The sequence below is a fragment of the Salmo trutta genome, chromosome 31 (genome assembly GCF_901001165.1).
Source record: "Salmo trutta chromosome 31, fSalTru1.1, whole genome shotgun sequence".
Lineage (NCBI taxonomy): Eukaryota > Metazoa > Chordata > Actinopteri > Salmoniformes > Salmonidae > Salmo > Salmo trutta.
In genome coordinates this window covers 6,814,301-6,886,389 of record NC_042987.1, presented here as the reverse complement: position 1 = coordinate 6,886,389, position 72,089 = coordinate 6,814,301, and the positions used below count along the sequence as shown (strand labels likewise).

The 72,089-nt window shown below is 44.2% G+C and overlaps 1 non-coding gene and 2 pseudogenes across 1 annotated transcript; all 3 read right to left on the bottom strand.

The window, feature by feature from the left end:
• Nucleotides 1–27,070: 27,070 nt before the first annotated feature.
• Nucleotides 27,071–27,269, bottom strand: LOC115170282 (U2 spliceosomal RNA). The gene has a single exon (XR_003871029.1). It is a non-coding gene; the product is annotated as a U2 spliceosomal RNA (small nuclear RNA).
• A 12,793-nt stretch (nucleotides 27,270–40,062) lies between these two features.
• On the bottom strand, nucleotides 40,063–40,219 carry LOC115170283 (uncharacterized; annotated as a pseudogene).
• A 13,028-nt stretch (nucleotides 40,220–53,247) lies between these two features.
• Nucleotides 53,248–53,422, bottom strand: LOC115170280 (uncharacterized; annotated as a pseudogene).
• Between the last annotated feature and the right edge of the window lie 18,667 nt (nucleotides 53,423–72,089).

Genomic DNA, 72,089 nt, shown 5'->3' with positions numbered 1-72,089 from the left:
ACCTGCAATTTAGGGCCAGGCTTCATTATGGGCCTACTTTTTTCATGGTCGCTACGCTCAGACCGAGCGAGCTACGGTCAAGCGGGGCATCTCGTTGAACTCGACACGGCCTAGAGACTAGATTGATGACATTTGTTTCCCTTTCTGTGATGATTTCAGCCTGTCTGTGTAAGTTTCTAGTACAAATTGTGCTTCCAGAACAGCAGGAATATAGACTACAGCAGGTCTTTATTGTTTATTTCACTTTTGTCTTATCTACTTCACTTGCTTTGGCAATGTTAACATATGTTTCCCATGCCAATAAAGCCTAACTGAATTATTCAAATAGTTATTTAATAAAACAGAACAAACCTTTACATTATAAAGAAGCACACCAAAATAGAAAATTGAACAGACAGACTAAATTACACACGTTACACTTCTAAAATCTAAACAAGCACACCAAAATAGAAAACCACACCAAACAAACTCCGAACTGTATAAATGTGAGATGGTCTATAACAATCTATATGAGTATTTGGAAGAGGAAGTCCTGTGGTTGGTTGGCTCCCCTTCGAGCTACATCAGGGCTCCTCTCCTTCCTTTTGCACCTTCTCCTGCAGCTTTATCCTCCTTGAGGCAATTGCTTTTTTTAGTCTGTCTTTATTTGAGTTAAGTTGGTGCATACCTTTCAATGTGACAATGGGAGACTGGTGGGGCGACTTGATCTTCACTTTGAGGGGTGAGACTAGCATGGGGCTGATGGCGACCACCATGCGGCGCCTGAAGATCGTCTGCTTCCTCTTTGGAGTAAGTTCCATCTCCACCTGAGGATTGGTCACCTTGGAGGGTGTCCTCTGACAGAGCAAACACAAGAAATTAGATGTATCTCAAAATTCACACTTGACTGTTACAAGTACATTTGATAATCGAATGTGTCCTGTCAGAATAGCTGATCTTACTGGAGGTTGTCTGGCCGTCTGTTCCTCATCTTCATCCTCCTCTTCCGAGTCCCCGGCGGACGTGCCAGACTCCTGGTACATCACCTTGGTCTCTTCAGGGGTGGTGCTCCCCTCGGAGAGGGAGGCGTCCTCTCTCACCTTCCGCTTTCTTTTTCCTGAGGTGTAGGGCTGGTTCTCTGCGGCGACTATGGTATCTTCCCCCTTCAGTGCAGCCTCAGAGTGCCCTGGTTTCATTGGCTTGGGATGGATTTAAATTGATGGCATAAAATTTGTCTGCCGTCTGGAAGTTGTGGCACATGAAGTTGGCCACCCTTTCCCTGTCAACCTTCGGGAGCATGTTTTTTACCTGTAAGACACACACACAAAGATATGATATTATTGATATTACTTCAGACAACAGTAGAATAGGATCTTACACTAATTAGATTCCTATCGAATCTGACCTACATGAGTGACAATGGAGGTCCTCAGGTCAGTGAAGGAAGGACTTTCGGGCAGACCCATCTCCTTCCACACCTCCCTCAGGTAGGCAGGCAGATTCTTCAGCTGAGTATTTGTGGAATTGAAAAAGAAGTGCTGGGCCTTCTTTCCCCCTAAGAGACAGTGCTTGAATTTCAGGAAGTCTGAAAACCAACTGTACTCCTCCTTCGTCAGCGACATCTGGACCATGCCATACTCTCGATTAGTTTTGTGTTCCCCCACCTAATAGAAATTGAACAGAAAAAAAACACATTACGCTCCCGCGACTGTAATTGTTTCCAAAAATAACCAGCCGAGCAAACAAACAAATAAACACAGCCAGCTGTATTTTATAGACTTACATTGATCAGATACACCCCAGACTGGTCACATTTTGCCTCCTCCACCTCTTTCACACAGGCCTGGTCTGTGGCCGTATATGGAGGTAAAGTAGGCACACAGGTACCCATAAAACCGGTACTGATTCCTCTGTGTCCTTGTTTCTTCCAATGTTTCTTTGGGAACATGAAAATTAGAAAGGCAGCTTCATAATCCCACTCCATAATGCAATCTATACATCTCTGACGTCTATAAGTGTATAAAAACAATGACATCACAGATTGAGAAAAACTTACTCAGCACTTGAGGGATTTTTGCCTTGGCAAGAGACTGGCACTCCAGCAGGGTCTTTTTGGACACCACCTTGCCTTCCTTGGTGAAGGGAAACTGGTCGTCTCATGGGCTTGTTAATGCCCTTCATCAACCGGTTGATCCCCTTCCATTGGTTTACGGTCAGCCGGCAGCCAGGTGGAGGGGTCTCCTCGGTATATTTAATAAATGCACCAATAGTCAAGGTGTAGTGGTTGACTGTGGTGATTGCCTTGTTTCTCTGGAGGAATTGAACCCATCTAAAATAAACACACACAAACACAAAAAAAAATCATACAATCAAATACTGTATTGTTAATTAATGCTTGTGAGACTAAAGAGAAAAAAAGAACTCTGCTTACGTCCTTATTTTGTCATGGTCTGTCAGGAAAATGAGAGAGGACTGGTAGGTCTCATTCTTCGCCATGTAGATAAATAATTGCGTCACCCTCTTGACCTTTGAGGCACAATTTTCCCTCGCCTTATAATTTGGATTGGCGCCCTCACAGGTCTTCCTGAATCCCTCGATAAAAACACAACATTTCAGACTAGAATTACAATCTCATGAGGCTACATGAATCAGTCAGGCGGTTTATCATATTCTTTTCAAACACAAACTCTTGCCACTATTTAAAGAAACAGTACTTAATCAAAGCAGAGCCCCGGAAGATGAGTTTGCAGCTAGATCCGAACACTGTAGGCTCCTCTCTCTGGTCCCCTGAACCTGTCGCTTGGTCCTGCTGCAGCTCCTCTTGCTTTGTGTCTGCCTCTGCCTGAAAGTTGAGGGCCTTCTTTGCCGGACTCACCCTTACAATCCCCATCTGCCTTTTCAGCAGCTGGTACTTCTTCCTCAGTCTATGCAGCTGAGAGATCAACTTCAGGTTGTCCTCTTTAATGGATTGGTTGGTCTCACGTCTCATAGTCAGTGCCTCATCCCTCTGTTGCACAGCTTTCTTCAGTCTCAGGATTGGTGCATGGCAGTGGCAGGAATCCTCTTTGCAGTCCACTTCCTCCTCTGCTTCTGTTTGTGAACATAACACCTCCTCCTCCTCCTCCTCTTCTTTCCTTACAGTCTCCACAATATCCAAATCTGTCGCCAGTGGGATTGCAGGGATTGATGCCCTCAACGCCGCCAGCCTCCATCGTTAGCCGTCTCCTAAGGTCCTCTAAAACCTGTCTCCTCTGAGCTCTGTGTGGGAGTCCATATGCCAGTCTAGTCTGCTGAGATGTGTGGAGCATCCTGACACTGGACACAGCTCCTGCCTGACATTGACACGGCCCGACTGCCAATTACAAAGGAGTATCCTTTCTTCCCTGTTCCTCACATGGTGTACACACCTAAGGTGCTGACTGAAGCCAATCACTGCAAATTGGACATGATCGCACTGGAGCCATTGTGGTGGCTAATTTCTGCACTACCAAATGAGGAGAGTTACAAACACACCAGTCTGAGTTAAACTACATATTTAATAATTGAGATACTTTTGCAAAAGCACTTTAACCTCTCTAGGGAATGTGGGACGAAATCATCCCACCTACTCAACAGCCAGTGGAATCCCGTGGCGCGATATTCAAATACCTTACAAATGCTATTACTTCAATTTCTCAAACATATGACTATTTTACACCATTTTAAAGACAACTCTCGTTAATCTAACCACACTGTCCGATTTCAAAAAGGCTTTACAACGAAAGCAAAACATTAGATTGTCAGCAGAGTACCCAGCCAGAAATAATCAGACACCCATTTTTCAAGCTAGCATATAATGTCACATAAACCCAAACCACAGCTAAATGCAGCACTAACCTTTGATGATCTTCATCAGATGACACTCCTAGGACATTATGTTATACAATACATGCATGTTTTGTTCAATCAAGTTCATATTTATATCAAAAACCAGCTTTTTACATTAGCATGTGACGTTCAGAACTAGCATACCCACCGCAAACTTCCGGTGAATTTACTAAATTACTCACGATAAACGTTCACAAAAAACATAATTATTTTAAGAATTATAGATACAGAACTCCTTTATGCAATCGCTATGTCCGATTTTAAAATAGCTTTTCGGCAAAAGCACATTTTGCAATATTCTGAGTAGATAGCTCGCCATCATGGGCTAGCTATTTTGACACCCACCAAACTCAGATTTACTATAAGAAAAATTGGATTACCTTTGCTGTTCTTCGTCAGAATGCACTCCCAGGACTTCTACTTCAATAACAAAATGTTGGTTTGGTTCAAAATAATCCATAGTTATGTTCAAATATCCTCTGTTTTGTTCGTGCGTTCAAGACACTATCCGAAGGGTGACGCGCCCGGCGCATTTCGTGACAAAAAAATTCTAAATATTCCATTACCGTACTTCGAAGCATGTCAAACGCTGTTTAAAATCAATTTTTATTTGATTTTTCTCGTAAAAAAGCGATAATATTCCGACCGGGAAACCCTGTTTTCGTTCAAAGACTAAAAATCTAAAATGGACTCTTCTCGTGCATGCGCGCCCCAGTCTCATTGTTCTCTGATCGACCACTATCCAAATGCGCTACTGTTTTTCAGCCATGGCCTGCAAAGTCATCATTCAACGTTCTGCCGCCTTCTGAGAGCCTATGGGAGCCGTAGGAAGTGTCACGTTACAGCAGAGATCCTCAGTTTTCAATAAAGAGAGTGTAGAAGGCCAAGAAATGGTCAGAGAGGGCACTTCCTGTAAGGAATCTTCTCAGGTTTTTGCCTGCCATATGAGTTCTGTTGTACTCACAGACACCATTCAAACAGTTTTAGATCCAAATCAAACAATTATATGCATATTCTAGTTACTGGGTAGGAGTAGTAACCAGATTAAATCGGGTACGTTTTTTATCCGGCCGTGTAAATACTGCCCCCTAGCCCTAACAGTTTAAGCCAAGAACTACACCCGGCAACAGGAAGTGCGTCACGAGGCTAGGACCAGCCTGCACGCCAACGATAGGATGAGTAAGTTTAAACATGCTCATCCTCCCTCCCTCTGACAGGCCAGCAGTGAGCCGGAACTATCTCTGTCAGAGTATTTAAGGATGAACAAAGGATATGTCGTTCTCTTCTCTGTCTGCCCTGCGTGGTGTTACAGTGAGACCGTATATACGAACATCATATTTTCCATTTGTACTATCATTCTATTTACTTAAAGATTAATTAAATAATCATTGCAAAACTAAGTTGCATGGTTTGTTTATATCCTAATACCAGATTCGATTGATGCAACCCGACACTGCGCACAGACATTGTTGAGACATATGTTCCCCATTAATGTAACCACATTGTCCAATTTCAAAAAGGCTTTACGGCGAAAGCATAAAGTTAGATTACGTTCGGACAGGTACAACACAAGAAAAACCACACAGCCATTTTCCAAGCAGGAGAGGGGTCACAAATACCAGAAATTCAGCAAAAATGAACTTCTTATTGGTAGGGGGCAGTATTTTCACTTTCGAATGAAATACGTGCCCATATTAAACTGCCTCCTACTCAAACTCAGAAGCTAGGATATGCATATTATTAGTAGATTTGGATAGAAACACTCTGAAGTTTCTAAAACTGTTTCAATGATGTCTGTGAGTATAACAGAACTCATATGGCAAGCAAAAACCTGATGAAAAATCTTACCAGGAAGTGGAAATCTGATGGGTGGACTCACTTCAAGTCATTGCCTATCGAACACACAGTGACTCAGTAATCATTGTGCACTTCCTAAGGCTTCCACTAGATGTCAAGTGTTTAGAAAGTGGTTTGAGGCATCTGCGATGAACAGAGACCGAACAAGAAGGCCGGGAAGTTGATGACCCATCAGTTCATTGGCGCACATTCACGCGAGAGGTAGCTCTGTTCCAAAAGGTTTTTCAAGACACTGGTTTCGTCCGGTTGGAATATTACTGAATTTTCACATTCTGAAGGCCCTGATGTTTTACAACGTTTGACATGTTTGAACGAACGTAAATAGATTTTTTTTAAACTTTTCTTCGTGAAATTTTCGGCACGCTTCCTACATTTGGAGTAGCTGAACAACATGGAGTTTATCGAACAAAACAACATTTGTTGTGGACCTGGGATTCCTGGAAGTGCCTTCTGATGAAGATCATCAAAGGTAAGGGAATATTTCTAAGGCTATTTATGATTTTAGATGACTCCAAAATGGCGGCTGCTGCTGCGTAGTGTTTTTTTCTGAGCACAGTACTCAGATTATTGCAAAGTGTGCCTTCCCAGTAAAGTTATTTTGAAATCTTTCACAGCGTTAGCATAAAGCAGATGTTCAGCTATAATTCTTTGAATGACAGTTTAATATTTTAGAAACGTTTATGACGAGTATTTTTGAAAATTGTAGAGCTGATTCACCGAGGGAAAATATTTTCTGAATGTCATGCACCAATGTAAAATGCTGCTTTTAGATATAAATATGAACTTTATCGAACAAAAAATGCATGTATTGTGTAACATGATGTCCTAGGAGTGTCATCTGATGAAGATCGTCAAAGGTTAGTGCTGCATTTAGCTATGTTTTGGCTTTCTGTGACATACACTGCTCAAAAAAATGAAGGGAACACTTAAACAACACAATGTAACTCCAAGTCAATCACACTTCTGTGAAATGAAACTGTCAACTTAGGAAGCAACACTGATTGACAATACATTTCACATGCTGTTGTGCAAATGGAATAGACAACAGGTGGAAATTATAGGCAATTAGCAAGACACTCCCAATAAAGGAGTGGTTCTACAGGTGGAGACCACAGACCACTTCTCAGTTCCTACGCTTCCTGGCTGATGTTTTGGTCACTTTTGAATGCTGGCAGTGCTTTCACTCTAGTGGTAGCATGAGACGGAGTCCACAACCCACACAAGTGGCTCAGGTAGTGCAGCTCATCCAGGATGGCACATCAATGCGAGCTGTAGCAAGAAGGTTTGCTGTGTGTGTCAGCGTAGTGTCCAGAGCATGGAGGCGCTACCAGGAGACAGGCCAGTACATCAGGAGACGTGGAGGAGGCCGTAGGAGGGCAACAACCCAGCAGCAGGACCGCTACCTCCGCCTTTGTGCAAGGAGGAGCAGGAGGAGCACTGCCAGAGCCCTGCAAAATGACCTCCAGCAGGCCACAAATGTGCATGTGTCTGCTCAAACGGTCAGAAACAGACTCCATGAGGGTGGTATGAGGGCCCGACGTCCACAGGTGGGGGTTGTGCTTACAGCCCAACACCGTGCAGGACGTTTGGCATTTGCCAGAGAACACCAAGATTGGCAAATTCGCCACTGGCGCCCTGTGCTCTTCACAGATGAAAGCAGGTTCACACTGAGCACGTGACAGACGTGACAGAGTCTGGAGACGCCGTGGAGAACATTCTGCTGCCTGCAACATCCTCCAGCATGACCGGTTTGGCGGTGGGTCAGTCATGGTGTGGGGTGGCATTTCTTTGGGGGGCCGCACAGCCCTCCATGTGCTCGCCAGAGGTAGCCTGACTGCCATTAGGTACCGAGATGAGATCCTCAGACCCCTTGTGAGACCATATGCTGGTGCGGTTGGCCCTGGGTTCCTCCTAATGCAAGACAATGCTAGACCTCATGTGGCTGGAGTGTGTCAGCAGTTCCTGCAAGAAGAAGGCATTGATGCTATGTACCGTTCCCCAGACCTGAATCCAATTGAGCACATCTGGGATATCATGTCTCGCTCCAACCACCAACGCCACGTTGCACCACAGACTGTCCAGGAGTTGGCCACCTCATCAGGAGCATGCCCAGGCATTGTAGGGAGGTCATACAGGCACGTGGAGGCCACACACACTACTGAGCCTCATTTTGACTTATTTTAAGGTCATTACATCAAAGTTGGATCAGCCTGTAGTGTGGTTTCCACTTTAATTTTGAGTGTGAATCCAAATCCAGATCTCCATGGGTTGATAAATTGGATTTCCATAGATTCTTTTTGTGTGATTTTGTTGTCAGCACATTCAACTATGTAAAGAAAAAAGTACTTAATAAGATTTCATTCATTCAGATCTAGGATGTGTTATTTTAGTGTTCCCTTTATTTTTTGGAGCAGTATATGTATACATATATATATTTTGTTTGGCAATTTGTTTGAAATATAGATTTTTTAAATTATTTCACCAGCTTATGGTGTTGGGGGAAAGGTCTCTTTGTGTAACCGGACGGATTACAAAGGCTTCTATGACCATAACGAGGAAACTGAAAGATTGCGGAGAAAATAATCCACCGTCGAGGGAAAAGTTCTATGATAGGGCTTGTACTGTGGCAGTGGATATCACTGCGAATCGTAAGCTAACGATGGAATTGCTGCGAGGGATAAAGGAGGCATGCGGTGACAGGGTGCAGATGCAAGGGGGATCAGGAGTACGAGATAACGATGTTGCATGTCCATGGGAAGGAGTGACTGATGGATGGACTGAAAATCAAATTGTGTACGGTAATGGCGTACCGCACACGGATGAACTGGTGGCGTCCTTCATGAATTTATCTGTGTATATTAGCGATGATGCTATTGTTGCCAAATTAGAAGGATTGGGTGTGTCGGCGGTTTCTGATTTAGAGGAGATTATGGCTGGTAACGGAGATCGCGGAGATCACAAGATTCTGCAAGGTCCGGTTCACAGACGTGATGCGCTCACTACCGTATTCTGCAAAGTTCAAGATGTTGGAGGGGCCTGAATACTTCCGTGTGATACACGACAGATAAGTTAAAGTGTGCCGAATTTGTATTCAGCCTGGCCACGTAGTCCGGACCTGCCATGATTTTTTTATGCCGGCGATGCAGAATACAAGGGCATTATGCAAGAGTGCGTCACGAAAGCGGAAAGACCTTGCAATGGCTGTGGTGAGAGCGGCATCCACTGCACGTGTACTGGGCCAACAGACGGTGTTGACATGGAACAACAGGAGGAGGTGGTAGAAGAGAGTGTGGCGGAGGAGAGGACGGGAGGGAGAAAAAGGAGGCCAGGATGTTGAAGGAGAAGAGCGTGATGAATCTACTGTGGCAGATGGAATCAGGTCTAGCATGGACGGAGAGTTCTTGGACGGTGTCGTCGAAGATGGAAAGGAGCCTGTGGGTGGAGGAGGAGTGTCGGCCATGGATCCATCTGAATGTGCAGGGTGTGCTGATCATGAAGGTTTTATATCTGACACTAGTCCTGAAAATATGGAGGTGAAGGGTGAATCCTCGAAGAGGAAGGACTCTGTGCGTGACGTGTCCTCAGATGAAGTCCAAAGAGTGAGGAAAGAAGCGAAGGAAAGGAGGCTGGTCAAGATCAAGAAGAAGAAAACGACTGGGTCTTGATGATGGAAACAATAAACATCATCCTACTCATGGTGACCGTTATATCTGTCAATATTAATGAGACTAAGACATATGGAAAAGTTAGACCAGACAGTAAGCGTACTTCAGGACACTGGACTGACAGTATGATGGAGTAAGAAAGCGATGGATGGATTTGCTTTATTTGAATAATGGTAGGGAGAGGACGTGTCGGGTTGCTATTTTAATTAAGCGGGATAGTGTGCAGAATATTAGGGAAGTGCACACGGGTGAGGGTAGGCTTTTAAGTGTTACATTTTTTGAATGTTTATGCACCTAATAATGAGATTGACCGAGCCGTGTTTTTTCAGTCACTTGAGAAACATTTTGTGGCTAACTCTATATTGGTTGGGGGATATTAACGTTTGTTTGACTAAACTGGACACGTGAAGGAGTACATTGTTGTGCTCTGATCCGTCTAGGCTTGTCTTGCTAGCGGTAATGAAGGATCATCGAGTGATGTATGTCGGGGTATGCATCCAGGTGAGAGAGCTTTCTCGAGGAGGCAGGTTGTTTTAAACGGTCTCAGGCAAAGCCACATTGATTATTGTTTAGCGGCTGTAAATGTGGTGCAATAAATTCACAAGATTAGGTATGATTTAAATGTATGTAATTATGCTCCTCTTGGGCTCCTGCTGGGTCATAGTGTGCCTACTAGAGGGGGTGGTGTACGGTGTTTGAATGCTGAGCTAGTAAAAGAAGAAAAATATATTGATATGAATGCCGATTGTATTAAACAGAGAAATGTTGAGTGATTTAAAATGTGTTAATATTGGATTGTGGTGGGAGGGTCTAAAAGAGAAGATCAGAGGGTTGACTATTCAAGACGGAGGAATTTTCTTTTAAAGAGGGAGCGTATGGCTTTGAATAAACGACTTGACACTGAGCTGGAAAAAGTTGATACGGTGGAGGGTTATGATGTGGCAGGCTTTATGGAAGCTCAGGCTGCTGTACATAACTTTGAAAAGAGTGCATGTATGGGGGCAATGGGGGAGGGGGGTTGGCGATCAAGGCTGTAGTGAGGTTTTGGGTTTTATTGATGCTAAACAAACAATGCATGACAAAGATATGACGGTTAAGGAGGCTATCTTGGACAGCAATAGGAATAAAAGTCCGGGATCCGATGGGCTGAAAAGTGAGTTTTATCATCTGTATTGTTGGACGTGTATGTGTACATGGAACAGGCACAGGTAGTTCCAGAATCATTGTCCACAAGATTGTTAAATATTAAAAACAAATGGAGCAGGGAGAAGCTGGAACATTTTAGGCCTTCAATTTACGGAATACTGGTAAGATTTTGCAAGGGTTTTCGCTAACCCTGTTAATAAAGTGATGGAGAGTATCATGTCTGAGTCCGACGTACGGTGTTCCTGGGAGGGATATTATGGATATTACTTGTACAATAAGGGATGTTGTTCGACATACGACTGTTGAGAGAGGCATAGTGCTTAGCCTAGATTTGAACAAGAAAACTAACTTGTGAAAGTAGGCATGTGAGGGATGTAATGGAAATGCATGGATGAAGGTAAAATGTGTGTAAGTGTTAAAGGTGCACCTAATCGAAACCATAATCAACCAGATCACAAAACAAAATGGTGCTTGTGGAGCGAGAGAGAGGGGACTGGGCACCAGGACCTTTTATCACCTAGTTGATCCCAAACCCAGGTGCAACTTGTCACCTTAACGACCCAATCAGCTCCACCTGTCCCCAGTCTGCAAATATAAACACAGAGAAAGAGGCAGGGAAACCGAGGAGGGTGTAACAGCCCTCCTATGAAAATCAGGAACTAACAAAGACCTGAAAACAAAACCCACAACCACACAAATACGCCAATACAACTGATCAAAAACCATAACTAATGGAGGTTCAGACACAAAATACTATACAAACCATAAAGGTAAGAGGCCCACCGGATGCCCATGGTAGCAACCCAACCAAATCACCTGACCCCATCCAACCTCAGCAACCACGGTACCTGGAAGCAATTTAAGAGAAAGAAATGGAGACCAAGTGACAGGAGAGCAGAAGCCAGAGCAACAGGAAGGACAAAATAAATCCTGTACAGACCACCAACCGAAAATGAAAACAAACAACCAAGGCATCCAAAGATCGACTAAATCGGTGCACGGGAAAGCGCATCAGCCACCACATTATCCACACTTTTTACATGTCGTACATCCAAATGAAACGCCTGTAGGAACAAACACCAGCACATAATCCTGCGATTTGGGCAAAGCATGGTGTGCAGGAAAGTAAGGGGGTTGTGTGTCAGTGTAAACCACAATAGGGACCACACATATGCTGAAACGGCCAGATTAAAGCAAGGGCCTCTTTCTCCCCCACTGAATATTTAAACTGATAGTTATTTCTCCCGAAAGTTAACAGCTAACAGGATGTTCACCACCCCCATCTGCTTGAAGCAACACTACACCTGCCCCTAAGTTACTGGCATCCACATATAGGCTGAAGGCAGTTCCAATCATGGGGCAGCCAACACAGGGTCAGAGCTAAGAAGCAGTTTCACATTATCAAAGGCACTCTGACAGCAGGAAGACCAGATTAAATCAGCCCTCTTCTTCAACAGATCAGTCAGAGGTGCTACAACCGTGGAGAAGTTGAAGCAAAACCCCAGATAATACCCAATTATACCTAGGAAGCATCGTAGCTCCTTGGTGGTAGGCCGTGGAAACAGATCGATAGCGGCCACTTTAGCCCGCACCTGGGAGAACACAACCCTGCCCGACCACTCTGCCGAGGTAGGTCACTGTTGCCTGGGCAAACTCACATTTGGCTAAGTTCACAGTGAGACAGGCCTCAGTCAAACGTTAAACAGAGTCCGTATCTGCACCAGATAGCGCTCCCAAGTGTCACTATATAACAACCACATCATCTAGATAAACAGCACAGCCTTCAAGGCCAGAGATCACCCTATTCATAAGACGCTGAAACGTTGCAGGAGCGTTGCGTAGGCCTAAACTCCTGATCGTATAGGAGAAAAGACCTGATGGAATAATAAAAGTAGATATTTCATGAGCTCTTGATGACAAAGGCACCTGCCAGTAACCCTTCAGCAAATCAAAATTGCTGAAAAACCCGACAGCCAACCTGGTAAATACAATCTTCCATCCGTGGGAGTGGATAATGGATAATCTAAGAGAACCATCTGGCTTGCTTACCAAGAGACACGGGGAGGCCCAACTGGAGAACGATGGTACACCGATATCATTAACCAGCATGTACTTAAAACTTCTTAAGGCTAGACAACTTCCGCTGAAACTGAAGGGCTCACAATTCAAATAAATAAACTTAAATTATGGATATTAAAAATTTAAGTACATACAAGTGTCTTATATTGGTTGAAAGCTTAAATTCTTGTTAATCTAACTGCACTGTCTGATTTACAGTAGGCTTTACAGCGAAAGCATGCCATGCGATTGTTTGAGGACAGCGCCCACACAACATTTTTCCACCATAACAGGTTTCATAAAATCACAAATAGCGATTTAAACATTCACTTTTTGGAAATCTTCCTCTGATTTGTCATCCAAAGGGTCCCAGCTATAACAAAAACTTGACACCTAGCGGAAGCCATACGGGAGCTGGATATGCCCCTATGTTTCCATTGTAAGAGCATGGGCTCTCCAAAAAAATTCTATTCAGGTTGGTTTTTCTTTGGATTTTCTCCTACCATATCTGTGTGTCAGCAAAACAAGACTGAAAATCAGTAATCAAATCAGTTAACTCTGCTTGACAATGAGACGGGTGACCCAACAAACTCTCCAAGTTTGCAAGGGACTCTGAATTCAACCTACCCTGCAATATACCACCATCAGGGCCCGGCACCCCCTGGTCAGCATGTGAAGGTGAAGTGCCTGACCTCAGATCAACGGATTCCACTAAAAGAACAGGACTAACCATGTCAGTTTTAGCACATAGTTCTGCTTTAGTCTTTTCAGAAGACAAACGAGCATAATAGGGCTTTAACAAATTGACATAGCAGAGCTGATTCGCCTTTCTGCGCTCTGGGGTAGCAATCAGATCGTTCAGATCGGACAATTGGCGAACCACAGTGTATGGGCCACTGAATTTGGCCTGAAAAGGAGAACCAACAATGGGCAGCAGAGCCAGAACCTGGTCCCCTGGACTAACTGGACTAAATTGTCGCCGCTCAGCTTGCCGGTAAAACAACCTATTCATCTTCACCTGAGAGGAAGCTAGTTTTTCTTGGGAAAATTACGGAAAATCAAAAGAAATCAGCCAAGACCTCAGAAACAAAATTGTAGACCTCCACAAGTCTGGTTCATCCTTGGGAGCAATTTCCAAATGCCTGAAGGTACCACGTTCATCTGTTTAAACACCATCAGACCACGCAGCCGAGATGAACGTACTTTGGTGCGAAAAGTGCAAATCAATCCCAGAACAACAGCAAATGACCTTGTGAAGTTGCTGTAGGAAACAGGTACAAAGTCATCTATATCCACAGTAAAACGAGTCCTATATCGACATAACCTGAAAGGCCGCTCAGCAAGGAAGAAGCCACTGCTCCAAAACCGCCATAAAAATGCCAGACTACGGTTTGCAACTGCACATGGGGACAAAGATCGTACTTTTTGGAGAATTGTCCTCTGGTCTGATGAAACAAGAATAGAACTGTTTGGCCATAATGACCATCGTTATGTTTGGAGAAAAAGGGGGACGCTTGCAAGCCGAAGAACACCATCCCAACCGTGAAGCACGGGGTGGCAGCATCATTAATTTTTTATTTCAACATTTTAATTTCACCTTTATTTAACCAGGTAGGCTAGTTGAGAACAAGTTCTCATTTGCAACTGCGACCAGGCCAAGCTAAAGCATAGCAATTCGACACATACAACAACACAGAGTTACACATGGAATAAACAAAACATACAGTCAATAATACAGTAGAAAAAAGTCTATATACAGTGAGTGCAAATGAGGTAAGATAAGGGAGTTAAGGCAGTAAATAGGCCATGGTGTCGAAGTAATTACAATATAGCAAATAAACACTGGAATGGTCGATGTATGTGCAAGTAGAGATACTGGGGTGCAAAGGAGCAAGATAAATAAATACAGTATGGGGATGAGGTAGATAGATGGGCTGTTGTCAGATGCAGTGATCTGTGAGCTGCTCTGACAGCTGGTGCTTAAAGCTAGTGAGGGAGATATGAGTCTCCAGCTTCTGTGATTTTTGCAGTTCGTTCCAGTCATTGGCAGCAGGAAGGAAAGGAAAGGCGACTAAAGGAGGAATTGGCTTTGGGGGTGACCAGTGAGATATACCTGCTGGAGTGCATGCTACGGTGACCAGTGAACTGAGATAAGGTGGGGCTTAACCTAGCAGAGACTTGTAGATAACCTATAGCCAGTTGGTTTGGCGACGAGTATGAAGCGAGGGCCAACCAACAAGAGCGTACACGTCGCAGTGGTGGTTAGTGTATGGGGCTTTGGTGACAAAACAGATGGCACTGTGATAGACTGCATCCAATTTGATGAGTAGAGTGTTGGAGGCTATTTTATAGATGACATCGCCGAAGTCGAGGATCGGTTAGATGGTCAGTTTTACGAGGGTATGTTTGGCAGCATGAGTGAAGGATGGTTTGTTGCGATATAGGAAGCCGATTCAATTTTGGATTGGAGATGCTTAATGTGAGTCTGGAAAGAGAGTTTACAGTCTAACCAGACACCTAGGTATTTGTAGTTGTCCACGTATTCTATGTCAGAGCCGTCCAGAGTAGTGATGCTGCATAGCAATAGCATGCATTTAGTTTTACTTGCATTTAAGAGCAGTTGGAGGCCACGGAAGGAGAGTTGTATGCCATTGAAGCTCGTCTGGAGGTTAGTTAACACAGTGTCCAAAGAGGCGCCAGAAGTATACAGAATGGTGTCGTCTGCGTAGAAGTGGATTAGAGAATCACCAGCAGCAAGAACGACATCATTGATGTATACAGAGAAGAGAGTCGTCCCGAGAATTGAACCCTGTGTCACCCCCATAGAGACTGCCAGAGGTCCGGATAACAGGCCCTCCAATTTGACACACTGAACTCTATCAGAGAAGTACTTGGTAAACCGGGCGAGGCAATCATTTGAGAAACCAAGCCTGTCGAGTCTGCCAATAAGAATGTGGTGATTGACAGAGTCGAAAGCCTTGGCCAGGTCGATGAATACGGCTGCACAGTAATGTCTCTTATTGATGGCGGTTATGATGTCGTTTAGGACCTTGAGCGTGGCTGAGGTGCACCCATGACCAGCTCTGAAACCAAATTGCATTGCAGTAAAGGTACGGTGGAATTCGAAATGGTCGGTAATCTGTTTGGTAACTTGGCTTTCGAAGACCTTAGAAAGACAGGGTAGGATAGATATAGGTCTGTAGCAGTTTGGGTTTAGAGTGTCTCCCCCTTTGAAGAGGGGGATGACCGCGGCAGCTTTCCAATCTTTGGGAATCTCAGATGATACGAAAGAGAGGTTGAACAGGCAAGTAATAGGGGTTGCAACAATTTCGGCTGATCATTTTAGAAAGAGGGTCCAGATTGTCTAGCCCTGCTGATTTGTAGGGGTCCAGATCTTGCAGCTCTTTCAGAACATCAGCTATCTGGATTTGGGTGAAGGAGAAATGGTGGGGGCTTTGGCGGGTTGCTGTGGAGGGTGCCGGGCAGTTGAGCGGTGTAGGGGTAGCCAGGTGGAAAGCATGGCCAGCCGTAGAGAAATGCTTATTGAAATTCTCAATTATAGTGGATTTATCAGTGGTAACAACAGTGTTTCCTAGCCTCAGAGCAGTGGGCAGCTGGGAGGAGATGCTCTTATTCTCCATGGGCTTTAGTGTCCCAGAACTTTTTTGAGTTTGTACTACAGAATGCAAATTTCTGTTTGAAAAAGCTAACCTTAGCGTATTTGTTCCTAACTTCCCTGAAAAGTTGCATATTACGGGGGCTATTCGATGCTAATGCAGAACGCCACAGGATGTTTTTGTGCTGGTCAAGGGCAGACAGGTCTGGAATGAACCAAGGACTATATCTATTCCTAGTTCTACATTTTTTGAATGGGGCATGCTTATTTAAGATGGTGAGGAAGGCACTTTTAAAGAATAACCAGGCATCCTCTAGTGACGGGATCAGGTCAATGTCATTCCAGGATACCCCGGCCAGGTTGATTAGAAAGACCTGCTCGCAGAAGTGTTTTAGGGAGAGGTCGTTTGGTCGCAGACACATTACGGATGCAGGCAATGAGGCAGTGATCGCGATTGAAAACAGCAGAGGTGTATTTGGAGGGCGAGTTAGTTAGGATGATATCTATGAGGGTGCCCGTGTTAACGGATTTGGGGTTGTACCTTGTAGGTTCATTGATAATTTGTGTGAGATTGAGGGCATCAAGTTTAGATTGTAGGATGGCCGGAGTGTTAAGCATGTCCCAGTTTAGGTCACCTAGCAGCATGAGCTCTGAAGCTAGATTTGGGGCAATCAGTTCACATATGGTGTCCAGAGCACAGCTGGGGGCAGAGGGTGGTCTATATAGCAAGCGGCAACGGTGAGAGACTTGTTTTTAGAGAGGTGGATTTTTAAGTAGAAGTTCAAATTGTATGGGTACAGACCTGGATAGCCTGCAGAGTTCTGTCTTACTATCTTTGCAGTAGATTGCAACACCGCCCCCTTTGTAAGTTCTATCTTGCCGGAAAATGTTATATTTAGGGATGGAGATCAGGGTTTTTGGTGGTTTTCCTAAGCCAGGATTCAGACACGGCTAGGACATCCGGGTTGGCAGAGTGTGCTAAAGCAGTGAATAAAACAAACTTAGGGAGTAGGCTTCTAATGTTAACATGCATGAAACCAAGGCTTTTACGGTTACAGAAGTCAACAAATGAGAGCACCTGGGGAGTGGGAGTGGAGCTAGGCACTGCAGGACCTGGATTAACCTCCACATCACCAGAGGAACAGAGGAGAAGTAGGATAAGGGTACGGCTAAAAGCTATACGAACTGGCCGTCTAGCACGTTCGGAACAGAGAGTAAAAGGAGCAGGTTTCTAGGAACAATAGCATAGATTCAAGGCATAGTGTACAGACAAAGGTAAGGTAGGATGTGAGTGCATTGGAGGTAAACCTAGGCATTGAGTAATGAAGAGAGAGATATAGTCTCTAGAGACTTTTAAACCAGATGATGTCATCGCATATGTAGGAGGTGGAACAACATGGTTGGTTAAGGCATATTGAGCAGGACTAGGGGCTCTACAGTGAAATAAGACAGTTATCACTAACCAGGACAGTAATGGACGAGGCATATTGATATTAGAAAGAGGCATGCATAGCCAAGTGAACATATGGGTCCAGTGAGTGGTTGGGCTGGCTGGGGACACGGCGATTCAGACAGTCAGCAGGCCGGTGCTAACAAGCTAGCAGTTAGTATACCAGGGCCAGCAAGTTAGCAGAAGGGCCTTTGGGGGATGTCGCGATGGAGGTAAGTCTGTGTTTGCCTCTTCGTGCGGTGACGTCGATAGACCAGTCGTGGATTAGTAGGGTTCCAAGTAGCTGCTGGTCTTAAGCGGACGTTGCGCCTGAGGAGCCTGTTGGAATCCTCGGGCAGATTATGCCGGTATTCCAGTTGTATTGGATCGGCGGGGTTCCGTGCCCCGTACCGGCAGTAGAAGAGGTCCGGATATTGTAGCTCCAATGGTAGCCCAGGAGCCCAAGCCGGGCTAGCTTCAGGCTAATTGGTGCTTGCTCCAGGATGGAAACGCTAGCCAGGAGTAGTCACCCGAGATTGCGGTTAGCTAGTTGCGAAGATCCAGATGAAAATGTTGAGAGTTTGCGGTAGGAATCCGGGGATATCGAGAGAAAAAAAATAGGTCCGTTATGCTCTTGTTTGAGTCACGTTGTACGAACTGGCGAGAGCTTTCCTAGCTAAAGTTTAGCTGATGACCGCTAGCAGTGGTTTGCTGACTGATAGCAGGTAGGTAGTTAAATTAGCTGGCTAGCTTCAGTTGAGGGATTCCAGATCCGAAGTAAATAGAAATACTTTAGAAAAAAACAGATCCACGCCACATTGGGTGAGGTGGGTTGCAGGAGAGTATTTAGAAGTTGAGGTTTAAGAAAATAATTTTAAAAGATATATATATACAAGGCACACAAAAAGACAAAGACGTCTGACTGCTACGCCATCTTGGAATTAATCTGGTCTTCCTGCTGTCAGAGTGCTTTTGAAAATGTGAAACTGCTTCTTAGCTCTGACCCTGTGTTGGCTGCTCCATGATTGGAACTGCATTCAGCCTATATGTGGATGTCAGTAACTTAGCGGCAGGTGTAGTGTTGCTTCAAGCAGAAGGGCGTGTTGAACATCCTGTTAGCTGTTAAACTTTCGGGAGAAATAACAAACAGTTTAATTATTCAGTGGGGGAGAAGGAGGCCCTTGCAGCATATTTGTGGTCCCTATTGTGGTTTACACTGACCACAACCCACTTACTTTCCTGCACACCATGCTTTGCCCAAATTGCAGGATTATGCGCTGCTGTTTGTTCGTGCAGGCGTTCCATTTGGATGTACGACATGTAAAAAGTGTGGATAATGTGGTGGCTGATGCGCTTTCCCGTGCACCGATTTAGTCGATCTTCGGACGCCTTCGTTGTTTGTTTTCATTTTTGGTTGGTGGTCTGTACAGGATTTATTTTGTCCTTCCTGTTGCTCTGGCTTCTGCTCTCCTGTCACTTGGTCTCCATTTCTTTCTCTTAAATTGTTGCTTCCAGGTATCGTGGTTTCTGAGGTTGGATGGGGTCAGGTGATTTGGTTGGGTTGCTACCATGGGCATCCGGTGGGCCTCTTACCTTTATGGTTTGTATAGTATTTTGTGTCTGAACCTCTTAGTTAGGGTTTTTGATCAGTTGTTTTGATCAGTTGTATTGTGTGGTTGTGGGTTTTGTTTTCAGGTCTTTGTTAGTTCCTGATTTTCATAGGAGGGGTGTTACACCCCTCGGTTTCCCTGCCTCCTTCTCTGTGTTTGTTTATATTTGCAGATTGGGGACAGGTGGAGCTGATTGGGTTGTTAAGGTGACAGGTTGCACCTGGGTTTGAAATCAACTAGGTGATAAAAGGTCCTGGTGTCCAGTCCTGCCTCTCGCTCTCTCTCTTGCTCCACAAGCACCATTTTGTTTTGTGTTCTGGTTGATTTGTTTTTGGTTAGGTGCACCTTTAACACTTACACACATTTTACCTTCATCCATGCATACCCATTACATCCCTCACATGCCTACTTTCACACTTCACAAGTTAGTTTTCTTGTTCAAATCTAGGCTAAGAACTATGCTTCCCTCAACAGTCATATGTCGAACAACATCCCTTATTGTACAAGTAATATCCCTCCCAGGAACACTGTCTGACTCAGACATGATGCTCTCCATCACTTTATTAACACGGTTAGCGATAACCCTTGCCAAAATCTTATCAGTATTCCGTAAACTTTAAAGGCCTAAAATTTTCCAGCGTCTCCCTGATCCATTAGTTATATAATATTTAACAATCTTGTGGACAATGATTCTGGAACTATCTGTGCCCGTTCCATGTACACATACACGTCCAACAATACAGATGATAAAACTCACTTTTCAGCCCATTTGATCCCAGACTTTTATTTCTATTACTGGCCAAGATAGCCTTCCATATCTCCTTAACTGTCATGTCTGTCATACATTTTTCATTCAGCATCAGATAATTTAGAATCACTAAAACCTCCTCACTACAGCCTTGATCCCCCCCCCCATTGCCCCCATACATGTGCACTCTTTTCAAAGTTGTATACAGCGGCTGCTTTATGAGCTTCCATAAAGCCTGCCACAAAACCCTCCACCGTATCAACTTTTTCCAGCTCAATGTCAAGTCATTTATTCAAAAATATCCGCTCCCTCTTTAAAAGAAAATTAATCCGTCTTGCTTAGTCAACACTCAACCCTCTTATCTTCTTTTTTAGACCCTCCCACCACAATCCAGTATTAACACATTTAAAATCACTCAACATTTCTCTGTTTAATACAATCGGCAATCATATCAATATATTTTTCTTCTTTTACTAGCTCAGCATTCAAACACCGTACACCACCCCCTCTAGTAGGCACACTATGACCCAGCAGGAGCCCAAGAGAGGCATGATCACTTAAAAATGTAAATCATACCTAATCTTGTGAACATATTGCACCACACTTACAGTTGCTGAACAATAATCAGTGTGGCTTTGCCTGAGACCGTTTTAAAACAACCTGCCTCCTTGAGAAAGCTCTCTCACCTGGATGCATACCCCGACATACATCACTCAATGATCCTTCATTACCGCTAGCAAGACAAGCCTAGACGGATCAGAGCACAACAATGTACTCCTTCACGTGTCCAGTTTAGTCAAACAAACGTTAATATCCCCCAACCAATATAGAGTTAGCCACAAAATGTTGCTCAAGTGACTGAAAAAACACGGCTCGGTCAATCTCATTATTAGGTGCATAAACATTCAAAAAATGTAACACTTAAAAGCCTACCCTCACCCGTGTGCACTTCCCTAATATTCTGCACACTATCCCGCTTAATTAAAATAGCAACCCGACACGTCCTCTCCCTACCATTATTCAAATAAAGCAAATCCATCCATCGCTTTCTTACTCCATCATACTGTCAGTCCAGTGTCCTGAAGTACGCTTACTGTCTGGTCTAACTTTTCCATATGTCTTAGTCTCATTAATATTGACAGATATAACGGTCACCATGAGTAGGATGATGTTTATTGTTTCCATCATCAATACCCAGTCGTTTTCTTCTTCTTGATCTTGACCAGCCTCCTTTCCTTCGCTTCTTTCCTCACTCTTTGGACTTCATCTGAGGACACGTCACGCACAGAGTCCTTCCTCTTCGAGGATTCACCCTTCACCTCCATATTTTCAGGACTAGTGTCAGATATAAAACCTTCATGATCAGCACCCCCTGCACCTTCAGATGGATCCATGTCCGACACCCCTTCCCCACACTCAGGCTCCTTTTCATCTTCGACGACGCCGTCCAAGAACTCTCCGTCCATGCTAGACCCGATTCCTTCTGCCACAGTAGATTCATCACCCTCTTCTCCTTCACCATCCTGGCCTCCTTTTTCTCCGTCACACTCTCTTCTACCACCTCCTCCTGTTGTTCCATGTCATCACCGTCTGTCAGCCCATTACACGTGCAGTGGATGCCGCTCTCACCACAGCCATTACAAGGTCTTCCCGCTTTCGCGACGCACTCTTGCATAATGCCCTTGTATACTGCATCGCCGGCATTAAAAAATCGTGGCAGTTCCGGACTACGTGGCCAGGCTGAATACAAATTCAGCACACTTTAACTTGCCTGTCGTGTATCACACGGAAGTATTCAGGCCCCTCCAACATCTCGAACTTTGCAAAATACGGTAGTGAGCGCATCACGTCTGTGAACCGGACCTTGCAGAATCTTGCGATGTCCGTTACCAGCCATAATCTCCTCTAAATCAGAAACCGCCGACACACCCCATCCTTCTAATTTGGCAACAATAGCATCATTGCTAATATACATGGATAAATTCATGAAGGACGCCACCAGTTCATCCGATGAAATGTCCCTCGCCAATACCGTACACGATTTGATTTTCAATCCATCCATCAGTCACTCCTTCCCATGGACATGCGACATCGTTATCTCGTACTCCTGATCCCCCTTGCATCTGCACCCTGTCACCGCTCCGCATGTCTCCTTTATCCCTCACAGCAATTCCATCGTTAGTTTATGATTCCCAGTGATATCCACCGCCACAGTACAAGCCATATTATAGAACTTTTCCCTCGACGGTGGTGCACGAGGATTATTTTCTCCATGTCCTGCACTCTTTCAGTTTCCTCGCGATGGTCATATAAGCCATTGTAATCCATCCGGTTACACAAAGAGACCTTTCCTCCAACACCATAAGCTGGTGAAAATCAACTCAACTAATAATTAAAAAATATATATATATTTCAAACAAAATGCCAAGCAAAATATATATATATATACCAAAAAGCAGCAAACAATTCCCTCTCCTACAAAACCAACTTGCCTGCAACAGCTTCCTCAATCACTGACCCTGCTTAGCTTCTGAGATCAGATGAGCCCAGGCTAGCAGGCCACCCCAGCTAGCAGACAAGACAAAACTGAAGACAGTGGGAGGAGCTAAGGGAAGATAAAATGATGCACAGGGGAGGGGAAATACAAAACAGAAGAAGCAAAAAACAAAATATAAGTTAAGAAAGGAAAAGGACCAGCGGGCCTGTAGTCTACCACCAAGACCACCACCTTACCCAGGACAAAATAAAATAATAGTGAAACAGAACAACAATAATACACTTAAATAACTCGGAGCACAATTTCCTGGACGCTTGAAGTTTTGTGACATTTCCCTTTTAAAACAGCTCATTTATATTTGTACAACATTTGAATATTACATTTTAAATTTGTTAAAAAGTACATGTTAAAAACAATAGAAACAACCATGAATAAAAAAAAATTTATTGTAAAACATCCAATCTGTACAAGCCATTTAAATTGTGTACAAATGATTTAACAAAAGTAAAACATTTTTAAGACATAAACATGTTTAAAAAGTGCTATTCTGAATCAATAACCGTCCTGTCCTTCGGGGCCCAGAGGAAATCCCTCCCCTAGGCGCCGCAGCGCTGTCAGGCCGTGACCGCCGGGACCTTGAGTGTTGTGGGGGACCCTTTCAGCAGAGCAGGATGGGCCACATTGCGACAAACCGTTGTGGGCTCGCCTGTAGCAAGCCCGCGCACTGGACACACTGGTTCCCGCTCCTGCAAAAGAGAGAAGAGCACGATGTTTAGCTAAAACGGTTACTGCCTCTTTTTCCAGTTTAAAATGTCTTAACTTCTGGAGCTGGACATAGTGTGCAGGGAGCAGGAAAGAGACTGGGGCTCGCAGGTCGACTGGGATCAGCCTCAGGGTTCTGAGGTAAGATCCCAGCCAGAACCTGAGTCTTGTTGTGACCGGGGAGGTGGCAAGAGTGAGATGTAATGCAGTGTAGCGGCTGCCCAGGAACAAGTAGAGGTCAGGAAAGCTTTTCCCCCCCTTGGACCTGGGCCTCTTGACCACCTCCCTCCTCAACCTCTACCACTTGCTTCCCCACAGGAACTATCTGTTCCAGAGCTAAAATAATTATTCGTGGGGGGATAAAAACAGAACTGATTAATAAAAGCACAGGAAAGATCACAGCTTTAATGATTAAAAGTCAGCTGTCGTAGTCCCCAAAAACCCAGTTCCTGTCTTACTGTCCCCAGGATCCCAATCCAGTTGCCGCTTCCTCCTCCCTCCCGGTCAAACTTTCCCCCAGTACCCTTATGTCAGTCATTTTAACAGTCAGTGGTAGTCTGGTCAAGTCTGGGACTGCCCATGGTTCGAAAAATTGGGCTTCTGTTTTGTCTCTGTTCAGTCTCGCCCCAGAGGCTCGTCCGTACCGGTCTGTCCTGTCCAGGGTCCTGTCGACAGATAAAAGGTTGACAACGTCCATGTAAAAAACGCACTTGGCAGTCATCCCACCCCGCTCCCCGGGATACCAACTACACTGATCCGCTGGTCCCTTCGCAAGACCTGTACAGTGGTTCGATGCAGGCCACAAACAGAAGAGGAGATAACAGACAGCCCTGACAGACACCGCAGTGTACTCCCACTGCTTTTGACAAATGCCCATTTACAAGGATTTTACTGGTGATATCCTCATACAGCAGTCCCACGCAAGCTAAGAACCTGTCCGGGAGGCCCATTTTTTGCAGTACCTTGAAGAGGTACTGGTGCGAGGCCCAATCAAAATCTAAATTTAGGACTACAAGCCGCATGTTTCTGTCTCTCGCATAACAGATGGCATTTCTGATCAGTACCAGGCTGTCCGTGATCTTCCTTATGGGAACGGCACAGGTTTGGTCCGGGTGGATCATCTCCCCTAAAACAGAAGACATTCTGAGTGTTAGAACCTTAGTAAAAGGTTTACAGTCAAACTTTAAAAGGGTAATCGGTCTCCAGTTTTTCATGTCAGTCCTGTTGTTTTTCTTATATAAAAGAGTCATGATCCCTACTCTAAAACTGTCAGGGAGTTTGTCAAGTTGTTCAAGGGTCAGTAAAGACAGAAGTTCTCTGGCAAATGCCAAACGTCCTGTACGGTGTTGGGCTGTAAGCACAACCCCCACCTGTGGACGTCGGGCCCTCATACCACCCTCATGGAGTCTGTTTCTGACCGTTTGAGCAGACACATGCACATTTGTGGCCTGCTATAGGTCATTTTGCAGGGCTCTGGCAGTGCTTCTCCTGCTCCTCCTTGCACAAAGGCGGAGGTAGCGGTCCTGCTACTGGGTTGTTGCCCTCCTACGGCCTCCTCCACGTCTCCTGATGTACTGGCCTGTCTCCTGGTAGCGCCTCCATGCTCTGGACACTACGCTGACAGACACAGCAAACCTTCTTGCCACAACTCGCATTGATGTGCCATCCTGGATGAGCTGCACTACCTGAGCCACTTGTGTGGCTTGTAGACTCCGTCTCATGCTACCCACTAGAGTGAAAGTACCGCCAACATTCAAAAGTGATCAAAACATCAGCCAGGAAGCATAGGAACTGAGAAGTGGTCTGTGGTCCCCACCTGCAGAACCACACCTTTATTGGGGGTGTCTTGCTAATTGCCTAGAATTTCCACCTGTTGTCTATTCCATTTGCACAACAGCATGTGAAATGTATTGTCAATCAGTGTTGCTTCCTAAGTGGACAGTTTGATTTCACAGACGTGTGATTGACTTGGAGTTACATTGTGTTGTTTAAGTGTTCCCTTTATTTTTTTGAGCAGTGTATAGTTTTCTACCTCGAGGTTCAGCAGGTGCATAAATGTTCAAACGAAACTTCACTCCCCCCTCCAGTCTGCATCAACCACTAAAACCCTCCCCTGTATGACAGAAGAAAAAAACACCACACAAAAGTCCCTATCCCCAAACAAAATCTCCACACCAGAGGAGTGCACCCGCCTATCCCCCATATGGACTCTCCCTTCTTCCACCCCCTTGAAAAAACAGGAACATTCCCAATGTCCCTTAAATTAACCTCTTGTAAAAAACAAACCTGGAAGGAGACACAGGAAAGGTACTGAAACACCCCTCTTCCCCATATCCCTTAATCCCCTTACATTCACTGTTATTACTGTGAACAGTGCCATACAAAAGAAGGAACTAAACAAGATCGCCCAGCATCTCCATACAGTCTGTCAGATAGGAGCCTCCCCCATCCCGCAGCCACTCACCCCTTCCAGGTACAGGTCACTGTTTGGCGTGCCTGGCGCCACGAAAGAGCGCTCAGGGCTGGAAAAGGAGTCCACAGACCTGCAATGCTTGCACAGGACTGGAAGAGTGGTCTCCCCCGGACAGTACCTTTGCACAGTCCATTGAAGCCTCCTCAGGATTGGTGTCCATCTCCGAGGTGCCTGTCCCAGGAAGCGCAGGAACCAAACAGGACCCCTGGACCTGATCCCCAGACCCCCCCCCCCCCACCGAGGCTTCAGAGGCCGCCAGCGCAAGAACCTTCAAAACAACTGGATCCTGGGTCTCAGCCCCCACATCTGACCCTTCATCTCCGGTATCAGGGTTCAGCACTGTAAACCGGTTGGAGATGGCCACCGATGGCCTCCTGTGCTCTTCCACCGTCACCTGGTCAGTGACCCTCCTCCTCTTCTTCCTTTTCCCCTTGTACACCTTCCCGGACTCTCCATTGTCCTAAGATGCCGATCCAGTCGACCCGCTAGCCGAAGACGACCTCATCTTCCACGAAAGAGTTCGGGTAGCCGAGTTGTCTGACATCTCACTCAGCAGACTATCCTCCCAGGCTCTGGTCAGCAGCTCCATCTCCTCCAAAGTCCCCTTCGGATGGACCTCCATTACTGCACTTAACCCTTTCGCCACCTCCGCTGCTGCCACTCGAATTTCCTTAAGAACCTCTTCTATTGGCCGGAGAGGAGAGCCCGCAGCACCTTTCTCGAGCCCATCACCGGTTGCCGTTGTCTATTTGGGCAGTCTTTAAACAAGTGGCCCTGCTTCCTACAGTCATTCCAGACTCGAGCCTACCTGCAGTTGGCTGCGCCTTGACCTGGTTTCCCACAGTTTCTGCACTTCAGAAGGTTGCACCCAGTGGCCAAATGACCGAAGCTACGGCAGTGTCTCCAAAAACTTGGTTGGCCTGAATAAAACAGGTAACCCCGGTCCGCTCCAATGGAGAAATAGGCTGGTGGGTGAACCAACTTATCGACTCCTTCCGGATCCCTGTTCAGTGCGACACGGAACTCTCTCCTCCCTGACCAGATTCCTTAGGTACCGTACCCCAGGACTCACTTCCCCAAACCGGCCTAGGAAAGCCCCGATTCTGTCATCCCCCACATAGGGATTGTAAATGGGCACGGTGATGATCTTTAAATCCAACCGGCACAAGGGGAAAATCTAAAAGTTTGAGAACGGCACACTTGACTGCCTTCTCTTTGCAGGTAAAATGGAGGGAAACGGGGGACCCCATGAAGGGCGCTTCGCCCTTCTTTCACTTTGAATGTTTCTTCTTTTTTCTTTCCCTCTTCTTCTGCTAGCTGTTCACATAGCTTTGTGTAGTTTTTTTCCTTGACAATGGGAGAAAAGTGTTGCACCGTTCCCGGAGGTACTGCAATACCGGGTCGATGCGTGGAGCGGACGGAGCAAGCCCCATTTCCGACTCCATATTAAATGAATTTTTCGAACAGTGTCCCCCAATGGGAGACATATCAGATATTAAACTGATAAGAAAAGATTTTTTTTTTTTTTTTAAGTTTGTCACATTTCCTTTAAAAACAGCTAATATTTTTTACATAATTTCATACATATAGAAGCGGCATGAAAGCATAAAACACAGCATTTGAAAATTACATTTAAATTTGTTAAGTACATGTTACAACCATCAATAAATGTACTATTAATTGTAAAAAAACAAAATCTGTAGAAGCCTTAAAATGTGTATAAATGATTCAACAAGGTAAAACATTTTTAAGACATGAAAAACATGTTATAAAGTCACTTTGTTAACCTCTATGGGCTAGGTGGGACGTTAGCGTCCCACTCTATTCAACAGCCAGTGGAAGAGCGTGGCGCGGAATACGAAAACCTCAAAAATGCTATAATTTCAATATTTCAAACATACGACTATTTTACACCATTTGAAAGATAAGACTCTCGTTAATCTAACCACATTGTCCGATTTCAAAAAGGCTTTACAGCGAAAGCAAAACATTAGAATATGTTAGGAGAGTACATACACACAAATAACCGCAAGCATATATGTCACAAAAACCCAAAACATAGCTAAATGCAGCACTAACCTTTGATCTTCATCAGATAACACTTATACAATACATGCATGATTGTACAATACATGCATGTTTTATTCAATCAAGTTCATATTTATATCAAAAAACAGCTTTTTACATTGGCGTGTGATGTTCAGAAATTGTATTCCCACCGAAAACCTCCGGTGAATTTACTAAACGTTAACAAAATAAACGTTGACAAAATGCATAACAATTATTTTAAGAATTAGAGATACAGAACTCCTTTATGCAATCGATATGTCAGATTTTAAAATAGCTTTTCGGCGAAAGCACATTTTGCAATATTCTGAGTATTACCTTTGCTGTTCTTTGTCAGAATGCACTCCCAGGACTTCTACTTCCACAACAAATGTTGTTTTTGTTCCAAATAATCCATAGTTATGTGCAAATACCTCCGTTTTGTTCGTGCGTTCAGGTCACTATCCAAAGGGTAACGCGCGAGCGCATTTCGAGACCAAAAATTTCAAAATGTTCCATTACGTACTTAGTAGCATGTCAAACGCTGTTTAAAATCAATTTTTATTGTGTTTTTCTGGTAAAATAGCGATAATATTCCAACCGGACATGGCTGTATTCATTCAAAAAGGAAGAGAAAAAATGGCAGTCTTGTGAACACTCATTTCCAATCTTTTAGTCACCGGGCAGACCACTGACAAACTCTGCTCCTGTTATCTGCCCAGAGACAGGAGACACCTCAATCCGCTTTCTGAACGCTTTAGAGAGCCAATGGAAGCCTTAGAAAGTGCTTCATAACCCCACGGGCACTGTAGTTTCGATAGAGAAGCAAAGGGAGAACTACAAATTCGCAGACAGGCCACTTCCTGCTTGGAATTTTCTCCGGTTTTTGCCTGCCATATGAGTTCTGTTATACTCAGACACCATTCAAACAGTTTTAGAAACGTCAGTGTTTTCTATCCAAATCTACTAATAATATGCATATTCTCGTTTCTGGGCAAGTGTAGTAACCAGTTTAAATCGGGTACGTTTTTTTATCCGGACGTGAAAATACTGTCCCCTAGCCCATACATGTTAACCTCTCTGGGCCAGTGGGAAGCCTACTCCCACCTACTCAACAGCCAGTGTAATCCCGTGGCGCGATATTCAAATACCTTAGAAATGCTATTACTTCAATTTCTCAAACATATGACTATTTTACACCATTTTAAAGACAAGACTCTCGTTAATCTAACCACACTGTCCGATTTCAAAAAGGCTTTACAACGAAAGCAAAACATTAGATTATGTCAGCAGAGTACCCAGCCAGAAATAATCAGACATCCATTTTTCAAGCTAGCATATAATGTCACATAAACCCAAACCACAGCTAAATGCAGCACTAACCTTTGATGATTTTCATCAGATGACAACCCTAGGACATTATGCTATGCAATACATGCATGTTTTGTTCAATCAAGTTCATATTTATATCAAAAAACAGCTTTTTACATTAGCATGTGACTAGCATTCCCACCGAACACTTCCGGTGAATTTACTAAATTACTCACGATAAACGTTCACAAAAAACATAATTATTTTAAGAATTATAGATACAGAACTCCTTTATGCACTCGCTATGTCCGATTTTAAAATAGCTTTTCGGTGAAAGCACATTTTGCAATATTCGGAGTAGATAGCCCGGCCATCACAGGCTAGCTATTTTGACACCCACCAAGTGTGGTACTCACCAAATTCCGATTTACTATTAGAAAAGTTTGATTACCTTTGCTGTTCATCAGAATACACTCCCAGGACTTCTACTTCAATAACAAATGTTGGTTTGGTTCCAAATAATCCATAGTTATATCCAAATAGCGGCGTTTTGTTCGTGCGTTCAAGACACTATCCGAAGGGTAAAGAAGGGTGATGCGCCCGACGCGTTTCGTGAAAAAAAATGTCAAAATATTCCATTATCGTACTTCGAAGCATATCAAACGGTGTTTAAAATCAATTTTCACGCAATTTTTCTCGTCAAAAAGCGATAATATTCCGACTGGGAGTCGTTGTTTTCGTTCAAAGAGAGAGAAAGTAAACATGGTGTCGGCTCGTGCACGCGCCTCCAGTCTCATTGTCCTCAGATCGACCACTTACAAAATGCGCTAATGTTTTTCAGCCAGGGCCTGCAAAGCCACCATTCATCCTTCTGGCGCCTTCTGAGAGCGTTAGAAAATGTCACGTCATGCCAGAGATCCCCTGTTTTGGTTAGAGATGATCAAGAAGGCCAAGAAAAAGTCAGAGAGAGCGCTTCCTGTTTGGAATCTTCTCAGGTTTTGGCCTGCCAAATGAGTTCTGTTATACTCACAGACACCATTCAAACAGTTTTAGAAACTTTAGGGTGTTTTCTATCCAAATCAATCAATTATATGCATATTCTAGTTACTGGGCAGGAGTAGTAACCAGATTAAATTTGGTACATTTTTTATCCGGCCGTGCAAATACTGCCCCCTATCCCCAACAGGTTAACTTTCTGAACATTCGAGACGTGTAGTCCACTTGTCATTCCAATCTCCTTTGCATTAGCGTAGCCTGTCAACTATGTGTCTGTCTATCCCTGTTCTCTCCCCTCTGCACAGGCCATACAAACGCTTCACACCGCGTGGCCGCTGCCACTCTAACCTGGTGGTCCCAGCGCGCACAACCCACGTGGAGTTCCAGGTCTCCGGCAGCCTCTGGAACTGCCGGTCTGCGGCCAACAAGGCAGAGTTCATCTCAGCCTATGCTACCCTCCAGTCCCTCGACTTCTTGGCGCTGACGGAAACATGGATTACCACAGATGCTACTCCTACTGCTCTCTCCTCGTCTGAATACGTGTTCTCGCATACCCCGAGAGCATCTGGCCAGCGGGGTGGTGGCACTGGAATCCTCATCTCTCCCAAGTGGACATTCTCTCTTTCTCCCCTGACCCATCTGTCTATCTCCTCCTTCGAATTCCATGCTGTCACAGTTACCAGCCCATTCAAGCTTAACATCCTTATCATTTATCGCCCTCCAGGTTCCCTTGGAGAGTTCATCAATGAGCTTGACGCCTTGATAAGTTCCTTTCCTGAGGATGGCTCACCTCTCACCTCTGCACATCCACTACAGCCACCACCTCCACTACCACCGGCTCTACAACTGCCTCCTCCACGACCACCGGCTCCACAACCACCTCCTCCACCACCACCGGCTCCACCACCACCTCCTCCACCACCACCTCGGCAACTGCTGTTCCTTCCACCTGGCGCTTGGAAGCCCAGTCCGCGACCGCCATCTCCCTCCTTTCAGCCCTGACCTTATTGGCCCAGGAGGAGGGGCAGCCGCGGATGAGGTGGGACCGCTCGCCACAGAGGTTGCACGACCTTCCGTTCGTGCACTCCTCGTAGCGGTGGCCCACCTCCTAGCACTTCCTGCAGACAACCTTTTTACAGGTGTTTGCAAGGTGGCCATGTTCACCACACTTACGGCACAGCTTGGGCTGGTCCTGGTAGCTAACATGGCCCCTGTTCTCTCCGAGGACTATGGTGGGTTGAAAGCCATCCCATCCACCATAGTCCGTCAGCTTTGTCACTTCAAACATCGCTGTGAGGGACCCCTGGGTGTTCAAGGCGTTCTGGAGTTGCCCCCAGAACTCGCGCAGGAAGCTGGCATTGGCAAAACTGACATTGAAGCCTTTCCCATAGCGGAGGGCTAAGATGCAGTTTACCTGCGCGGGATGGAAACCAAGTTTTTGGGGGGGGCTGCGAAATCCAATCGGGATAACTCCATTCTTTTTCCTCCCTTCTCCGTTAACTTCTATGGGCTGCGGGACACAGCCAGTGAAATATCAGGGCAGGCAATTTCAAAACAAATTCTCATAATTCACATTTCTAAAACACAACTATTTTACACCATTTTAAAGATACACTTTACCTTAATCCAACCACATTGTCCGATTTCAAAAAGGCTTTACGGTGAAAGCATGAAGTTAGATTGTTAGGACACAGCGTCAACAAAAACCACACAGCCATTTTCCAAGCAGGAGAGGCGTTACAAAAACCAGAAATGCAGCCAAAATTAAGCACTAACCTTTGACGATCTTCATCAGATGACACTCCTAGGACTCAATGTTACATAATACATGTATGTTTTGTTCGATAAAGTTCATATTTATATCCAAAAACCCCATTTTTACATTGGCGCGTGATGTTCAGAAAATATTTTGCCTCCAAAACTTCCGGTGAATGAGCACAACAATTTACAAAAATACTCATCATAAACTTTGATAAAATATTAAGCTGTTATTCAAAGAATTATAGATAAACATCTCCTTAATGCAACCGCTGTGACAGATTTCAAAAAAGCTTCACGGGGAAAGCACACTTTGCAAAAATCTGAGTACTGCGCTCAGAAAAAGACATCAAGCAATACAGATACCCGCCATTTTGGAGTCATCTAAAATCATAAATAGCATTATAAATATTCATGTACCTTTTGATCTTCATCAGAATGCACTCTCAGGCATCCCAGGTCCACAATACATGTTGTTTTCTTCGATAAAGTCCATTATTTATGTCCAAAAACCTCGTTGTTTGCACGTTCAGTAAGCTACTCCAAATGTAGGAAGTGCGCCAAAAATGTCACGACGAAAAGTCAAAAAAATTTATATTTACGTTCGTAGAAACATGTCAAATGTTGTATAGCATCAATCTTTAGGGCCTTTTTAACATAAAACTTCAATAATATTCCAACCGGACGATTCCAATGAACTCATGTGCTTCCCTGAGTCAACAACTTCCAACTTCCTTTGTTCGTTCTCTGTTCATCATAGACTCCTCAAACAACTTTCTAAAGACTGTTGACATCTAGTGGAAGCCATAGGAAGTGCAAAATGAACCCTAAGTCACTGTGTGTTGGATAGGCAATGACAGGAAAGAGACTACAAGCACCAGATTTCCCTCTGGTTTTTGCCTGCCATATGAGTTCTGTTATACTCAGACATCATTCAAACAGTTTTTGAAACTTCAGAGTGTTTTCTATCCAAATCTACTAATAATATGCATATTCTAGTTCCTGGGCCCGAGTAGTAGGCCGTTTAATTTGGGTACGTTTTTCATCCGGCCGTGAAAATACTGCCCCTACCCCAGAGAAGTTTTAAGATTGTGCTCCTAATCTCAGCTCGTTACCTGTATAAAAGACACCTGGGAGCCAGAAATCTATCTGATTGAGAGGGGGTCAAATACTTATTTCCCTCATTAAAATGCAAATCAATTTATAACATTTTTGACATGCATTTTTCTGGATTTTTTTGTTGTTATTCTGTCTCTCACTGTTCAAATAAACCTACCATTAAAATTAGACTGATCATTTCTTTGTCAGTGGGCAAACGTACAAAATCAGCAGGGGATCAAATACTTTTTCCCCTCACTGTAACCCCTTACAACATCTAAATTAACCACAACCCTAAACCCCCCTTCCACCTCTCCCGAGCAGCATGCTGCCCCCACTTCCTCTTCATCCTCCCCCTCACTATCAATCCCTGTCTTGACCATGTTCTGCCTGGTTTCCCACAGCCCCCGTTTAAAGAGGCTGATGATAAGCCAGAGCAGGAACCTATCCCTATCCGTCCCCCTCGCTCTCCCTATGCCTCTCTCTAACCTAGCCCACGTCAGAACAAAATCCCCTCGCTAACAACACCTGTGCCCTAGCCCATACTACTCAGGCAAAGGCACAGTCCCAAAAGACATGGCGCACTGTCTCCTCCCCGCCACAAGATGGTCTTGGGCAGGTGGGGGATCGCGCCAAGCTATGCCGGTACATATGAAACGTACCGGCAAACACTTGTGGAGGCTCAACCAATTCAGGTCCTTGAGCCTGTTGTCCAGGCCCCGCGCCTGCACTCCCTCCCAGACCACTGCCGGGACGCCCACTACAGGTGCCAGACAAAGTGCCTGTCTGACCTTCTTCGTACAACTGCCTGTGATCTAAACCTACTCGGGCAACTTCAACCTCGGGGTGCGCACGCAGCCACTTGGACGCATGGCCAAAGTGCCACGGCAATGGGTAGATACAGAACTCCTTTATGCAATTCCCTATGTCAGATTTTAAAATAGCTTTTCGGCGAAAGCACATTTTGCAATATTCTGAGTACATAGCTCGGCCATCACGGCTAGCTAATTTGACACCCACCAAGTTTGGGGCTCACTAAACTCAGAATTACTATTAGAAAAATTGGATTACCTTTGCTGTTCTTCATCAGAATGCACTCCCAGGACTTCTACTTCAACAACAAATGTTGTTTTGGTTCCAAATACCTCCGTTTTTCGTGACAAAAAAAATAAAAAAATTCCATTACCGTACTTAGAAGCATGTCAAACGCTGTTTAAAATCAATTTTTATGCTATTTTTCTCGTAAAATAGTGATAATATTCCAACCGGGCAACGTTGTATTCATTCAAAGGCTGAAAGAAAAACTTTGAGAAGTCTCGTGAACGCGCATCTCAGTCTCACTGTCCCCCAGGCTTACAACTTACAAACTCTGCTGCTGTACTTTGCCCAGAGACAGCAGACTCCACTTTCTGGCGGCTTTAGAGAGCCAATGGAAGCCTTAGAAAGTGTCACGTTACAGCACAGATGCTGTAATGTCGATAGAGATGCAACAGAAGGACAACAAATTGTCAAATTGTTATACACAGACACCATTCAAACATTTTTAGAAACTTTAGAGTGTTTTCTATCCAAATCTACTAATTATATGCATATTCTAGTTTCTGGGCAGGAGTAGTAACCAGATTAAATCGGGTACTTTTTTTTATCCGGCCGTGAAAATACTGCCCCCTATACCAAAGAAGTTAAAACCTCTTGCTTCTAGGCGTTCCACTAGCGGAACCCCTAGCCAACAGTCAATGGGCGCGAAATACAAAACATCAAAAATCTAATAATTCTAAATTCTCAAACATACGACTATTTTACACCATTTGAAAGATACACTTCTCCTTAATCACACCACATTGTCCGATTTCAAAAAGGCTTTATGGTGAAAGCAAAACATTAGATTATGTTAGGACATAATAAGGCTACCACGCCAGCAAAAAAACTACAACACAGTCATTTTCCAAGCAAGGGTAGCCGTCCAAAAGCAGAAAACCAGCTAAAATTATGCACTAACCTTTGACGATCTTCGTCAGATGACACTCCTAGGACATTATGTTAGACAATACATGCATTTTTTGTTCTATCAAGTTCATATTTATATCCAAAAAACCCATGTTACATTTGCACGTGACATTCAGAAAATGTATTCACCCCAAAATGTCAGGTGAATGGGCACATCAATTTACAGAAATACTCATCATAAACGTTGACAAAATATATAACAATTAATTAAAGAATTATAAACTTACTCCTTTACGCAACCGCTTTGTCAGATTTCAAAATAACTTTACGGAGAAAGAACATTCTTCAATATTCTGAGTACTGAGCCACATCATCAATCCAAGCTAAATAGTTAGCCGTCCAGCCACGGCATCCACAAAACTATGAAATATGTTTTAAAATATTTTCTTATCTTTGCTGATCTTCGGCTGAATACACTCGGAAAACTCTCCCACTTCCACAAGAAATGTTCATTTGTTCGATAAAGATCACCATTCCAAAATGCATGAAGCGCTTCTATCCACCGTCGACGAAAAGTTAAAGTTCCCTCAGCGTTTGTAGAAACAGGTCAACCCATGTTCACAATCAATCTTTAGGGTGTTTTTAACGTAGAATTGCGATAATATTAAAGCCGGACAGTAGCACATTCATTACAGAAGAAAAAGAAAAATGGCTAACCGTTCGTGACCGCACATGAGGTAATGAAGTGACCCCAGCCAGACCACTTACTGTTCCGGGTATTATTCAATCAAATTGCATTGCAGAAGCCTCAAACAAGGTTCTAATGACTGTTGACATCTAGTGGAAGCCTTAAGAAGTGCAATATGACATCAGACACTGTAGTTTCAATAGAACATAATTTGAAATGACTACAACCCTCAGTGCCCACTTCCTGGTTGGATACTTCTCAGGTTTTTGCCTGCCATATGAGTTCTGTTATACTCACAGACATCATTCAAACAGTTTTAGAAACGTTAGTGTTTTCTATCCAAATCTACTAATAATATGCAAATATTTGACTCTGGGCCCGAGTAGTAGGCTGTTTAATTTGGGTACGTTTTTCATCCGGCCATGGAAATACTGCACCCTATACCACACCAGGTTAAAGGCAGCCCTCTATCTTATACCCAAGCGATGGAGTCCCTGATCAACTGTAGGTTCCATCTAATAGAGCGGCCCTCTACCCCACACCTCTGATCCTCGTGGACGACGTAGGGAAGGGCTGTGTGCAACCGGTCTGCTAAAACCTTTGCAAGTATCTTGTAATCTACGCACAGCATAGTCAACGGCCGACAGTTGCCAAGGTCTGTTACTTCACCCTTTTTATAAAGAAGGGACAGCACACCAACAGCCATTGATCCCTCCGGGAACCCCGTCTCAAGGATGGCCTTCAAGACTTCGAGGACTACTGGTCCAAGTATACCCCAAAACTTGAGAGAAAACTCGGCCGGCAACCCATCCATCCCAGGCACCTTCCCTTTTCCCATCCTCCTAAGAGCGCTCTCAACCTCTTCTAGAGAAATCTGAGCCTCCATCGCTTCTCTAATGTCCTCTGGCAATCGCCGGTACAAGTGTTCTAAAAACACATTTCCCTGCTCTACGTCTACTTCCCTCTCCTTATTAAATAAACCTCGGAAATGGTCAGTTGTCACCCTGACCATCTCCTCCGGCTTTCTGACTATACTACCATTTTCTTCCCTAACCCCATGCATTACCTTCCTACTCTGTCTGCCCCTAACTGACTAGAAGAACATAGCGGAAAAGTCTTGTTGTGTTCTAAAAAGCAATTATGCACACGCTCCAGGAAAGCTTGAGCCTTCTGCTCCTGCAGCTCCCTGAGCTGTGCCTTCAGGGCTGCGGATCTCTCCCAGTCAATCGACCCGCTGAGGTTGCCTGCCTCGTACTCGAGTTCGATCAACCATTGGATACGATCCACCTCCCTCCATTCCTCCCTTTTTTTCCTCCTGCAATATCCTATTATAAAAACCCTACTCCTTACCTTAACTAAATCCCACCACTCTAACAACCCCTCACACATGGACCGGAGGCCTTCAAGCCCCCGAAAGAAACCAAAAAGGCATCAACGAAAGCTTGCTCCTCCAGCACATCCCGATCTAATTTCCAGTACCCCCTACCGAAGAGGCAGACTGGTGACCCCACCTGCAGGAGCACCCCATCGTGATCTGAAAAGAAAACAGGCAACAGCTGACCCAAAGACCTGGATAGAAAATTGTAGTCAAGCCTACGAGCAACCCCCCGAGAGTTGCGTCAAGTGGGACCAGCCATTGTCGGAGTAGTGTGCAGGCCTCCATCAACCAGACCATGGCAAGCCATTAGCCCGGTGATGGCGCCTGCACTGCTATCCCCCCTACCCCTAAATCTATATTAAAATCACCTATCACCAAGTGCCTATTTGTAACACACAGGGGCGCCAGACAGTCCACCATCTCCCTCCTGTCTGCCGCCACCTGTGGCCCATACACCCCCACTAACCTATACCTACTATTCCTAAAAGTGACATCCACCCCAAAACCCTGCCCTGCATCACAACAAAAGTGCCCTCTATTTTCACCTGCCTATTCCCAAACAAAATCCCCACCCCCGTTGAATGAACCCCACCTATACCCCAAACTGACTCCCCCTTGTCCCACTCCCTCCTAAACCTATTTACATCCCCACCATCCCTCAGGTGAACCTCCTGTAAAAAACAAACATCAAAACCCACCCCCTCTAAAAAACTGAACCGCCCTCCTCTTAACAAAATCCCTCAAACCCCTTACATTTAAACTAACAAAAGTAACAGAAATATCCATTATAAATTAAAACAAAAACAGGAGACTCACCCGATGCTCATCCGGCGGGGACGTCTTCTCCTCTCCTGACGTCCCCCCGTCCTCCTCCATCTCTCTAACCCAGGATGCAGGCATGGTGTTAGGCCTCTGAGTGGCCTGCATCCTGGGTTTCCCACCAAAACCCTCCATTTCTCCCTCCCTGTAGCCTGCCGGGCTGAGAATTGGGGACCCCGTCTGCCCAAACAGGAGTTGAGATTCCCCCCCAACGACCAGCCCTGAAGCCACACCTTGGGAGTCACCCTCCACCAAGTGTTGAGGGGCTGAGAAAACCAGCGAGGACAAAGAATCCCTCATCACTCGCTTGGCCCACCCTCACTGTCTGTCGAGCGCCCCCTCTTCCCTTTCTTCTTCGGTGTTGGAGGTAACGGGGAGACACCACCCCCCTTCCCCGCCAGCTCCTCCACCAATCCCCTCATTTCTTACGAGGGTGCTCGACATGCTCTCTCTCCACCACCCCACCCCCTCCTCCACAGGCCCTGCCACCGGCACCCCCTCCACCACCTCTCCCTCCACTGTTGCTCTCTCTCGCTCCTCCACTCCCTTGCTTCCTTCCTCCCCTTCCAGTTATTCTGCTCCTGTGTCTTGTCTTTCCCCTTCTCCTCCTGCTACTGCTCCTTGCTCCTCCTCCTTCCGTGCGTCCTTCCCCTCTGGGCCCGTGCTGCAGACGGCCTTCCTTCCCCTCTTCCCCATCCCCCTCGCCTGCTCCCCCCCCAGCTGCAGACTCATATGACCTCTGACGAGCCGGGCACTCCCGCCACAGGTGTGCTGAGGAGTCACACCCGTGGCACGCCTTAGGCACGTCGCAGTCCCTCGCCTCGTGCTCCCCAGATCCACAAAATCTGCACTTTCTTGTGCTGCACGAGGTGAGGATGTGATCGTAGGCCATACAGCGCCTGCAAAACGGAGGCTGACGGGCATAATACAACGTCCCCCTGTCAGCCCCCAGGGAGAACATCGCCGGAGTTTGGAGGTAGCCACCCAACCCCTTCGGGTCCTCTCTGAGCAGCGCCTGGAAACCTCTCCTCCCTTCCCAGAAGCCCAGGGAGTCCCTGAAGAGCCTTGCCGAGGAGACATTGTCCATGTACCGCCCCAGAAAAGTCCTCACCTCTTCGTCCTTCACATGGGGGTTATACATGTTTACTGTGACCACCAGGAAATTGCTTTTTCCCAGGCTGGTCACCTCATAATGGCACATCGGTCTGTCCTTTCCCACCTCTCTGGCCTTCTTCAGCACCTCCTCGTACTTCTCTTCCTTGTGGAGCGTCACGTCGAAAGCCGCCTCCACTGGATTCGCCTGGAGGCACAAAACATCCCCCACCTCCAACTTTAGGATGCCAATCAGGATTGTTCTCCCGAAAGTCTCCCTCCCGAACGGCTCCATGTCCTTGTTCCTCCAGGCAAACCTCACTGTGTTTGCTATCCCGATCCCAGGCATCTTTGCTGGTGAAATAAGAGCCATTTTTCCGAAAAAAAATGAGCCACTCCCTCGACAAAAAAAAAAGATCTCCTTAAACAGAAGCCACTGTAGAAAAATAAACTGTAAACAGAACATTTTTCCCACCTAGAAAATGTTTCCTGCTCACCTACCTTCGACCTTTTGACTCAGCGAGCTCTGGGGCACCTCGGTACCAAGCTTGATCTAAGCCAAAAGACCGAGAAGCGATAACCCACAAATTGACCCCTGCACCCGCTGGGCACTCAGTGGTTTGGCAAAAGTTGGCTCCTCCCCACCCAACGTTTCCCTTGCGACAGGCAGGTGTTTCTTTTAAAAAGTTGCAAATGCGTCTTTAAGTCACTAGCTCTTTACGCCTAGTGCGACTATTTGTTCAAAGCCCGGCAAATACGGCAGTCGTCGTCGTCGGGCTTGAACTCAATTGCCCAAGCGACTACTTTGAGTGGAAAAATACGTAAGTGTTCCTCTCCACAGAAGTAAAAAACGAAAGGCTTGTGCATAATGAAGAGAAACCAGAGTCGTATGGAAGTCAGAGGTCGGGGCCCGAGACACACTCTGTGCACTCTAGGCCGGGTTCCCGCGGGTGGTCCCCGAACCCACTCTTCTAAGTTTGAGGGCTGTGGGTAAAAAGTCACAGACAGACAGACACAATCCTGGTGAAGTGATTGTATTTTTTGGGGGGGTCAAAAACAGACGCACACACAATCCTTGCCAATATTTTTTTTATTGAAAAAAAAAATATTTTATGGAGGGAAACAGGGGACCCCATGAAGGGCGCTTTGCTCTTCTTTTTTCTCTTCTTCCGCTAGCTGTTTACATAGCTTTGTGTATTTTCTTTCAATGACAATGGGAGAAAAGTGTTGCACCGTTTCCGGAGGTACTGCTATACCGGGTCGATGCGTGGAACGAACGGAGCAAGCCCCATTTCCGACTCCCTGTTCGAAAAATCCATTTAATATGTAGTCCCCCGATAGGGGAACATAAGAACAGAATTTTTTTTGGTGCACTCTAGGCCGGGTTCCCGCGGGTGGTTAGGGTCCTCCTAAGCTGGCCTCTCTGCGGCCAGCTTACAGGGGCCACGCGAATGGACGAGGCACGTGGTGCTCGGCCCTGTCTGCTCGTTCGGCACTGTTTGGTAGTTGGACGCCATCCGGCACGCTTGGCTGCCCTCTTGCACATTGATGCACCACTGTCCTCCCCGTGTAGCATGGAGGTCGTGGGGACAAGTGCTGCCCGGGGTCACTTTGACCCAGCCCGGGGACAGAGGGGGAACAACAACCATACCCAAAAGGCACAATATCCACAACCAAGGGAAGGTAGTGTAGGAGGAGGGGGGGGGGGCGTTTTTAGAATCCATACCCAAACTCACACAGGGCCCAAGGGCAGTACGGGGGGCAGACTGGCCGTTCGCACACAGTGTCCTGCCCCGGAATGTTGAGTCTGTGAGGACTGTGTCAGGACGTTACACTAGTGTCTACCACCACGTCTCAGTTATCCAACACTTAATGTTGTATCCAACTTACTAATACAGGGAAGTACTTATATGTCAGGTTGGGTTGTTACAACAGTTTACATGTATCAACACTGGGGAAGAGGTATCAGCTATATCTAGCGTGACTATTACGGGTCACCTGTTCATCTTTGTTACAACAATGCACTTGTCTCTATGTGTGCATCTGTACCGAAAGCACAGTGTCATCAGTGATGGACCTGAGCTTGAAGAAGAATACCTGGGTGTGGATGGGGGACATGACCTTAACGGAGAATATCGGGGTATGGATGGGGGACCTGAGTTTGACGGAGAAGACAGGGTTGTGAATGGAGGCCTTGAGTTTGACAGACCCGGATTACAAGGGAGATCTAGAGTGGCCCACTCTATGCCTGACCTCATTGGGGTAGAGAAAGGTTATTGCTACAGGAACATTTGTACGAAATTTGACACCTGGAAAGTTACTTACTGGGTCACATTGATGAAACCATACCAAGTGTATAAACTTGATGGTACATGTCTGCCTATCACTCTAGTGCGCTACTACGGAAAAGGAAAGCCTGACGTCTCAGTGTTCTCTGTGGTGTTTAACTGGAAGACATCTACTCAGTCTCTCTAATAGCCAGTGGATCACAATACAAGGCAGGTCTACAGATCTTGTTGAACTGTGCATCTGGACGATACATGGATGGCCCCGGAACAGCCCTGGTAGATCGTCCTTACTACGCAGCCTGTCCTGTGGACTGTACCGGATACAACGTGAACACTGCCGCCAGACTACATTCCCTGGGTCTCAGTGTACTGAAGACTGAAGGTGTGAGGATGATGGATCGGTCTCACTGAATCTGACACTGCTCCATAAAAGTATGGGGGAGATGTAATTATCTTAACAGTTGAAATGTTATATTGCATTAATTTGGTATTATGGTGATGTGGACCTCTTATCAATAAATGACAGTGGTAGCACTTGACAGTTGCTTGAACATAATTTATTTTTACTGGCATTCAACAGCATTATAAACCATTACATAGCTATAGTGTTAGTGTAGTGGTGCTATTGACAAGTGGAGCTGTACATTTCACTTTCCATGTAAGTCATTACCTAGAGCATAGTGGTTAACATGTCATTAACAGCCTCATACCCAAGCCCTCACAGTGAGCAAGCATGGAAGCCAGTATAGGCTCCTGTGGCTTCTGTCAAGCTCTGTGTGATTGATGACACTTTCCTTAGGCCCGCCCTATCATCACTCAGTCTGCAGAACTGTGGGTCTTTGGCAATAGGGCCCAAAGCAATATATTAATGACTATACTGATGCCTCTCAAGAAGCAGAATACAGTATATAATGGCACATGGGAAATCAGTCTTTCCATACACTCAGATATTGTAATACAGCAAAGGGAAATGACAGTAGCGACGACTCAGACGTTGACTTTGTTAGTGGCAGCACAGGCAGAGAGCTGCAGTTCAACCCTGTTACAGTTGAAGATGCCCAGTTGCTGTGCACGAGGCTGAAGGTGCAGTGCAAGAAGATGTTTCTCAGTCATACTGCGTCTGGTGTGTTAGTTGCTCCTTGTAAGAATGTGAACATAGAAGGTGACGGAAATTGTTTCTTCAGAGCGGTCAGTGAAGCACTATGTGGTACAGAAGAGTACCATGAACCAATTCGAAATGCGGTGGCGCAGCAGCAGAGCAAACAACATACGTATAGGACCATCCTGAGAATGTGTTACCGTTCAGTGTCAGAGTATATTACGGAGTCCAACATGAACTGTCTAGGTAGTTGGGCAACCGAAGTGGAGATTCAAGCCGCAGCAGACATGTTGGGTGTAAGCATATGTACATACTATACCAACCGTTGGATTGAATACAGATCTAACGGTTTACAGGTGTCTAAGCAGGGCATATATTTGGAGAATAGTCGGAACCATTATGAGACAGTTGTTTGAGTCTGAGGCCTCTTGACACAGTCTTGTTATGGTTACTGCAAGGTCTATGAGATTGGGAACAGTGGTATACCACAAGCAGTTAGGTCTTCAGGCTCCAACTCATCCGATTCCGAAAGCAGTTGGGAGCGGCAATGTCAGGTGACTACGATGACTGATGATTATCACGACTATAGTCAAGAGGACTATACACATAACCGAGATACTCCCGGTGCTGACATGGAGGATACCATAGACGAGGAGGCTAAAACTAGTCTCCAGTATCATTCAACCGATAGTCTTGCGGAATACGACGTTTACGATTCTGAGGTGTCAGACTACGAGGTCGACAGTGAAGAGCTCTACTGTGAACAGGTTGACGACAAAGAGGTGGTGTACTGCGAAGAGGTCTACGGCGAAGAGGTTGGCACCGGCGCTGTCGTGGAATGTGAAGAAGTCTATGATGATGAGGTGGTGGACTGTGACGACGTGTACGATGACGAGGTGGTGGACAGCTACGAAGTCTACGATGAAGAGGGTAGTGAGGTACAGGTTTAGTGTCAAGATGGTCACGACTTGATTCGAAAAAGCAACAGCAGATGGAAAGCATGCTTAATTGGTCTATACTGAACAGATCATGGCATTCATTCCTAGAATGGCTGGGTGAGCTCTGGTGGGGATCAGTCTCTAAATAGCAGATTATCACATTCATGGATACAGCTAAGATTCGCAAAAGGGGACATTGTCGTCGCAGCACACTTCGGTGGTATGCAAGGAGGAGTGGGTTCGATTACGGTGAAGACACAGGATTCAGTCATGACCTTTTACTGTTGTTATTAGTCGAGGCAGGTACATCTGCACCGATATGGTACAAGGTCTGTTTTCAACTCCTATTGACATTATGAAAGTTCTGGTGCGTAAACTGGGAGAAGGACACTTGCTACGTAGACCCACGGGAATGGCTCATAACCCCATATACTTTGCTATAACACATAGTGGATGAGATGTGTTTTATGGTAAAGGTGATGAAAGGCTCATGGTGGGGAGCTGCATTCCTCAGTTTGGAAATGTCCCCACCACATGGTGAAGTTATAGAGCTTCTACGAATGAGGACAAAACATGTACACCAACCCAGTTGCCGCAATCCATTATATGGATGAGGACAGTTTGGGATACCTGTTTGATATTGTAACTGCCAAGGGAAAGAGATTCAAGGTGGCGTTTGATAACTTGGGGTTTACGATTGGGACAGGTGCACGCTTTTCAGAGATCACATCTGTATTTTCCCGCATCGGCTGCCTTGAAAATGTAACCTTTGTAGCCCGACCAACAAACCACATCTTTGGGGATTAAGACCTGGAACGTCACCCAGATGCCAGACACACTGTCTGGAGTAGGAAAGATATAGGTGGAGAGCATATCTAATCTCTGTCATATCGCTTGGTAAATGTGCCATTACAAAGTGCTTGTGATGTATTATTCAGTGTCCATACCCTTATGTGAATAAAGACAATGATATTCTGAGCAAGAATACCAGGTCACATTTATTGACAGAGTACATTTACATTACAAACATTACATTTCAATACATCCATACCCAACCAGGACATAGTGGCAGCATTCATTTTCAATGACCACACCCTCTATTTTGCCCAAAAAGGAATAAAATGGGTTCGGTGTAGTTAGGTCTCAACACATTGCAACCTAGTCATCTCCATCCTCATCATCGGCCATATACCTGAAAGAAAGAGACATAACCACATTACAAACAAGTCATACACACAAGCAAAGTGTAATCACAGTATACACTACCATTTCATCTTCTGCATTGTTCAGCTGGGGAAGAGGAGGTAATGCTGGGTGAGGTTGAGGCTGTTCATGGTTGAGGACCTCTGGGTGCAACAGTGGAGGAGCTTGTTCCAAGACAAGGTTCCTAGGTCCCTCCTCGTCAGAAGATAGTATGTAAATGCTCTCCTGAATGTATATTAAAGGCATGGGATATATATCACATATACATGGTATATTTTACAACAGTGATTGAAAGGATATCAAACAGTGTCAATCAGTCCGAGTACCTACAGATGTAATGATTTTCTTTTAGAGAAGTAGAGGAGTCAGGCGCAGGACACAGGGATCAATGTAAACAAACGTGTTTACTTGAAAAATCAATAAATCTTCTCATAGGAAAATACAGTGCGGAGAAACACCTCCAACCACACAAAACAGGAAACAATCATCGACAAGACGAACAGGAAATGCAGAGGTTTAAATAATGAACATAATTAGGGAAAATCAAAAACAGGTGTACACAATAAAGACAAAACCAAACAAACAGTGAAACATCAATCGGTGGCAACTACTAAGCCGGTGACGTCGACCGCCGAACGCCGCCCGAACAAGGAGAGGGGCCGACTCCGGCGGGAGTTGTGACAACAGAACGGTTCAGGGTTATGGTAGATGCCTGTGGAGTAGAGATGAGTGTCAGAATCAGTACAAGCTAAATGCCTATGGTTAGCATGGTCTATGAACAAGGTGTGTATAGAGTATGATATAATCATGTGTGTATGTATCTTACCGGGCTCAGCTCGCTATTGTCAGTTTCTATACCACTCTCCTCTGACATCATTACAGTTCAGAAATGCACAATTGCTTGAGTTAAGGAGATCGAGGACTATGATTGGCTGTTAAACGTGAAAGTTATAGTAGGTGTCACGGTTAAACACCTTTCCATCGGTGGGTTGGGTTACGGTTAGGCACAGTGATGCAGAGGTGACAGCTGTTGAGAAAGCTACATGTCCTCATAATCATGAGGAGCAACAGTTAGAACATGAGGCCCTTTTCATGGGGTTGGTGACCGTGTGCTGCTTGGGGCATGCTTCCAATTTCCTAGTACTTACAATGGCTGCATCAAAATAACAATGATACCAATTACACACATATAGCGAAATAGGTACTGGGTTGGAAGATGGCCTACGTGGAGAGAAGACAATTCAACTCACTCCGCGTCTCTAACCAAAAGAAATATGGCAACTGGCCTCTATTGAACAGATCCTGGCTTCCACTGTTAGAATGGCTGGGCGAGAGGTGGTGGGGCTCCGTCTCTAAAGAGCAGCTAATATCATCCCTAAATAGACCCGAAGTTACTGTAGGAGCTACTGCCATCACGGCCTACTTTGGTGACATGGCGGGAGGAGTGTGTTCCGGTATGGTGAAGAGCAATGACAATAGCCTCATCCCATTTGATATACACGTCACCCGAGGATATTACAATTGCACTAAGTACCTAGACTGGGACAGAGGTGAACCTGTTGTGCTTAACCCTCCCGTTGTCACGGCTGGGTCAGAGTGACCCGGGCCCTGTGTTAGGAGTGATCCCCTCTGTCCCGGCTGGGTCAGAGTGACCTGGGGCGGCACTTGTCCCACAACCCCCGTGCTACACGGGAAGCCAGTGGTACAACAGGGATGAACAGCAGCACCATGGCCAGACATGCCGTGTATCAATGTGCAAGAGGGCAGCCTAGTGGACGGGACGGTGTCCAACAACCCAACAGGGCCCATGTTGGGATGTGACCTTTTAACCCCTCAAAACAGCACGTGACCCAAATCTTTCTCAGCCATCACAGATGAATATTAACTTTACGTAATCGATCCTCTCTCTGTCTCTCTCGGCATATGCATATATGGGTCTTGGATTTTTAGACTGGGTATCTGAAACACTTTGACAACTGCTGATGTAAAAAGGGCTTGACAGATTAGTATTATTATAAAATAATATAACTATGATTTGGCCTGGGGCCTTTAAGGTTAGCTTGTCAAGGGAGTAATCCATTCGCCGATTTGACACATTAGTAACAATATACATCTGGCAGGATGACAGCTGCAACTGTATTGATGTATATATATTTTATTTACTTTCACACATTTTTTCCCCCCCTCTCTACTTTGTGCAATGACAGGGAAGTGAAATCATTGTGTTTCTAGCCTCAACGGATTGGCCGCTTTAACCCAAAAGCACCTTAAATTTAGGTCAGGCTTCATTCTGGGCCTACTTTTATGTCGTTGAAGAAAATGGCCAAGGCTGCCTATTAACCTCTCTCGGGTATGTGGGACGAAATCGTCCCACCTAGTCAACAGCCAGTGGAATTGAGTGGCGCGAAATATGAAAAACCTTAAAAATGCTATAACTTCAATTTCTCAAACATATGACTATTTTTCACCATTTTAAAGACAAGACTCTCGTTAATCTAACCACATTGTCCGATTTCAAAAAGGCTTTACAATGAAAGCAAAACATTAAATTGTTAGGAGAGTACCCAGACAGAAATAATCACACAGCCATTTTTCAAGCAAGCATATATGTCACATAAACCCAAACCACAGCTAAATGCAGCACTAAACTTTGATCTTCATCAGATGACACTCCTAGGACATTATGTTATACAATACATGCATGTTTTGTTCAATCAAGTTCATATTTATATCAAAAACCAGCTTTTTACAATAGCATGTGACGTTCAGAACTAGCAAACACACCGAAAACTTCCGGTGAATTTACTAAATTACTCTTGATAATCGTTTACAAAATACATAACAATTTCTTAAAGAATTATAGATACAGAACTCCTTTATGCAATCGCGGTGTCAGATTTTAAAATAGCTTTTCGGCAAAAGCACATTTTGCAATATTCTGAGTAGATAGCCCGCCATCACGGGCGAGCTAATTTGACACCCACCAAGTTTGGCGTTCACTAAACTCAGAATTACTATAAGAAAAATTGGATTACCTTTGCTGTTCTTCGTCAGAATGCACTCCCAGGACTTCTACTTCAACCACAAATGTTGTTTTGGTTCAAAATAATCCATAGTTATGTTCAAATATCCTCCGTTTTGTTCATGCGTTCAGGTCCCTATCCGAACAGTGACGCGCGGACACATGTCGTGACAAAAAATTTCCAAATATTCCATTACTGTACTTCGAAGCATGTCAAACGTTGTTTAAAATCAATTTTTATGCTATTTTTCTCGTAAAATAGCGATAATATTCCAACCGGGTGACGTTGTTTTCGTTCAAAGGCTGAAAGAAAAACATGGCCACTTCTCGGGGCCGCGCATCTCCTGTCTCTGATCCACCAGCCTGACCACTCACAAACAGCGCTCCTGTACCTAGCCCAGAGACAGCAGAGATCTCATTCCACCTTCTGGCGCCTTCAGAGAGCCTATGGGAGCCTTAGAAATTGTCACGTTACAGCAGAGATCCTGTATTTTCGACAGAGATGCCACAGAAGCACAAGAAATGGTCAGAGGGCTCTTCCTGTATTGAATCTTCTCAGGTTTTGGCCTGCCATATGAGTTCTGTTATACTCAGACACCATTGAAACAGTTTTAGAAACTTGTGTGATACATCACTGAAACTGTCAAATTCATCGTGTTATTCACCCCCAAAACTGGCTTGTTTTTGCTGAACGTTCATTTAAGGCCTATTTTTCAAAATTGTCTGGGGATGCAAAGTCTCAAAAAAGCTCCAATGTTTACAGAAATGGTCTCAAATTATAGCTCTAGTCACACTGGAATAGAGCATGTGTCATACATCACTGAGACTGTCCAATTTGTCTTGTTATTCACCCTCAAAACTGGCTCTTTTTAGCTGTAAATACAAATCTGGTTTGTTTATCAAAATTGTCTGGGGATGAATATAAATCTCAAAAAAGCTCCAATGTTTACACAAATGGTCTCAAATTATAGCTCTAGTCACAATGGAACAGAGAATGTGTAATACATCACTAAGACTGTCCAATTTATTCACCCTCACCTGGCTCGTTTTTGCTGCTTTACCTACTCTGGCAGATACCCTTGATGGAGGCACTGTCAAAGGGGACGGAGAAACATCGACAGGAGGATGGGGAGGAGATTTCCCTACCATCGACTTCTCTGCCCTCACATGGTCTGTCTGACAGTGGAAATCAAAACAACTGATGAGTGGTAAAATAGAATTCACAACAGCAGCAAACCTAGGAAACATGGTAATAGATCCACTCAGAACTATAGAGTATGTCAGAAGTAGGGTAAGAAAACAAGTGTCTATTAAATCTCCTTTGAATAAAGAATTTTCCGGGACATGCACGGGCAGGGTGTAGTGGTGTATATCGACGACATTCTGATATACTCCGCTACAAGTGCCGAGCATGTGACCCTGGTGCGCAGGGTGCTTGGTTGACTGTTGGAGCATGACCTGTACATCAAGGCTGAGAAATGTCTGTTCTTCCAACAGTCCGTCTCCTTCCTAGGGTACCGCATTTCCACGTCAGGGATGGAGGGGGACCGCATTTCAGCCGTGCGTAATTGGCCGACTCCCACCACGGTAAAGGAAGTGCAGCGGTTCCCAGCCCCGGAGGTTTATCCGGGGCTTTGGTCAGGTAGCGGCTCCCAACCTCTTACATCTAGACGTTCCGCTAGCGGAACACCACTCCAATATCCAATGATAGGGCGTGGCGCGAAATACAAACTCCTCAAAAATCCGAAAACTTCCATTTCTCAAACATATTAATATTTTACACCATTTTAAAGACAAGACTCTCCTTTATCTAACCACATTGTCTGATTTCAAAAAGACTTTACAACGAAAGCAAAACATTAGATTGTCAGGAGAGTACCCTGACACAGCATGATCAATGGCCGCCAGTTGCCAAGGTCTGTGGTGTCCCCCTTCTTGTAAAGTAAAGAAGTGACAGCACACCGACGGCCATCGATCCCCCCGGGAACCCCGTCTCCAGAATGGCCTTCAAGACTTTGAGTACCACCGGTCCGAGTATCCCCCAAAACTTGAGGTAAAACTCGGCCGGCAGCCCATCCATCCAGGCACCTTCCCTTTTCCCATCCTCCTAAGAGCGCTCTCAACGTCTTCTAGGGAGATCTGAGCCTCCATCGCTTCACTAATGTCCTCCGGCAATCGCCGGGACAAGTGTTCTAAAAACACATTTCCCTGCTCTACATCTACTTCCCTCTCCTTAAAGAAACTTCGGAAATGATCAGTGGTTACTCTGACTATCTCCTCCGGCTCTCTAGCTAGACTACCATTTTCTTCCCTAACCCCGTACATTACCTTTCTACTCTGTCTATCCCTAACCGACTTAAAGAACATGGCGGAACAAGTCTCGTTATGTTCTAAAAAGCCGCTATGTGCACTCACCAGGAAAGCTCGAGCCTTCCGCTCCTGCAGCTCCCAGAGTTGCGCCTTCAGGGCAGTGGATCTCTCCCAGTCGACTGACCTGCTGAGGTTGCCTGCCTTGTACTTGAGTTGGAGCAACCTTTGGATATGATCCACCTCCCTCCTTTCCTCCCTTTTTCTCCTCTTACAATATCCTATAATTAAGACCCTAATCCTTACCTTGACTAAGTCCCACCACTCTAACACCCCCTCGCACATGGACCGAAGGCCCTCAAGCCCCCGAAACACACCAATAAAGGCATTAACAAAAAGCTTGCTCATCCAGCACATCCCGATCTAACTTCCAATACCCCCTACCGAAGAGGCAGACTGGAGAACTCACCTGCAGGAGCACCCCGTCGTGATCTGAAAAGAACACAGGCAACAGCCGACCAGACAACTGACCCAAAGACCTGGATAGAAAAATGTAGTCAAGCCTCCGCGCAACCCCCCTGGAGTTGCGCCAAGTGGGTAGAGCCATTTTCGGAGCAGTGTGCAGGCCACCATCAACCAGACCATGGCAAGCCATTAACCCGGTGATGGCGCCTGCACTGCTGTCCCCCCTATCACCAACTGCCTATTTGTGACACAGGGGCGTCAGACAGTCCACCATCTCCCTCCTGTCTGCCGCCACCTGTGGTCCGTACACCCCAACTAATCTATACCTACAATATCTTAATGTGACATCCACCCCCAAAACCCTCCCCTGCATAACAACAAAAGTATCCTCAACCTTTATCTCCCTATTCCCAAACAAAATCCCTTGCCCCGAAGAGTGAACCCCCCCATACCACAAACTGATTCCCCCATTCCCTCTTAAACCTCACATCCCCCCATCCCTTAGGTGAACCTCTTGTAAAAAAAACTAAAATCAAAACCCACACCCTCTAAATAACTAAAAACCGCCCTTCTTTTTACCCTATCCCTCAACCCCCTTACATTTACACTAACAAAAGTGATTGTATCCATAAGGAACAAATAATAGTATTCTACTAACAAACCAAAAACAAAACAGGAGGCTCACCCGATGCTCCATCTCCTCCGACAGAGGTGCAAAAATGCTCCCCCCGTCTGACGAATACAGGTCGTCTTCAGGAAAAGCCGCCTGCTCGCCACCCACTTGGCTCTCCATACTTTCCCCTGCCCCCAAGTCATCTGCCCATGATGGCAGGGATTGGGTTGAGGACGCAGTCCTCCGGTTTCCCAGAAAACTCCTGTGACCTCTCTTCCCCCAGGGGCATAGACAGAGTGGAGATCGTACTGTTAATATCCCCTAGTGGCAGAGGGAGAGAAGAGTCATTCAAGAACAGGGGGGCCACCTCAACGTCAGTTTCTTTTACCCCCATCACTCGCTTGCCCGCCCCTTCCCCTAAGCCCCCCACCCCACTCGGCCTCTCACCCTTCCGCTTCACCCTTTTCTTATTTCCTTCATAGGTGTCCGGCTTCAGCTCTATGATTGTCCCCTTGCCTGACGGCTCCTCCCCATCCTGCCCGGGTGGGAGCAACATAATGGAGGCAGTGGCCTCATCCCCTGCCCTTGATCCCAAGGCCGGCAGATTCTCCACCATCTCTACTAAGGCCCCGAGCCCCTCCACCTCATCCAGTGAAGACCCCAGCTCCTCCGTTCTGCCCTCAACCTCCTCCGGCTGCCGGATAGCGGACTCCTCCCTTCCTTCTTCTGGTGGACCTGGCGCCAACTCCTTCCTGTTCCTGGCACGTGGAGTGGGCGTTGGTGAGGACGGTCTCTCCTGCTCCTTCCTCTCCAAGTCCTTCTCCCTAGATCCAGGGTCCTTTCTCTCCAGTCACTCCACCGCAGTATCCTCCCTGCCGCCGCCTCTGCATATGACTGCCGACGGGACGGGCAGTCTCGGAACAGGTGCAGCCTACTACCACACCCGTGGCACTCCTTCGGCCCCCTACAGTCCTTTGCCTCATGCTCCCCCGATTTGCAAAAACGGCATTTCCCCGTACTGCCGGCAGCCGTGACCATACTCCCTACACTTCTTACAAAAAGGGGGTTGACGTGTGTAGAAAAGCATCTGCCTGTCTGAGCCCAGTGAAAAGACCACCGGGGGATGGAGGAATCCATCAAAACCTCCTTTATCTGGCCTCAGCAGTACCTGGAACTGGCGGCGGCCATTCCAGAATCCCAAGGAGTCCTTCATGTACCTTGCCCCCGACGTTACATCACAATACCGGCCCAGGAACGCTCCTATGGCAATGTCCGCCACGTGAGGATTGTACATATGTACATTGATCGTCCTAAAGTTCGTCTTTGCCAGGCACGTTATGTCAAAGAATGACAAAGGCCTCTCCCCCGCCGCCACTTTTGCTCTGCGATCACCACATCGCACATACCTTGTGTGAATAGTTACGTCGTATGCCGCCTCCATAGCGTTGCCCTGGAGACACATCACCTCTGGGATTCTTAGTTTCAGTGCCCACATCAGCACGGTTCTCCCAAATGTATCTCTTGGCATTCGTACTTCTTCTTCCAGGCAAACCGAATAGTGTTCTTCAGTCCAGTCCTAGGGACCAACCCTGCTCTGCTATTAGTGGCCATATCCTCACGAAAAAATGGCCGTAAATCCACGTTCTCACCACAACAAATAGAACTGGATTCTCTCTTATGCCCTCCGGCCTTCGGCTTTTCACCCAGCGAGCTTTGAGGCACCGCAGTACCGAGCTTGATCTGAGCCAAAAGGCCGAGAAGCGATAACCCACAAATTGACCCCTGCACCCGCCGGGCACCCGGGGGTCTCGACAGACCTCAGCGAATTGGCAAATGTTGGCTCCTCCCCACCCAACGCTTCCCTGGTGATAGGCTGGTGTTTTTTTTTAAGTCACTAGCTCTTTAAGCCTAGTGCGACTATTTGTTCAAAGCCCGGCAAATACGCCAGTCGTCGTCGGGCTTGAATTCAATTGCCCGAGTGACTACTTTGAGTGGAAAAATACACCGGTCAGCCGGCTTCAAGTCAAACGCCTGAGCAAAAGTCTTGGTGTCATCTCTGTCAATTTCTCTTCAAACAAGCTACCGGGCTCTGCCAGAAGCAAAGCCTTTCCAAAAATACATTGAACTCGTGAGTGGGCTTGTGCGTAATGAAGAGAAACCAGAGTCGTATGGAAGTCTGTGGGCTGTGGGTAAAAAGTCAAAGACAGACAGACCTGGTGAAGTGATTGTATTTTTTGGGGGGTCAAAAACAGACACACACACACACACAGAGAGACACACGCACACACAGAGACACACAATCCTGGCCAATGTTTTAATTTTTTTAAGTAAAATGGAGGGAAAACGGGGGACCCCATGAAGGGCGCTTTGCCCTTCTTTCAGTTTGGATGTTTATTCTTTTTTCTGTCCTTCTCTTCTTCTGCTAGCTGTTTCCATAGATTTGTGTATTTTTTTTCCTTGACAATGGGAGAAAAGTGTTGCACCGTTCCCGGAGGTACTGCAATACCGGGTCAATGCGTGGAGAGGATGGAGCAAGCCCCATTTCCGACTCCCTGATTTGAAAAATCCATTTAATATGTAGTCCCCCAATGGGGGTCGTATCAGATATTAAACTGATGAGAACAGATTCTTTTTTTTTAAAATGTATTTATTAATTTCAATGCCTTTCAATCAAATTCAAAACTAGACATTTTTAGTTGCAAAGCCAAACGAAAACACAACAAAAACACAGGAGCATCATCCCTCCCCGTCATCCTACATATTATCTCTCTATCTCCAAGTCCTTAATCTAACCCCTTACAACATCTAAAATAACCCCAACCCTAAACCCCCCTTCCACCTCTCCCGAGCAGCATGCTGCCCCCACTTCCTCTCTTCCCTCTTCATCCTCCCCCTCAAATCTCCTTCCACCCTCCTCACTATCCCTTCCACCCCCCAATCTCTCCCTGTCTTGACCATGTTCTGCCTAGCTTCCCACAGCTCCCGCTTAAAGAGGCTCATGAGAAGCCATAGCAGAAACCTATCCCTATCCGTCCCTCTTGCTCTCCCTACACCTCTCTCTAACTTTGCCCACGTCAACACAAAATCCCCTCTTACTCTTCCCAACAACTCCCTTTCCCTAGCCCATACTACTCCGGCAAAGGCACAGTCCCAAAAGACGTGGCGCACTGTCTCCTCCTCGCCACAAGATGGTCTGGGGCAGGTGGGGGATCGTGCCATACTATGCCGGTACATGATGGAACGTACCGGCAAACACTTGTGGAGGCTCAACCAATTCAGGTCCTTCAACCTGTTGTCCAGACCCCGCGCCTGCACTCCCTCCCAGACCACTGCCGGGATGCCCACCACAGGCGCCGGACTCCCTGCCTGTCTGACCTCCTCATACAGGTGCCTGTGGTCTAAACCTACTCGGGCAACTTCAACCTCGGGGTGCGCATGCAGCCACTTGGCCAAAGTGCCACAGCAGCTGTTCTGCCTGAGGACCCGTGTTAGACCACACCATTACGCTTCTCGCCTGGTATGAGAAGAACACCTGCAGGAGGTATCACCGGATGAGCAAGCTCTGTTAACAAAAAATAAACAAAAATTGCGTCCAGCTTGAGGGGGAGATGTGGTACCCCCCTCCCCGATGGGACAGAGCATGCGTGCCCTGGCGACCCACTCGTACCTGCCACCCCACATGAACTGAAACACCAGCCTCACTAGAGGCCTCCTCAGACAAGCCGGCAATGGGTAGATGTACGCCAAGTACAATAGAGACGGCAATACATCCACCTTGAGAACCAGGACCTTGCCTAAAAAAGACAAAGACCTAGTTTTCCACATCGCTAGCTTCCTCTGTACCACTGCGATACCCATGTTCCAGTTCAGCGTCGCTGAGCCGGAGGTCTCAAAATGGACCCCGAGAATCCTCAGGGCCCCATTACAGAGAGAACCCTCCGGGCACATCCGTCCTACCACTCCATCTTCCGAAAAACTTAGCGGAAGACTTTGCGTGGTTAAGAACCGCTCCCGACGCTCGGGTGAAGTCCCCAATAATTGCAAGGGAGCAAAAGCTCAAACAAGCTGCATTCAGTAACAATATTCTTATTTCTCTTATAAATACATGGCAGATGCTAACTGACAACACAAGGAACTTTGATCCTATTAAAAAGGCAGGAAAGACTAGCCCATAGAAGCTGCATTTAGTCAATTCATCATTAAATGCTGATGAAATAATGCAAGAGCACACCCTAGTGGACAAAATGCTTACAGCACCTGGTATTCCCAGGCGGTCTCCCATCCAAGTACTAACCAGGCCCGACCCTGCTTAGCTTCCGAGATCAGGCATCTTTTTTTTTAATCTTTTATTATGAAAAAAACACAATATATACAACATTCAATCAATAATAAATAAGGATGAACAATTCATACTTTAAAACCAATTTAAAACAATCCACTAAAACCAATTAAATACAAGTTTTCCATTCGGCTCAATTTCAATAAAAGTACTCCCCCACAAACAATTTTTCAAAATAACATCCCCCATATTTATATATTATCTTTATATCTTTCTCTAAAATACCTCCACACTCACAATTTTCCCTTGATAATGTCCTAAATTCCTTCTTAGTCTTATAGCATATCTGGCATGACTAAGAAAAAATTCATCAAAATTAAATTAAAAACTTAACTTTTCCCCTTTAAACCAAAAAGAAACAACCTCCACTCAACCCCATTAACAATCTCTTCTCCCCAATGTTTTACTAAAAAGCTCCTTTAAAAATTCATGAATGTCACAAAATACTTTGTGCTGTTGTAAGGAGGACCAAGGCGCAGCGGAAGTGTGGATACTCATATTTTAATTTTCAAAAAATGGAGTAGAGCATCCACTGAAAAAACAAACACCACAGTGACAGTTTTACAGGCATACAGAACGCAGTGTAAAAACAACCACCCACAAACCCCAGTGACAAACAACTCCTACATATATGACTCCCAATCAGGAACAACGATTCCCAGCTGTTCCTGATTAGGAGTCACAAGACACACACAAGACTGCCACGTCCTGACCCCCAAACTACTACCACAGCTCCATCTGCTGGTCAGGACGTGACAATGAAACCCTCTTAATCTACTACATTCAATGAAAAAGTGCATAAAGTTTTCCACCCCTATACGACAAATGTCACATTCTCTCTTAATATTTCTGTTGATTTGATGTAAAACCACATTAGTAAAAATCCTATTATGTTTTATTTAAAAAAAAATATCTTCACATTCTACGGAATTCCATTTTACATAAACATTCTTCCATATTGATTTCACATCCAAATCTACAAAGACCTCTGAAAACACTTTCTCCGAAGCAGGAACTTTTATCTCTTTTAAATACATTTACTATAGACTGTTTTAACTTTCAAGCCTGACATATCATGTTTCACTCCATTATTTTCATAAAATAAATCCGGTAAACCCCTGGCTCTCTTAACCACCTCTGTATTTATTAAAACCACCCACTCCTCCGGAATACACCCCAAAATTCTCTTATACATATTTTCTACTGTAGTTTTGCTTATTTCATCATCTACCTCAATAACATTGTCATAAATAGCTTGTACCGGTAGAAACCCCGGAATGACCTCATATAAAATGTCCCCAATTTGTCTCATCCCAGCTCTCATAAAATATTTACAATACAACATTGCATTCTTATACTTGATCTTTGGATTCAAAAAGATTGGCTGATTTAAAATATTTTCTAAAATGGTACAGTCATAATAAATATTTGGTAAAAACTCCCCCCAAGCCTCAAACACTTCTCTATAAAACAAAGGTATATTACCTAACATTTCCGTTTTCATACACATCAATAAACCATTGTCCCCCATCCTCCCAATCTCCTGCAAATACTCCTTAAAAAATATTTTCCATCCATAATCTAATTCACCATATAAATATTTCCGTACCATTTTGACTCTAATTGCTGTTTTCCTCACATTTACATCCACCAACTTCAAAACCCCTCCTCATGACCTGCAATCAAAGTTTTAAAAGCTATTTTCGCACCATTCCCATCCCATAAAAAATGAATCACAATCTTATTCATTTCAGATAAAATCCATTCTGGCATATCTAAAACATTCATTACATGAATAAAAATTGACATTAACAATGAATTTACTACAATCACTTTCCCTTTTAATTTCAAAGCCCTCCCCCTCCACATATTTACCACCTTCCTAACTTTGTTTATTACTCCACTCCATGTCAGATCCATAGCTTCCATTTCCTTCACCCCTAAAAACACTCCTAACACATTTTTAAAATAATAATTTACCACCTTAAAAGGAAAAATCCCCTCATTAATCTTCCCAACATACATGACTACTGACTTCTCCATATTAACCTTTGCGCCTGAGGCTTGCTCATATACTTTAAAACACACCATCACCCTTTTAACACTTCCCTCATCTTTAACTGTTATTATGGTATCGTCTGCGTATTGATGAATTAAACTAAAACCTCCTTGCGGAGTCTCTACACAATTTATAAAATGATATTTTTTAAGGTATGCCGCTAAGGGTTCTACCGATAAAACAAACAATAACGCTGATAAAGGGCACCCCTGTCTCACAGATCTCTCAAGAATAAAATAATCTGTTAAAACCCCATTACATTTTACCCTACTTTTTGCCTTTCTATATAATAATTTAATCCAACCTATTATTCTATTACCAAACCCATATTTTTCCATTACCCTAAACATAAAATCATGTTCCACCTTATCAAAAGCTTTATTTAAATCTATACTTAAAACAATTCCCCCTATCTTATCGTGATAAATAAAATGAATAGCATCTCTAATTGTTGTAATGGTATCAGCTATATCTCTACCAGGCACACTATAATTCTGTGTAGGTACTATAATATCATTTAAAACCATCTTCATCCTATTTGCCAGTATCTTAGCTAAAATCTTATAATCCGAGTTTAATAAACTTATTGGCCTATAATTTTCCAGTTTCAATTTGCTCCCCTTATTTTTATATAAAATCGTTATCAACCCTGTCACCATAGATTCTGAAACAGTATTATTATCTTCCATATATTGATACACTTCCAATAAAATAGGTGCTAAAAAACTTTAATATATTTTGTAAAATTCTGCAATTAGTCCATCTACTCCAGGACTTGTATTTATTTGTAAACCCTTAATTGCATCTTTAACTTCATCCACTGTTATCCTCCCATCACATATTTGCTTGTCCTCAACAGCAATTTGCACATCCACACTACCTAAAATCTCCTTTACACACCCCTCATCCACCTCCCCTTTCTTAAATAAATCCTTATAAAAATTCTGTACTGTTTCTAGTATCTCAACATAATCATTTACCACTTCACCCTTTACATTTTCAATCTCACTAATATATGTTCTCATCTGTTTAGTCTTCTCTAAACCAAAAAAAATGAAGTACATTTCTCCCCCCCCAAAACATACTTTGCCCTACTTCTAATAATTGCACCCTTACACTTATCTATTTCACATTTGCTCAATTCTTCATTCAATTTTGCTCTTAAATCATTTTCTTCTCTTGTCATCCTACTCCTTCTTCCTTGCATATCTAATACTAAATACTTTTGTTTTTTCCTTAACATTTTCCCACCACTGGCACTTATCATTCCCTTTTTGCTTATCCTCCATTTCACATTCTATCAAAGATTTAAGTTGTTCCCCATATTCCTCATCACCTAAATACCCTGCATTCATACACCATATTCCACCCCCTTTCCTTTCCTTATCTAAACCCACCGAAAATGTTAAACCAGCATGATCACTAAAAGTTGTAAAAATATACTTAATATCCTTTATAAAATTCCTTAACCCTTCATTTACTAAAACCAGATCTATCCGTGTCTGTTTCAACTCCCCTAAAACCACCTGCCTTCTAGAAAATTCTCTCTTGTTTGGATTTTCGTCCCTCCATATATCAATCAAACCTTTTTCAAACATAATCTTCCTTAAAACCCCCCTAGATACGTCACTTCTAAAAATGGCTCCTCTTGTCATATCTAGTCTATCCATTTTAACATTAAAATCCCCAACTATAATACAGTTTCCCTTGCACCATTTCCCTAATTCTAAAAATAAATTCCTTCGCTCTCTCATTATTAGGCGCATAAATATTTATAATCCTAAAAACCATACTCATATATTCAAAATCCAAAATTAAAATCCTCCCATTATTATCATTATATATCTTCACATTTTCTACTACATCCTTCCTTATTAATAAAATTGCAACCCCACTTGAATTCCCCCTGCCATTGTTTACAAAAATAAAACCTCTCCATATTTTTTGAACTTCTAAAATACATACATTATCCCAGTGTGTCTCTTGAATACATAACATATCCGAATTCTTCATTTGTACTATTCTTTGAAATTTTCCCATTGTTCTCAAACCATTTGCATTTATTGACATAATATTAACCATTCTAATAAATAATAAAATCATAAAATATAATTTCATTACCCTCTACCATTTGTCCTGTTTCTTCACTCTTCCATCCTTTCTCTCCACACCCAACTCCGCTTTCCTCTTCCTGTATCCTCCCCTCGTTCTTTCAATCCTTTCCCCATCATCCGTGTCCGATATCTCCTCCAAGTCCATTTCATCCAACCAACTCAACTTCTTTACACCCACATCCGTTGTGCTCCCCGTGTTCATCGCCGTCTCTGGTACTGTCTTCGTTGTGCTCCCCGTGTTCATCTCCGTCTCTGGTATCGTCGTCGTTGTGCTCCCCGCAGAGCTTTCCCCCAAAACCTGTGAGTCCCCAGTGCCTCCCCCCAGTCCATTCCCCCCTTCCTCCTGAAAACTTAATCTTCTTATTTCTGAATCCATACTGCTTCCTATTTAATTTGTCTTCTGTTCCATCTTCTCTCTTCTTCCTTCCTCCGTCTCTCCACCCTCCACCACGTCCTCTCCTCCATCTTCTCCTTCTTACGGCAATACAACTGCTTCCTCGAAAAGTACTTGACTCCCCTCTTCAGCCATAACCTCTCCACAGTTGCACTCCACCAATCTATTTCGGCATCCACCACAAAAAGTCCTTTCCTTCTCTCCAACACATTCTCTCACGTAATGGCCCTGTTTCCCACACTTGAAGCACTTAAACTCAGGGCAGTCTTTAACTATGTGTCCAGGTTGTATACACAGTCGACAAACCCTGACCTGCTTATCATGTATTACTCTGAAGTATTCTGTTCCCTCCAGTGTTTCAATTTTTGTAGAATACGGCAATGATTTTACTTTTCCAGTGAATTTTACCTTACAAAATCTCATCCCGTCTACCACCTCCGGGGTGGGTATAATTTGTGGAACGTTCCAACAGGAATCCGTTCCAAAAGCTCCGTAAATGTCAAGGTTGCCAACCAACAACGCATACAAAGTCGTATAACGGTAGAATGAGATACCGGGTAGGGAGTGAGCAATGTAATAACGTTTTTCACTCACCACGTTTATCCCGAAAAATGTCTCTTCGTTCTGGTAGCCTCCACCATTCCTCGTTCGTTGGTTTAGTTATTATTTCCGGTGTTCCTGCATTCGCAGGTGAACTCTGTTGCGCCTCAATTAGGGAATCGCTATGGTTGAAATGCAACTAATGACTGCCAGCCCCAGTATTTTATTAGCTAGGTGGATTGTACACAATTGTTACCGATGATACTGTATATACCAGCCTACTCGTATTACAGAAACATACATTGTATTTTGCCAAGTTCTCTCTGTGTTAATCCTGTTTCCCAAATATCAGCTAACTTGTGTCTGTGTCGATGTTGTTTAGTTCAACTTGCCTAGTTAAATAAATATTAAATAAATTAGAACGGATAAAATATGCTTTGACCTATTTCAGGTAACCTAAAGATGCTTGATTCACTATAGTTGCTTTTGAAGAACTTTCCAATCGTTTGTGCTTTACATTACGATTTTTCAACGTCTGTTTATTGGACATATATATTAGTGTCTTAAAAAAGGGCAACGTATGTAAAGCATCCCATCTGTTTTAAGGTTATAGTGTGTATGTGTGTGGTGTAGTTCCTCTTGATGTCCACTAGGTGTCATCACAGCTTCAATAATGTCACACCAGGGTCACAACATGTATTCATGTGCAACCTTACAGTGAAATGCTGACTGACAAGCCCTTAACCAACAATTTCGTTTTAAGAAAAAGATGTGTTAAGTAAAAAATAAGAAATAAAATTAACTAATAATTAAAGAGCAGTAGTAAAATCTAAATAGCGAGGCTATATACATAGGTACCGGTTTGTCGAGGTAATTGAGGTGTTCCTTTCAATTCCAGTGGTGTAAATTACTTAACAAAAAATGTATTTAAACTACTCCACTACATTTCGTTTATATATCTGTTTATTTTGTATCTGTACTTTTACTCTTTCTGTTTCTTTACAACTTGAAATTTTACTTCACTACATTTCTAAATAAAATAATGTAATTTTTACTCTATACAGTTTCCCTGGCACACAAAAGTACTTGTTTCATTTCAAATGCTGAGCCGGACATGAAAATGGTTCAATTCACACACTTATCAAGAGAACATCCTTGGTCATCCCTACTGCCTCAGATCTAGCGGACTCACTAAACACATGTTTCATTTGTAAATGATGTCTGATTGTTGGAGTGTTCCCCTGGTTATTTCTATAATAAAATAACAAGAGAATCGTGCTGTCTGGTTTGCTTAATATATGGAAGGTCAAATCATTTATACTTTTACCACTGATACTTCAGTATATTTTAGCAATGACGTTTAATTAGTATTTTACTGGGTGACTTTCACTTTTACTTGAGTCATTTTATATTAACGTCATCATCTTAATATTGTCACTTTTTCCCTTCATTTGCCTACTACTGTCTATAAGCTATCATACCATGTGGGTTTTTTCTTGGGGACCACGTATCGGAACGCCTTTGAAGGGTCTACAAAGCATGCCCCCCAGGTAAAAGTTGCCTTTTGCAGACAAGGATTGTATTGTTACTCCACGACATAATATGTTATCACAACTCTATTAAAAGGACATTCTACACAAAGTGTCACTTCATTCCTTTTATTTCATGGGAACGAGCCCCTACACACCTCAAGTTTGCTCTTTCATGCCAACAAAAGGCAACATCAAAAATGGCTCTCTAAAAAATGCTCTTTTTGGATTTGAACTCTCAAACTCTAGTATGGGGAGCATCCACCATAACCACTACTCTACCGTACAGACAAAGTCAAAATGTTAAGGGGTCCACCAAAATGCACGCATCAAAGACAACATTTCAGAGGTTGGAGAACGCTGTGGGGGCTTGTACTTCTTGGACCTATCAACCGTTCCTCAATCTTCTTCTGATGACTACAATCAGAGATTATGAATCTTCAAAACCTACACTATAGGATGGATGTGTTTAGGAACGGGGGACGAAATTCCAAAGGGACCTGTTTCCAATTACCAGCAAATAGACCCTCGAAATGTTATTCCATGATCTTAATATTGTCACTTTTTCCCTTCATTTGCCTACTACTGTCTATAAGCTATCATACCATGTGGGTTTTTTCTTGGGGACCACGTATCGGAACGCCTTTGAAGGGTCTACAAAGCATGCCCCCCAGGTAAAAGTTGCCTTTTGCAGACAAGGATTGTATTGTTACTCCACGACATAATATGTTATCACAACTCTATTAAAAGGACATTCTACACAAAGTGTCACTTCATTCCTTTTATTTCATGGGAACGAGCCCCTACACACCTCAAGTTTGCTCTTTCATGCTAACAAAAGGCAACATCAAAAATGGCTCTCTGAAAAATTCTCTTTTTTGGATTTGAACTCTCAAACTCTAGTATGGGGAGCATCCACCATAACCACTACTCTACCGTACAGACAGAGTCAAAATGTTAAGGGGTCCATCAAAATGCACGCATCACAGACAACATTTCAGAGGTTGGAGAACGCTGTGGGGGCTTGTACTTCTTGGACCTATCAACCGTTCCTCAATCTTCTTCTGATGACTACAATCAGAGATTATGAATCTTCAAAACCTACACTATAGGATGGATGTGTTTAGGAACGGGGGACGAAATTCCAAAGGGACCTGTTTCCAATTACCAGCAAATAGACCCTCGAAATGTTATTCCATGATCTTAATATTGTCACTTTTTCCCTTCATTTGCCTACTACTGTCTATAAGCTATCATACCATGTGGGTTTTTTCTTGGGGACCACGTATCGGAACGCCTTTGAAGGGTCTACAAAGCATGCCCCCCAGGTAAAAGTTGCCTTTTGCAGACAAGGATTGTATTGTTACTCCACGACATAATATGTTATCACAACTCTATTAAAAGGACATTCCACACAAGGCGTCACCTCATTCTTTCTATTTGATGGGAACGAGCCCCTACCGCCCTCCACACCTCAAGTTAGCTCTTTCATGCCAACAAAAGGCACCATCAAAAATGGCTCTCTGAAAAATGCTCTTCTTGGATTTGAACTCTCATACTCTAGTATGGGGAGCATCCACCATAACCACTACTCTACCGTACAGACAGAGTCAAAATGTTAAGGGGTCCATCAAAATGCACGCATCACAGACAACATTTCAGAGGTTGGAGAACGCTGTGGGGGCTTGTACTTCTTGGACCTATCAACCGTTCCTCAATCTTCTTCTGATGACTACAATCAGAGATTATGAATCTTCAAAACCTACACTATAGGATGGATGTGTTTAGGAACGGGGGACGAAATTCCAAAGGGACCTGTTTCCAATTACCAGCAAATAGACCCTCGAAATGTTATTCCATGATCTTAATATTGTCACTTTTTCCCTTCATTTGCCTACTACTGTCTATAAGCTATCATACCATGTGGGTTTTTTCTTGGGGACCACGTATCGGAACGCCTTTGAAGGGTCTACAAAGCATGCCCCCCAGGTAAAAGTTGCCTTTTGCAGACAAGGATTGTATTGTTACTCCACGACATAATATGTTATCACAACTCTATTAAAAGGACATTCCACACAAGGCGTCACCTCATTCCTTCTATTTGATGGGAACTAGCCCCTACCGCCCTCCAAACCTCAAGTTAGCTCTTTCATGCCAACAAAAGGCACCATCAAAAATGGCTCTCTAAAAAATACTCTTCTTGGATTTGAACTCTCAATCTCTGGTTTGGGGTGCAACCATCATAACCACTACCCTACCGTACAGACAGAATCCAAATTTTAAGGGGTCCATCAAAATGCACTCATCAAAGACAACATTTCAGAGGTTGGAGAACGCTGTGGGGGCTTGTACTTCTTGGACCTATCAACCGTTCCTCAATCTTCTTCTGATGACTACAATCAGAGATTATGAATCTTCAAAACCTACACTATAGGATGGATGTGTTTAGGAACGGGGGATGAAATTCCAAAGGGACCTGTTTCCAATTACCAGCAAATAGACCCTCGAAATGTTATTCCATGATCTTAATATTGTCACTTTTTCCCTTCATTTGCCTACTACTGTCTATAAGCTATCATACCATGTGGGTTTTTTCTTGGGGACCACGTATCGGAACGCCTTTGAAGGGTCTACAAAGCATGCCCCCCAGGTAAAAGTTGCCTTTTGCAGACAAGGATTGTATTCTTACTCCACGACATAATATGTTATCACAACTCTATTAAAAGGACATTCTACACAAAGTGTCACTTCATTCCTTTTATTTCATGGGAACGAGCCCCTACACACCTCAAGTTTGCTCTTTCATGCCAACAAAAGGCAACATCAAAAATGGCTCTCTAAAAAATGCTCTTTTTGGATTTGAACGCTCAAACTCTAGTATGGGGAGCAGCCACCATAACCACTACTCTACCGTACAGACAGAGTCAAAATGTTAAGGGGTCCACCAAAATGCACGCATCAAAGACAACATTTCAGAGGTTGGAGAACGCTGTGGGGGCTTGTACTTCTTGGACCTATCAACCGTTCCTCAATCTTCTTCTGATGACTACAATCAGAGATTATGAATCTTCAAAACCTACACTATAGGATGGATGTGTTTAGGAACGGGGGACGAAATTCCAAAGGGACCTGTTTCCAATTACCAGCAAATAGACCCTCGAAATGTTATTCCATGATCTTAATATTGTCACTTTTTCCCTTCATTTGCCTACTACTGTCTATAAGCTATCATACCATGTGGGTTTTTTCTTGGGGACCACGTATCGGAACGCCTTTGAAGGGTCTACAAAGCATGCCCCCCAGGTAAAAGTTGCCTTTTGCAGACAAGGATTGTATTGTTACTCCACGACATAATATGTTATCACAACTCTATTAAAAGGACATTCTACACAAAGTGTCACTTCATTCCTTTTATTTCATGGGAACGAGCCCCTACACACCTCAAGTTTGCTCTTTCATGCCAACAAAAGGCAACATCAAAAATGGCTCTCTAAAAAATGCTCTTTTTGGATTTGAACTCTCAAACTCTAGTATAGGGAGCAGCCACCATAACCACTACTCTACCGTACAGACAGAGTCAAAGTGTTAAGTGGTCCATCAAAATGCACGCATCAAAGACAACATTTCAGAGGTTGGAGAACGCTGTGGGGGCTTGTACTTCTTGGACCTATCAACCGTTCCTCAATCTTCTTCTGATGACTACAATCAGAGATTATGAATCTTCAAAACCTACACTATAGGATGGATGTGTTTAGGAACGGGGGACGAAATTCCAAAGGGACCTGTTTCCAATTACCAGCAAATAGACCCTCGAAATGTTATTCCATGATCTTAATATTGTCACTTTTTCCCTTCATTTGCCTACTACTGTCTATAAGCTATCATACCATGTGGGTTTTTTCTTGGGGACCACGTATCGGAACGCCTTTGAAGGGTCTACAAAGCATGCCCCCCAGGTAAAAGTTGCCTTTTGCAGACAAGGATTGTATTCTTACTCCACGACATAATATGTTATCACAACTCTATTAAAAGGACATTCTACACAAAGTGTCACTTCATTCCTTTTATTTCATGGGAACGAGCCCCTACACACCTCAAGTTTGCTCTTTCATGCTAACAAAAGGCAACATCAAAAATGGCTCTCTGAAAAATTCTCTTTTTTGGATTTGAACTCTCAAACTCTAGTATGGGGAGCATCCACCATAACCACTACTCTAACGTACAGACAGAGTCAAAATGTTAAGGGGTCCATCAAAATGCACGCATCACAGACAACATTTCAGAGGTTGGAGAACGCTGTGGGGGCTTGTACTTCTTGGACCTATCAACCGTTCCTCAATCTTCTTCTGATGACTACAATCAGAGATTATGAATCTTCAAAACCTACACTATAGGATGGATGTGTTTAGGAACGGGGGACGAAATTCCAAAGGGACCTGTTTCCAATTACCAGCAAATAGACCCTCGAAATGTTATTCCATGATCTTAATATTGTCACTTTTTCCCTTCATTTGCCTACTACTGTCTATAAGCTATCATACCATGTGGGTTTTTTCTTGGGGACCACGTATCGGAACGCCTTTGAAGGGTCTACAAAGCATGCCCCCCAGGTAAAAGTTGCCTTTTGCAGACAAGGATTGTATTGTTACTCCACGACATAATATGTTATCACAACTCTATTAAAAGGACATTCTACACAAAGTGTCACTTCATTCCTTTTATTTCATGGGAACGAGCCCCTACACACCTCAAGTTTGCTCTTTCATGCCAACAAAAGGCAACATCAAAAATGGCTCTCTAAAAAATGCTCTTTTTGGATTTGAACTCTCAAACTCTAGTATAGGGAGCAGCCACCATAACCACTACTCTACCGTACAGACAGAGTCAAAGTGTTAAGTGGTCCATCAAAATGCACGCATCAAAGACAACATTTCAGAGGTTGGAGAACGCTGTGGGGGCTTGTACTTCTTGGACCTATCAACCGTTCCTCAATCTTCTTCTGATGACTACAATCAGAGATTATGAATCTTCAAAACCTACACTATAGGATGGATGTGTTTAGGAACGGGGGACGAAATTCCAAAGGGACCTGTTTCCAATTACCAGCAAATAGACCCTCGAAATGTTATTCCATGATCTTAATATTGTCACTTTTTCCCTTCATTTGCCTACTACTGTCTATAAGCTATCATACCATGTGGGTTTTTTCTTGGGGACCACGTATCGGAACGCCTTTGAAGGGTCTACAAAGCATGCCCCCCAGGTAAAAGTTGCCTTTTGCAGACAAGGATTGTATTCTTACTCCACGACATAATATGTTATCACAACTCTATTAAAAGGACATTCTACACAAAGTGTCACTTCATTCCTTTTATTTCATGGGAACGAGCCCCTACACACCTCAAGTTTGCTCTTTCATGCTAACAAAAGGCAACATCAAAAATGGCTCTCTGAAAAATTCTCTTTTTTGGATTTCAACTCTCAAACTCTAGTATGGGGAGCATCCACCATAACCACTACTCTAACGTACAGACAGAGTCAAAATGTTAAGGGGTCCATCAAAATGCACGCATCACAGACAACATTTCAGAGGTTGGAGAACGCTGTGGGGGCTTGTACTTCTTGGACCTATCAACCGTTCCTCAATCTTCTTCTGATGACTACAATCAGAGATTATGAATCTTCAAAACCTACACTATAGGATGGATGTGTTTAGGAACGGGGGACGAAATTCCAAAGGGACCTGTTTCCAATTACCAGCAAATAGACCCTCGAAATGTTATTCCATGATCTTAATATTGTCACTTTTTCCCTTCATTTGCCTACTACTGTCTATAAGCTATCATACCATGTGGGTTTTTTCTTGGGGACCACGTATCGGAACGCCTTTGAAGGGTCTACAAAGCATGCCCCCCAGGTAAAAGTTGCCTTTTGCAGACAAGGATTGTATTGTTACTCCACGACATAATATGTTATCACAACTCTATTAAAAGGACATTCCACACAAGGCGTCACCTCATTCTTTCTATTTGATGGGAACTAGCCCCTACCGCCCTCCACACCTCAAGTTAGCTCTTTCATGCCAACAAAAGGCACCATCAAAAATGGCTCTCTGAAAAATGCTCTTCTTGGATTTGAACTCTCATACTCTAGTATGGGGAGCATCCACCATAACCACTACTCTACCGTACAGACAGAGTCAAAATGTTAAGGGGTCCATCAAAATGCACGCATCACAGACAACATTTCAGAGGTTGGAGAACGCTGTGGGGGCTTGTACTTCTTGGACCTATCAACCGTTCCTCAATCTTCTTCTGATGACTACAATCAGAGATTATGAATCTTCAAAACCTACACTATAGGATGGATGTGTTTAGGAACGGGGGACGAAATTCCAAAGGGACCTGTTTCCAATTACCAGCAAATAGACCCTCGAAATGTTATTCCATGATCTTAATATTGTCACTTTTTCCCTTCATTTGCCTACTACTGTCTATAAGCTATCATACCATGTGGGTTTTTTCTTGGGGACCACGTATCGGAACGCCTTTGAAGGGTCTACAAAGCATGCCCCCCAGGTAAAAGTTGCCTTTTGCAGACAAGGATTGTATTGTTACTCCACGACATAATATGTTATCACAACTCTATTAAAAGGACATTCCACACAAGGCGTCACCTCATTCCTTCTATTTGATGGGAACTAGCCCCTACCGCCCTCCAAACCTCAAGTTAGCTCTTTCATGCCAACAAAAGGCACCATCAAAAATGGCTCTCTAAAAAATACTCTTCTTGGATTTGAACTCTCAATCTCTGGTTTGGGGTGCAACCATCATAACCACTACCCTACCGTACAGACAGAATCCAAAGTTTAAGGGGTCCATCAAAATGCACTCATCAAAGACAACATTTCAGAGGTTGGAGAACGCTGTGGGGGCTTGTACTTCTTGGACCTATCAACCGTTCCTCAATCTTCTTCTGATGACTACAATCAGAGATTATGAATCTTCAAAACCTACACTATAGGATGGATGTGTTTAGGAACGGGGGACGAAATTCCAAAGGGACCTGTTTCCAATTACCAGCAAATAGACCCTCGAAATGTTATTCCATGATCTTAATATTGTCACTTTTTCCCTTCATTTGCCTACTACTGTCTATAAGCTATCATACCATGTGGGTTTTTTCTTGGGGACCACGTATCGGAACGCCTTTGAAGGGTCTACAAAGCATGCCCCCCAGGTAAAAGTTGCCTTTTGCAGACAAGGATTGTATTCTTACTCCACGACATAATATGTTATCACAACTCTATTAAAAGGACATTCTACACAAAGTGTCACTTCATTCCTTTTATTTCATGGGAACGAGCCCCTACACACCTCAAGTTTGCTCTTTCATGCCAACAAAAGGCAACATCAAAAATGGCTCTCTAAAAAATGCTCTTTTTGGATTTGAACGCTCAAACTCTAGTATAGGGAGCAGCCACCATAACCACTACTCTACCGTACAGACAGAGTCAAAATGTTAAGGGGTCCACCAAAATGCACGCATCAAAGACAACATTTCAGAGGTTGGAGAACGCTGTGGGGGCTTGTACTTCTTGGACCTATCAACCGTTCCTCAATCTTCTTCTGATGACTACAATCAGAGATTATGAATCTTCAAAACCTACACTATAGGATGGATGTGTTTAGGAACGGGGGACGAAATTCCAAAGGGACCTGTTTCCAATTACCAGCAAATAGACCCTCGAAATGTTATTCCATGATCTTAATATTGTCACTTTTTCCCTTCATTTGCCTACTACTGTCTATAAGCTATCATACCATGTGGGTTTTTTCTTGGGGACCACGTATCGGAACGCCTTTGAAGGGTCTACAAAGCATGCCCCCCAGGTAAAAGTTGCCTTTTGCAGACAAGGATTGTATTCTTACTCCACGACATAATATGTTATCACAACTCTATTAAAAGGACATTCTACACAAAGTGTCACTTCATTCCTTTTATTTCATGGGAACGAGCCCCTACACACCTCAAGTTTGCTCTTTCATGCCAACAAAAGGCAACATCAAAAATGGCTCTCTAAAAAATGCTCTTTTTGGATTTGAACTCTCAAACTCTAGTATAGGGAGCAGCCACCATAACCACTACTCTACCGTACAGACAGAGTCAAAGTGTTAAGTGGTCCATCAAAATGCACGCATCAAAGACAACATTTCAGAGGTTGGAGAACGCTGTGGGGGCTTGTACTTCTTGGACCTATCAACCGTTCCTCAATCTTCTTCTGATGACTACAATCAGAGATTATGAATCTTCAAAACCTACACTATAGGATGGATGTGTTTAGGAACGGGGGACGAAATTCCAAAGGGACCTGTTTCCAATTACCAGCAAATAGACCCTCGAAATGTTATTCCATGATCTTAATATTGTCACTTTTTCCCTTCATTTGCCTACTACTGTCTATAAGCTATCATACCATGTGGGTTTTTTCTTGGGGACCACGTATCGGAACGCCTTTGAAGGGTCTACAAAGCATGCCCCCCAGGTAAAAGTTGCCTTTTGCAGACAAGGATTGTATTGTTACTCCACGACATAATATGTTATCACAACTCTATTAAAAGGACATTCTACACAAAGTGTCACTTCATTCCTTTTATTTCATGGGAACGAGCCCCTACACACCTCAAGTTTGCTCTTTCATGCCAACAAAAGGCAACATCAAAAATGGCTCTCTAAAAAATGCTCTTTTTGGATTTGAACTCTCAAACTCTAGTATAGGGAGCAGCCACCATAACCACTACTCTACCGTACAGACAGAGTCAAAGTGTTAAGTGGTCCATCAAAATGCACGCATCAAAGACAACATTTCAGAGGTTGGAGAACGCTGTGGGGGCTTGTACTTCTTGGACCTATCAACCGTTCCTCAATCTTCTTCTGATGACTACAATCAGAGATTATGAATCTTCAAAACCTACACTATAGGATGGATGTGTTTAGGAACGGGGGACGAAATTCCAAAGGGACCTGTTTCCAATTACCAGCAAATAGACCCTCGAAATGTTATTCCATGATCTTAATATTGTCACTTTTTCCCTTCATTTGCCTACTACTGTCTATAAGCTATCATACCATGTGGGTTTTTTCTTGGGGACCACGTATCGGAACGCCTTTGAAGGGTCTACAAAGCATGCCCCCCAGGTAAAAGTTGCCTTTTGCAGACAAGGATTGTATTCTTACTCCACGACATAATATGTTATCACAACTCTATTAAAAGGACATTCTACACAAAGTGTCACTTCATTCCTTTTATTTCATGGGAACGAGCCCCTACACACCTCAAGTTTGCTCTTTCATGCTAACAAAAGGCAACATCAAAAATGGCTCTCTGAAAAATTCTCTTTTTTGGATTTGAACTCTCAAACTCTAGTATGGGGAGCATCCACCATAACCACTACTCTACCGTACAGACAGAGTCAAAATGTTAAGGGGTCCATCAAAATGCACGCATCACAGACAACATTTCAGAGGTTGGAGAACGCTGTGGGGGCTTGTACTTCTTGGACCTATCAACCGTTCCTCAATCTTCTTCTGATGACTACAATCAGAGATTATGAATCTTCAAAACCTACACTATAGGATGGATGTGTTTAGGAACGGGGGACGAAATTCCAAAGGGACCTGTTTCCAATTACCAGCAAATAGACCCTCGAAATGTTATTCCATGATCTTAATATTGTCACTTTTTCCCTTCATTTGCCTACTACTGTCTATAAGCTATCATACCATGTGGGTTTTTTCTTGGGGACCACGTATCGGAACGCCTTTGAAGGGTCTACAAAGCATGCCCCCCAGGTAAAAGTTGCCTTTTGCAGACAAGGATTGTATTGTTACTCCACGACATAATATGTTATCACAACTCTATTAAAAGGACATTCCACACAAGGCGTCACCTCATTCTTTCTATTTGATGGGAACTAGCCCCTACCGCCCTCCACACCTCAAGTTAGCTCTTTCATGCCAACAAAAGGCACCATCAAAAATGGCTCTCTGAAAAATGCTCTTCTTGGATTTGAACTCTCATACTCTAGTATGGGGAGCATCCACCATAACCACTACTCTACCGTACAGACAGAGTCAAAATGTTAAGGGGTCCATCAAAATGCACGCATCACAGACAACATTTCAGAGGTTGGAGAACGCTGTGGGGGCTTGTACTTCTTGGACCTATCAACCGTTCCTCAATCTTCTTCTGATGACTACAATCAGAGATTATGAATCTTCAAAACCTACACTATAGGATGGATGTGTTTAGGAACGGGGGACGAAATTCCAAAGGGAC